The 72,089-nt window shown below is 34.9% G+C and overlaps 1 protein-coding gene across 21 annotated transcripts; it reads right to left on the bottom strand.

The window, feature by feature from the left end:
• Window positions 1-20,498: 20,498 nt before the first annotated feature.
• On the bottom strand, window positions 20,499-50,435 carry rbpms2a (RNA binding protein, mRNA processing factor 2a). 21 transcript variants are annotated; one of them, XR_012399828.1, is made up of 9 exons: window positions 50,317-50,435; window positions 41,509-41,683; window positions 41,382-41,420; window positions 39,287-39,349; window positions 33,498-33,648; window positions 31,178-31,326; window positions 23,956-24,028; window positions 23,268-23,885; window positions 20,499-20,708 (listed from the first exon to the last, which is right to left on the bottom strand). XR_012399828.1 is itself a non-coding variant. In XM_073941972.1 (9 exons), exons 2-8 carry the CDS (start codon window positions 49,850-49,852, stop codon window positions 23,963-23,965), a joined length of 687 nt encoding a protein of 228 aa, XP_073798073.1. In that variant the 5' UTR covers window positions 49,853-49,918; window positions 50,025-50,424; the 3' UTR covers window positions 20,499-23,885; window positions 23,956-23,962. The 21 variants fall into 21 exon arrangements, 15 of the variants coding, with proteins under 15 accessions (XP_073798073.1, XP_021326150.1, XP_021326148.1 ...); XR_012399831.1 differs by having other exon boundaries at window positions 31,163-31,326; window positions 41,509-41,586; window positions 50,025-50,424; XR_012399829.1 differs by having other exon boundaries at window positions 23,977-24,028; window positions 31,163-31,326; window positions 41,509-41,586; window positions 50,025-50,424.
• Between the last annotated feature and the right edge of the window lie 21,654 nt (window positions 50,436-72,089).

The following is a 72,089-nucleotide window of genomic DNA, read 5'->3' as shown; positions in this document are numbered from 1 at the left end:
GGCTACTTCCTGCAGGATAACGCAACATGTCATAAAGCGTGAATCATCTCAGACTGGTTTCTTGAACATAAATTTTCACTGTACTCAAATGGCCTCCACAGTCACCAGAACTCAATCCAATAGAGCTACTTTGGGATGTGGTGGAACGGGAGATTCGCATCATGGATGTGCAGCCGACAAATCTGCTGCAACTGCGGGATGTCATCATGTCAATATGGAGCAAAGTCTCTGAGGAATATTTCCAGTACCTTGTTCAATCTCTGCCACGAAGGATTAAGGCAGGTCTGCAGGCAAAAGTAAGGTGTACTTAATAAAGTGGCCGGATATATATATATATATATATATATATATATATATATATATATATATATATATATATATATATATATATATATATATATATATATATATATATATATATATATATATAATAATTATTTTATTTTTTGGGTAAAATTAATATAATTCGATTCATGGCTCAATTTATAAAAAATCCTCTTTCAAAATCTTGCAATTAATATAATTAATATGAAAACAAATTGTTAAAATGCGACAAATGTAACACTTAAAAGTGTATTTAGATTATTTACATGTTTTTTTTAGACTGAAAAACACTTTATGAAAAGTCAAATGAACAATAATTTCAAAAATTATAAAAATGTAACAAATTAAATAATAATTAAATAGCCTGCAGTGTCTTGCCTCAAACAATTTTCCCTGCTAAACGAAAATGCAAATCTAGTGACAGGAAAGTGTGTTTATTCATTTCTCTGTGTGGGTGTGTATTTGTGAGCAACTTCAAAAGTCTCCAGGCTGGAAATGAAGCATGCTGACCGGTAATGTCAGTTTTAGTGTGTTGTTTATCAAAGCCACTCCGGTAGGAAGCTAGAACGTGACCAGTGTAGCGGCGCGAGCCATGAAAACGTGAATGATTGTGAATGTGCGCTGTTCCTGTCCCACACAACGCCCAGCCTCAATCAATTTGGTTGAAAGTGTAAATGCTGACTGAATAATTTGAGCTATAGTCCGCTCTTAACAACTCATTTTGAACACACATTTGCATATTTTATTTTAAAAAGGTCATTTTTAACTCTTTGCTGCTTGCATGTCATGATTTTACCAAGTACGATGCAATCCTGGATTAACATATTGATGCTGGAACATCATTCTTGTTGGAAAATGTAGTCCATACCTATTCCCTACACCTAAACCCAGCCATTACTGTAAATTATTCCTAAATTCAGAGTACATAAATAGTTGGATAACAATCATGTAGTAGTGCACAAACCTAACCGTACACCTAAACATACCATAAACTGTAAACATGTCCCGTAATTCTGATTGGCTGATTGGAATGTTGTTCCAGCATCAATATAGATGTTCACCCAGGAAGATGTCCTACTTGGTAAAATCAGGTTGGCTCTAGTCTATGGATATGCCTGATAATAATAGTCCCCAGCTAGTTAACTTTCAACGTGACCACCTGCTTGCAAAGGCAATCGTTCTGTGTATTATCATTGTGCCAGCTTCCACCATGGTACCGCAGCAAATTTCCTTGTTCGTTACGCTGGAATGAGAGTATATATGGTGACGTATCGGCCTAGAAAATAGCTATTTAATTTTCTGTTGGTCCTGGTACATGATGTATCTACAGAAGAGTCAAGATTTAAATAGAAAATTTATCAAATCTTTTTGGTGATTCTTTTTTGGGATCTATGCTAATCTAAGAGTTCTCCCTCCAGACCCAGAGATCTGGAATATGGAGCTCAAAAATAATACATTTAAAGATATGGTTCATACATCTGCAACAGAATTCAAATTTACAAAATCCAATTCGTAAACTCAAAACACGATTTGTAAATACACAAATCCAATTCGTAAGTTCAAAACACGATTCGTAAATATACAAATCTAATTCGTACATTTAAAACACTATTCATAAATACACAAACACAATTCGTAAACTCAAAACACGATTAGTAAATTCACAAATCCAATTTGTAAATTCAAAACACGATTTGTAAATACACAAATCCAATTCAGAAATTCAAAACACGATTCGGAAATACACAAATCGAATTCGTAAATTCAAAACACGATTCGTAAATATACAAATCCAATTCGTAAATTTAAAACACTATTCATAAATACACAAACACAATTCGTAAATTCAAAACACGATTCGTAAATTTTCAAATCCAATTCATAAATTCAAAACATGATTCGTAAATACACAAATCGAATTCGTAAATTCAAAACACGATTCGTAAATATACAAATCCAATTTATATATTCAAAACACGATTCGTAAATACACAAATCCAATTCGTAAATTTAAAACACTATTCATAAGCACACAAACACAATTAGTAAATTTAAAACACGATTCGTAAATTTACAAATCCAATTCATAAATTCAAAACACGATTCGTAAATACAAAAATCCAATTAATCAATTCAAAACAGGATTCGTAAATACAAAAATCGAATTCATAAATTCAAAACACGATTCGTAAATACACAAATCCAATTCAAAAATTCAAAACACGATTTGTAAATACAAAAATCCAATTCGTAAATTTAAAACACTATTCATAAATACACAAACACAATTCGTAAATTCAAAACACGATTCGAAATATACACAAATCCAGTTCACTTTGGGTAAATCGTTATGATTTTTACTCGTGAATTTACAAATTGTGAGCTGTATTCTGAGTGGTTGATTGGAATGTTCTTTCAGGATCAACATAGATGTTAATCCACGAACATGTCTCACTTGGTCAAATCAGGTTAGCGTTGCTCCTTTCACTCTAAAATAATCCTAATTTTTCAGATTTTTAAAAATCACAATTATGGGTTAATTTTTATTTTTATGGATTGCCCATCGTAGTTTATGAGCATTTGTTTTACTTGGAAGTTGGTTCTGTAGTGGTGAATGAAAGCAGGTAATAAGTGAAGATTGGGGGAGCTCTGGGGCTGGGAGGTGCACTGTTGCAAAACCGCCCACATTTTCTCTACCCACCTATGCCATTTTTTTACTCACAAAATCAAATTCAAAACCGCCCAATCTGGCAACTCTGTCTGTAAAGTTTCAGCTCAAAACACCCATCAGATTATGTATTATACCAAATATTGGTATTATTTATGATCAAAATATTGGAATTTTTTGCTCTGAACACATTGTTGCTGTTTTTGTGGCCTGTACCTTTAATGCTAGTTCTCCCCGCCCATCGTTCCCATGTGCCTGTCAGAGTGTGCCTCAATCTCCACCTCGGCTGCGTCAGATAAACAGCACAGTGACAGACATGAAGGAAGCAGATCTCACGTAACGTTTGTGAGGAATACTTCAGCAAGAACTTTCCCAATGATTATTTGATGTATTTGTTGTGGAGTTTTTGAGTTGATGAGAACGATGAGTCACACACAGTGTTTGAGGAGGTTACTTTGGAAATGTAATAGATTACAAATTACCCTATTTAAAATGTATAAATTAGTGTACCTTTTCAATTACTTTATAAAAGTAAAGTAACTGATTACATCTGATTGCTTTGAATTACATACTAATTTCTAATGGATATTTTCAACTAAATCATTACCAAGCATTCATACCACGCAGGTGTGACCTTACAGTAGCTCTGTTAGCTGTGCTGTTTATCTGACGCAGCCGCAGCTGTTTATCTGTGTGACTCATCGTTCTCATCAACTCAATAACTCCACAACAAATACATCAAATAATCATTGGAAAAGTTCTTACTGTAGTATTTTTCACAAACGTTGCTTGAGATTTCCTTCCATCATGTCTGTCACTGTGCTGTTTATCTGATGCAGCCAATAAACTGCCCTCTGACAAGCACATGGGAACGGTGAACGGGGAGAACTAGCATTATAGACACATGCAACAAAGAAAATACCAATACTCTGATATAGTAAATAATCCGATGGGTGTTTTGAGCTAAAAACTTTATTGACACATTTTGGAAACACAAAAGACTTATCTTAAGTCTTGAAAAAGTAAAATATGTGCTCTTTAAAATAATAGCTTTGCTACTGAAAAATGTATTTAAGCTACGCTACTGCCTAACACTGCAACCAGTTATTAACATTCTTCAAATTATCTTATTTTGTTTTCAACAGAAAATATTTTCACAAAGATTCCAAACCACTTACACTGTAAAAAATGCTGGATTCTGCGCAATCGATTTGTGTTGGAATAACATGAAGGAATCAAGTTAACTTGTCGGACTTTACAAATGTAAGTGGATTGAACATAAAAGAATTAAGTTGTCCACAAAAAACTCAAGAAGTGTGTTGTTTTAGCTCATTTTAAATAAGTAGTTTAAACAAGCAGCACACATTAATTATGTTATGAGTGTAGTAACTGGTGAACAAATGTTAATTTTTGTGTGAACTATCCCATGCAGGAGCCCCCTAAATCTCCAAACTGAGCAGTAAAACAATAGTGATTCGTTCTGGTTTATTCATATGCTTAAGCCCAAATATGAGTAAGTGCTGAGCTCTTCCCGCTCCTTGTTTTGCAGCGATTCAGTCACGCAGAATTGGGGAAATATGGGAGGAATTCCCTGGACTCGGCATAAATGTGCCCCCCTAAGGCCCTGCGGTGCAGTTTGGCCTACATCAGGCCGTGTGGACAGAGCAGGTCCAGAATGCTGTTATTCTACAGATGTTTACTGGAAGAGCACAGAGGCCCGGACATACCCCGAATATCTGTCCTCTCGGTGTTTAAACACAGAGATTAAGGAAAGCAGGGCAGTAACAACATGCCGATTAAGTGCTCAACAGTGTTTTAGTGTCAGAACGTCACGCATTTACTGGCCCTGTTTACTGGAAGCTCTTTGTATTCATATAGATCTCTAATACTGCAAAACAAGAGGCCCTTTAGCACAAGGGAATTCCTGCAGCGCTTGACCCAGAAGATTAGCCCTGTATGTTTTTAAAAAGGGTCATGCTAAACAAATATGTATATTTTTTTTGATTGTGTTTAAATAATTAAATGGGGCAGAATGTGAGTGTGTATCAGTGTCTCCTAGTACTAGGTTGCGGCTGGAAGGGCATCCGCTGTGTAAAACATTTGTTGGATAAGTTGGCGGTTCATTCCGCTGTGGTGACCCCTGATAAATAATGGACAAAGCAGGAAAATTAATGAATTAATGTTTTGAATTAGCATGATCTTAAAGAATAAGAAGAGAGCCCTTAATGCATCTATTAATCACGTAGTAATGAGAGCTGCTTAATGTTTCACAGATGTCAGACTCTGCGTCATTTGCAACCATAGCCTTTTTTAATGATGTACGTCTCAAATTAACAGGTGAATATCTGCTCACATTGCAGACATAACTGCACATATCCCAATCATATCAGATTTGTTACCGCATACTGTATGAATTAAGCCCGAATCTGATCTGAAAACACTGGAACTCATCTGCTTTTTAACTCCTTACACGATGATGACCTCATGGGAGGAAGAAAATAGAATTGGGTCACTCGAGCCACGCAGTGTAAATGAATGGAGGGGCTGCAATAATGTACAGCACGTTTTTACAGGAAAACATGCTTATCTATGCTAGTACACCCAGCCAGAATAATAACCTTTTGCAATATACACCCACAGGCCACTTTATTAGGTACACCCATCCAACTGCTGTAATGCAAATGTCTTCAGCCAATAAAATATCAGCATCTCAATGCATTTAGGCATGTAGACACGGTCAATATGATCTGCTAAAGTTCAAACCGAGCATCAGAATGGAGAAGAAAGGTGATTTAAGTGACTTTGAATGTGGCATGGTTGTTGATGCCAAACGGGCTTGTCTGAGTATTTCAGAAACTGCTGATCTACTGGGATTTTCACGCACAACCATCTCTAGGGTTTACAGAGAATGGTCTGAAAAACAGAAAGTATCCATTGAGCATCAGTTCTGTGGGTGCAAATACCTTGTTAATGCCAGAAGTCAGAGGAGAATGGCCAGACTGGTTCCATCTGATAGAAAGACAACAGTAACTCAAATATCCACCTGTTACAACCGAGGTCTGCTGAAGAGCATCTTTGAACAAAACGTCCAACCTTGAGGCAGATGGGCTAAAGCAGCAGAAAACCACACCGGGTGCCACTTCTGTCAGCTAAGAACAGGAAACTAAGGTTACAATTGGCACAGGCTCACCAAAATTGGACAAAAGAAGATTGGAAAAACGTTGCCTGGTCTGATGAGTCTTGATTTCTGCTGCCACATTCGAAAGGTAGGGTCAGAATATGTTGTCAACAATGGTTCAGGCATGATCTTAAAGAATAAGAAGAGAGCCCTTAATGCATCTATTAATCATGTAGTAATAAGAGCTGCTTAATGTTTCACAGTCTGCGTCATTTGCAACTAGACCTGGGCGATAATTCGATATTGATAATTATCACGATATAAAATCTTTCAATAAAACGATAATGACAGTTCGATAATTGCTCGATAATATTTTCGCACTATGCGTAACGTTGCGCAAGCATTTTGCAGCCTGCCCTTCCAGATGCCGCACGCCGTACAAGTTTACAGCCATACAGTGTTAGTTGCACTTATATGAGTAAGAAAGAAATAAGGTAAAAAAGGTCAGAATCACAGACACTGTTGACAAGAAACGTCACTAGACTTCATGAGCTACTTAGTTTTTCGCTATCCGACACAAAACAGAGCAACGTGCACCGCAAACTGAGCAGACGAATCATGTCATCAAAAGCAGGCAACACCACGACCTGTTTCACCATGTTAAACAAGACCACCCTTATGAAGATGCTAAGAAATTACAGTCCTAAACAAGTGTTAGTAAACCAATGCAGCTACCCAGCAGAGTCTCATGTCATCCTTTTCGAAAGCCGTGCCTTACGAGAAAAAACCCCCGAAAAGACAGACGCAAGACATGACAGAGGAAACAATCTCAAACACATCTCAATGAACTCTTGATGCTTTCTGTAAACTACAGGCTGCATCATTTATTTGTTACGACAATAATAGGATCTTTTGATGTCAAGCTTATGATTTCTTTTTAATATTAAAACATTTGTTTTGAAATCTGTAATACTACTATTGTCTCTCATCGACGGTAAAAGAACCAGCCTTTAGGCTATATATTTAAAGGACATCACAGAGGAGATATAAGATGCTCAAGACATAATCTTTAAAAAAATGACATATTAAAAATGCAGCAAATATATGACAGACGTTTACAACAGCAGTGGATCATTAATTAAATCCTTTTTTTCCACGGAGCGAATTATGTGACCTTTAACTCACATTGTTCCAAACCGGGTTTATTTTTTTTTCCTGATGTTGAACAATAATATTCAATAACTTGTAGATAATGTCTTTGGTTGTTGAAAACTTGAACAGTAAATGCAGAATAAAGATTGTTCTTTTGTTTACTATTTTATTATTTATATTGCCAGACAGTTAAAACATTTCACTAAATGTGTTAAATCAGCTGCACAAAGCCACTGGCATGCTGAAAATCTTATATATTTGATAGATATAAAGATTTTACACTTATCGAGATAAATATCGATATCGACTGATATGAAAAAAATTATCGTGATGATTTTTTTTTGCCATATCGCCCAGCTCTATTTGCAACCATAGCTTTTTTAATGACGTACGTCTCACATTAACAGGTGAATATCTGCTCACATTGCAGACATAACTGCACATATCCCCATCATATCAGATTTGTTACCGCATACTGTATGAATTAAGCCCGAATCTGATCTGAAAACACTGGAACTCATCTGCTTTTTAACTCCTTACACGATTATGACCTCAAAGGAGGAAGAAAATGGAATTGGGTCACTCGAGCCACGCAGTGTAAATGAATGGAGGGGCTGCAATAATGTACAGCACGTTTTTACAGGAAAACATGCTTATCTATGCTAGTACACCCAGCCAGAATAATAACCTTTTGCAATATACACCCACAGGCCACTTTATTAGGTACACCCATCCAACTGCTGTAACGGAAATGTCTTCAGCCAATAAAATATCAGCATCTTAATGCATTTAGGCATGTAGACACGGTCAATATGATCTGCTAAAGTTCAAACCGAGCATCAGAATAGAGAAGAAAGGTGATTTAAGTGACTTTGAATGTGGCATAGTTGTTGGTGCCAAACGGGCTTGTCTGAGTATTTAAGAAACTGCTGATCAACTGGGATTTTCACGCACAACCATCTCTAGGGTTTACAGAGAATGGTCTGAAAAACAGAAAGTATCCATTGAGCATCAGTTCTGTGGGTGCAAATGCCTTGTTAATGCCAGAAGTCAGAGGAGAATGGCCATACTGGTTCCATCTGATAGAAAGACAACAGTAACTCAAATATCCACCTGTTACAACCAAGGTCTGCAGAAGAGCATCTCTGAACAAAACGTTCAACCTTGAGGCAGACGGGCTACAGAAGCAGAAGACCACACCAAGTGCCACTTCTGTCAGCTAAGAACAGGAAACTAAGGTTACAATTGGCACAGGCTCACCAAAATTGGACAAAAGAAGATTGGAAAAACGTTGCCTGGTCTGATGAGTCTTGATTTCTGCTGCCACATTCGAAATGTAGGGTCAGAATATGTTGTCAACAATGGTTAGGGCTGGTGGTGGTGGTGTAATGGTGTGGGGGATATTTTCTTGGCACACTTCAGGCCCATTAGTACCAATTGAGCATCTTGTCACCACTACTGCATACCTGATTATTGTTGTTGACCATGTCTTTTTTATTTATGACCAAAAATGCGAATAAACTTTATGCGCAAAACTGCATTTTCGCATAAAAACTGTGCGAATGAAGCATTGTTTCCATCCAACGAGTCAAAGCGAACAAAATCGTCACTTCCTGATTAACTGGCGCCAAATATCAACAGTAAAAACTGCATTTGCTGCACTAGGAGAAGCTGCATCAATCTTTTCTAAATGAATGCACCTCAGAAGACAATCCTGATAAGCAGTGAGCGCGCAGTGGTGTTTGAAGGTGTTAGACGCGGAGTACAGGCGCTCTTGATTCTGGAGGTCATTAATAATATAACAACATTAATACTGAAATGGTAAGGCATTTTATAATGACCAAAACAACATTTCAGATGTTTTATAATGTGCTCAGCCTGACGTTTTATCCATTTACACACATTTTAAGCATCACATGGTCTCTTTTAACACAATCACATGACCTTTTTTAATGCGCATGCTGGAGTTTGTGCGGTAAAAGTGTTTCCATCGCAGTTCATGCGCATCTTTTCTTATCGAATCAAAAGTCTATCCTACCCAGTTAGGTGCATAAGTTTTTTATGCGCATTTTCAAAATTTATGTGCATCATGGCGTTTCCATCAACTGTTTTTATGCGCATTTGCAAAATGCAAAATAGGTGGATGGAAACATAGCTAGTGTCTCCATCTTCTGATGGCTACTTCCAGCAGGATAATGCGCCATGTCGTAAAACGCAAATTATCTCAGACTGGTTTCTTGAACATGACAATGAGTTCACTGCACTCAAATGGCCTTCGCAGTCACCAGATCTCAACCCAATTTAGCCCACTTGGGATGTTGTGGAATGGGAGATTCGCATCATGAATGTGTAGCCAACAAATCTGCAGCAACTGCGTGATGCTATCATGTCAATATGGACTAAAATCTCTGAAGATTTTCAGTAACTTTTGGAATCTCTGCCATGAAGGATTAAGGCAGTTCTGAAGGCAAAATAGAGTCCATCTCGGTGCTAGTAAGATGTACATAATAAAGTGACCGGTGAGTGTATGCTTTACAATAAATGGCTTTTTTTTAGATATAAAATCCTGTACATGAATGACACTTGCATGAAATTAATGCATTATTTTTTATGTGGCTTTTTTTGAGTAAACAAATACAGTATTGCATGTCTTGCATTCTAGTTGAATGTTGTTTGCTGCTGTTGTGAAAGGGGAAAGCATGTGCTCTGTGGTTTATAATGTGATTTTTATCTCGCAGTGTTTGGTCAGAGTGTCTTTGACCCCTCAGTGTAGTGCGTGCTGAGAAACATGTATCCCGGAAACTTCATGCTTAAGGAGGAAACCTTAGATCAGTGTTATGAACAGACAGATACAAACAGGGAAAAAGCTGAATATAAGCTTATAGAATGGAAATCTGAAAGATTGGTGGTATTTCTGTTAGTGGTGTTTGTTAAAGGAATCTTATTATTAATCTATTATCAGAGCAGGCAGTTAGCTCTTTGCAACTCTCACAGTCACCCACTGGAGCTAAGCAGGGCTGCGCCCGGTCAGTACCTGGATGGGAGACCAAATGGGAAAGCTAGGTTGCTGCCGGAAGTGATGTTAGTGAGGCTAGCAGGGGGCGCCCAACCTGTGGTCTGTGTGAGTCCTAACGTCCCAGTATAGTGAAAGGGACTCTATACTGCTCGGTGAGTGCCATCTTTTGGATGACACATAAAACCGAGGTCCCGACTCTCTGTGGTCGTTTAAAACAGGGGTTCCCAAACTTTTCAGCTCACGACCCCCAAAATAACAATGCCAGTAACTTGCGACCCCCAATATCCTCTGAGGTGGTTATAAATACAGAAACCTTGCATGCAATGGGGCGCACACACACCAATAAACCCAAGTCTATTCTTTATTATATTTTTTTAATGTATGTCAGTGCTGTAAATGTGGCAGAAAGTTTAACCTGGTATTATAAAATTAATCTGCTGCATCTGACGCTATTGCTGAGTCTTTAATATAATGTAATTACCTGAGGGGTCGCAATCCAATAGAACTAGTAACTATAAGCTACTACAGTAACTATATACAGTAATGTATTTAGTAACTGTAAACGGCAATTTTTTTAGTAGGTTATGGATTAAAATGGTCATTCTTATGGTTTAATAAAAATAAATAGATTTTTGGAAATCACCAGGCGACCCCCCCCTTCATTGTCCCGCGACCCCTCGGGGGGTCCCGACCCCCACTTTGAGAACCTCTGGTTTAAAATACCAGGATGTCCTCTGTAAAAGAGTAGGGGTTTAACCCAGCCATCCTGGCCAAATGTGCCCACTGCCTCTGTCCATCATGGCCTCCTAACCATCCCCATATGATAATTTGCTTCATTACTCTGTCTCCTCTCCACCAATCAGCTGGGGCCTCATGTACGAAGACTTGCATTGAATTAATACTAAAACATTTCATACGGACAAAGCTGTAAATGTGCGTACGCAGTAAAAAAAATCAGAAACACGGAATCCCACGCATATTCTCTTTGTACGTCTGAATTAACGTGAAACTGAGCTCACGTGCACGAGCGTAAAACCCCTCCCTGCCTCCTCCCCCCTTATAAATATGCTAATGACTCCACTTTGGCAAAACCAAACAAAAAAGCAATGGCAAAAGCAAGCAAGAAGAGAAACTACACAGAATGTGAATTGGAGGTGCTCCTATCGGAGGTAGACCAGAGAAAAACGATGTTATTTGCAAGTTTGTCCTGCGGAATTAATAACAAAAGACGAAAATAGAGTGGGAGAGTTTAGCTGACGCCGTTAATGCAGTGAGGTCTGAACATCGCACTGTGAGTGAATTAAAAAAGAAATGATCTGATGTAAAGATGCAGGTTAAGAGGAGAACAGCAGTGCACTGTCAATTGTGAAATGAACAGGCGTGGATAACAGGGAATGCTTAACTAACACCCTTTGCGAAGAGAGTTGCCTCAATTGTGGGCGACACTTTCCTGTCAGGAGTAGTATCCGTGTCTGTGGGAGACACCGATGTATTAGAGCAGGGCTGCTCAACCCTGTTCCTGGAGATCTACCTTCCTGCAAAACAGCTCTCACCCTGATCAAACACACCTGAACCAGTTAATTAGGACCTGAACAGCACTTGATAATTACAGGCAGGTGTGTTTGAAATGGGTAGCAACTGAAATCTGCAGGAAGGTAGATCTCCAGGAACCGGGTTAAGCACCCCTGTATTAGAGGGACATTTTGTTAGGGCGGTAAAGCAGCACCCCTCCGCTCTTATCAAGGCAGCGCCTCTGGCATTTCAGCTTCCCAGTCACCCGTTCTACAACCGACCGAGTGCCTGCCACCTTGGAGCCTCATTCCAACCATGCCGTTTATAAGTATGAATTAATCATGGGTTGACCAAGGCCACCTTGCTACAATATTTGTTAAGCACATTTGAGCATCACATCTTATTTGCACATTTATTGAATGCAAATGTTTCTGATTCACGTATGCAAATTAGTCTTCAGATGGCACCTTAATAGCAATGTGTGTGCAGTCGATCGCTCCGATTACATTGGGAAAATTAATGTTTGGCTGGTCAACTGCATGGTATAGAAACCTTAAATACCTGCTAGGCATGCAGATGATCCCGTCCCATACGGCTCAACGATACTTTGTAGTGTGCAATTTTGCCTCTAGGAGTCACCAATGTAAATAAAACAAACACACACAAGAAATACACGTACGCCAGACATGAAGTTGACTCGGATCAACACACATTCTCACGTTAATTTCATCGTTAGTAAATCTAAACATGAGCGTGAAATCTGGCGGACGCATAGCCTTTAGATTGATGCAGCACACTGGTGGTGGATAAGGAGATTCCCCCCAAAAATGTGTAAAGTGCTTGTGCAGCCATACAAATGTAAGGAATTGTTATGAACTATTATTAAAGTAATAGGTTATTATTAATAACCTATTATTATAAAGGAATTCTATTATTAAAGCGTTTAAAAATGAGTCTGTGAAGTTTCAAATCAAAATAACAAACAGATCACTTGTTAAACCTTGATTTAAATGCCATTTTTGTGTCTCTTTAAATTCAAATTAGCTGCTGGTCCCCTCCCCCTTTTGCAGAACAGGGCTGAGCCTTTACAGCAGCAGTCCTGAAGGGCGCGTGTCCTGCAGATTTTAGCTCCAACCCTTATCAAACACACCTGAACTAGCTAATTAAGGTCTTAGGTATACTTGAAACACCCAGGCAGGGTGTGTTGAGGCAAGTTGGAGCTAAACCCTGCAGGGACACCGGCCCTCCAGGACCGAGATTGAGGACCCCTGCTCTACCGCTTATTCTTAGATACTCTATCAAAAACAAACAATATCCGCATGCTTTTTAGAGCCTTGTCGGTTTAACCTTTTAATATGTGGTTTTCTGAGTGCAGAAATTATCTGACCCTAGGTTTTTGCAACATTATATTCACAGAATGTCTCGTCATTACAGACCACACTTTGTATGTTTTTGAGTGTGTTTGCGCTGATGCGGAACATTTGGCCTAGTTTAATCACTTGACTCTTCGTCCCTGCAGCACTGCAAATAAAACCTTCACAATACAGCAGCTGATGTGAGATAAGCTGTCATCCGCTGCCTATAATCAACCATCTTTTCCTATTCAAAGGGACTGGTGCGACAAGACGTCTGTACTAACTTCGTTATGTGATGAAATAGTTCTAGTGATGTCACGCTCTATGCAATTATTTCAATACTACTTGAAAAATATAACCATAAACAACTACAAATGTCATGTAAATTCACTGTAAAAATATCAGTCTTTCTGTCTTTAGTTAGCTTTAAAATGTATTAAAATACTCTATAAAAAAAACAATTATCTTGTTTGATTACTGAAACTCATAGTATCTTAAATAAACCTAAAAGTAAAAATAATAATAATGATAATAATAATAATAATAATAATAATAATAATAATAATAAAAGAGCAGCTGTGTCATACTGAAGTTGTCACATTTAGCGTGAACAAAACAACAAAAACAGAAACAAAAGGTTGCGGATCCAAGTACAGATTTTAATAATAAATAGTGCAGCAACAGTGAACAAAAACCCAAAATACCAAAGTGCAAAGTAACAAATAAACAGCAAAACAAGAAACTATGACGGAAAAACACGAACTAGACTTTAACAGGATACTAGAAGGTCAGAATATCAGACTTACTGGGAACAAGAAAGACAACGACGCCATGACAAACAGTGGTTAAATGACTGAATATATAGTGGAGAATGGAGACAGCTGTGGTTGTAAATCAGTGTAGATGACAGACCGGGTGTGTGCGCGAAAGAATGTGTGGAAATGTAGTCTTTTTGGGCGTTGTAGTTCCACTCAGTGTCCATTGAACTACAGCGCCCTCACGTGGTCACTGACAGTCGTGACAGAAGTAGATTTGAATTATCTTGTGGGTCTTTATATACTGTTTTTGTGCCAGAAAGAGCCTTTGTTTTAAAATATTCCTTAGAGGGAAATATCTGTAAATTACTCTCATGCATCTACTGCTTTAATAAGGCTCTTCGCTGAGGAAAACAGACCTGCAGCCAGTCAGTGTGTCTGCTTGAAATCCAGCTCGTCCGAAAGAAAAACCTGCAGCTAAAGCGTTTAATATTTTTGTGAAGAACACACACACACACAAAATTGAGTAGTTTAGCAGCAATGGTCCATGACATAATGCTGTTATGAGGATCATCTCACACTCTGGAATAAACTCACACACACAGATTTGCACACAAACACTGTAAGCTTTGTGCCTCATGCAAGTGATTTAAACTCTCAAATTCTAAGTGAAAATGTGTCTGTGAAGGCTTAAAATCAACAACAGCCAAACCCTGACCTAAATACACATAAACATGGTTCAAACGTACAACTGTCCAGAGATAAGTTATTGATTTGTCCAAAGACACACATAGAGAACTGCGATACCAAACAATCGCTCGGTAACTGGCATTATATGACTTTGACTGTCATAAAATTGGCCAAACGTAATCGATTCAAAATACAGTCCATTGCATAAGAGGTCAGGGGTCTGCAGGCGTTAACTGTGTGAAAGGAAAGAAGAAAATGACTACTAGAAATAATGCGTATTTTGTTCAAATAGCGCCATCTGCTGTTTGTGGATGAACATTATCAAGGAGATGGCTGTTATAAAGCGTAGTAGACACTAAACTAAATAATTTTCAATATCTTTAATTTAAAGTTAAATATCAGTTAGCAAATGAATGCAGTGACAAACAGCCCTGCTAAAAAAAATCTAGCTTAAACCAGCCTAGGATGTTTGGCTGGTTTTAGCTTGTCATCCAGCCTGGTTTTAGAGGGTTTTTGGCCACTTCCTGGCTGGTTTCCAGCCATTTCCAGCCTGGTCTTAGCTGGTCAGGCTGGAAAGTGACCAGCTAAAACCATCTAAAACCAGCTTGACCATCCTGGTTTAAGCTGGACATAGCTGGTTTTGGCTGGGCTCCCAGCCTGGCTAGGCTGGTCAAGCTGGTTTTAGCTGATCATCTCACAACCTGTCCAGCTAAAACCAAGCTGGAAATCAGCATGGAAGTGGCCAAACCCCCTCTAAAACCAGGCTGGTCGACTAGCTAAAACCATATCCAACCAGCCTAGGCTGGTTTAAGGTAAAATTTTCAGCCGGGAGAAGCGTAAAGTTTGTAATATTTTGTTTTATTTAACATTTTTACAAGATATTTAACAAAAACAGTACAATACCAATAAAAAGAAGAAAAAAAATATACAAAATAATTAACATTAGCCCCCCACCCCCTTAAAAAAAGGGAGGGAGGGATCGTCTCATGTAGCATAAACATATTAAAAAAAGATGACAGTATTCACGTTTTTACAAAGTCAGTGTCATGAATATATAAGCTAGAGATGAAAATTTACAAAGGTAAAATGCTAGATTCCCAAGAGTCTTAAAATAGGTCCCCATGTGGTTTCAGCATTTTTCTGTGAAGTTTCAAGACGTAGTCGTCCCTTGATTGACAAAAAGAAGCTCATTCAACTATCTCTTAAAACAGGGAGCCTTTGGAGACTTCCAATTAAGTAAGATCATCTTTCTAGCTGTAATCATGTCAACTCGGGGATGCGTGAAATAAATAGATATGAATGCAGCGGGGGGAAATAGCTAACTTCAAATTTAAAAGATAGTTTACACTGTACTTAACCAAGATTAGCATAAATTCTGGTTGAAGGTCACATTTTCCCCATCAACGTTAACATTGTGAATCACAAACCACGGTGAAATAAAGACTAAAACAACTTCAAGTTGTTTATTCATTAACGTTCCGGGAATACTAACAGGATTTTAAAATAGAAAAAAAAAAAAACATTAGATACATTTAAGATAACCAATTTTTTTTAAAAATAAAATAACTAAACGAGACAACCACTGAGATTAACTTAAGAAAACACTTTTAACTAACGTTAAATTTGCTTTTAGCAGTGATAAATCTTTTGCACCTTTGTCTTACTGTTGGATTTTGTCAGTATCCACAAGATGGCGACAGCGCTCCATCACTCTTTTCCCGCCGGGAGAGATTTCATTTCACACATCATTTAGACGTGCGTGAGTCATTCCATTTAATTGCATGGATTATATTTATACACAATATATTTCTTGTCTACACATCGAATTTACGTGTATAACTAAGAGCTAGAGGCCAAAAATAGAAAGATGACATCATTCAGAAAAATTACGTCACAGAAAGTAGGCCAATAAAACCCTAAATCTTGGCGCGAGTCTGCGCTGTAGGTGTTTGGGTTTGAATTTCTGAGGCCAAAAGTTGACGTCAGCCTGACTAAACAAACACAAACCTTTTCTCTACCTTCCAGCTACTAAAATGCTTTAAATATAGTATATGTGACATTTTTTTGATGTGAATAGCAACATCATGTCATCTTATGATCTCATGAAAGCTAAAACGGCTGTCGGCTTATAAACACATTGCGATAGATAGATAGATAGATAGATAGATAGATAGATAGATAGATAGATAGATAGATAGATACTCTTATTTTCTCCCTTAAATACAGTTGTTAGAGGGAAATTAACTTTTTTTGGATTTAGGAAATGAATACAAGTGAAAGTCAAAGGCAGACAAACATTTCAGCCCTGTCTCAACATTACACATTTCTTTCAAGGCAGAAACGTGTTTTTATGATTTATAAATACCAGTACTGACAGCACTTCTGGATTATTTACTCCAAAACAGTACACTGAACAGTATAGGCCAACTAAAATCAGGGCCAGACAGAATCTACAGACATTATTTGTCATTTCTTGCATAATTTTGTTTAAAAAAATCTGTGGATTTATGTGGAATGATTTGAGTATAGGAACTAAACACTTGAAACATGAAATAAAAAATAAGTTTTTTTAAGGTTTACAATACAAATTCAATTAGAACCCAGGTAGCAAAGAATTCTGGCCCAGATTTGGCATAAATCTGGCACAGCAGGCATTCATCCGGCACTGGCATACAGCATGTGGGCCAAACATGGCCCTGGTTTGGCAGAGGTAGCACACAATACTCGGGCCGGATGTGAATGGTAGTTTTTGGCCTGGATGTTAAGAATTGAAATATAGGCCATGTAAGTTTAACCTATCTTGACCCACATTTAAAATACATTTTATGATATTCAGATTAAAAAAAAGAAATCTACCAATCAGGTCGCTCGAGAAAAGCACAATGATTCATGGGTTTTTTAAATTCATTGCAGTCTTGACCCACCAACATATCTGGCCCAGTTATAGGCTATTAACTTGGCCCATGTTTGGCCCTTGTCTGGAAGCTAGACTTGGTCCAGTCATGTATCGTGGGTCAAGCAAAAGCTGATTGTGTGGGCCAGATATATTTTGCTATCTGGGAACCATGTGGAAAACAAAGCAAGTCCCTCCTATATCTAATAAAAACCTAAAACAAAAATGTATAAATCTTAAGTAAATTACTCTACTATGGTTCCCATACTTAAAGACTGTTCAAATGTTGTATTTTAAGACATTTATTAGGTTTTTGTCCTCAAACTGCTCCTGCATGCATGACAAGTTTCTTTACGCATCTCATCCAAAGCCTAGTGCGATATGGAAACCTGCTGGAAATACATCTGTGCATCTGATTATAACAGCTCAATGTTCATCAGCAACCCAAAATTAAGCATTGAACAAATAATGTGGTTTACATTTCTATGAAATTACAGAAGGAAGAAACTCTCGAGCGAAAACTGATTCATAATCTTACCTGTTAAATGCAATGAAAAAAAAAAATACTAAGATTAAATTTTTCCTATATAAACAAGAACAATGAAGAACGTTACCAGAAAGTTTTTTATTTGGTTAAAAAAACGTTAACCCAGGGATACAGTGTGAAAAATCAACTAGATGTTGAGTGCAGTAGGGGAAAAAGTAATTATTTTAGTATATTTTACAACTACCACATTAATATATTAAAATAATAAAATTACCACCAATTATTATAATTATTTTTATTACTTTGATCAAATAAGACCAGGGGCCTGTTTCAGAAAGGAGGTTAAGTGAAAACTCAGAGTATTTTAATCCTGAAATGAGAGAAACTCTGGGTTTTCCATTTCAGAATGGCAGGTTTGTCAAACTCGAGAAAGCAGGGTAAGTCAAGCCTGTTTCTGAAAGAAAGGTAACTTACTCTGTAAACCTAACCTGGACAGGAGCAGGTTTTATTCCCTAAACTCAGAGTTTCTGTCGGTCTCCTCCTCTTTTTTAAAGACAAAGCAGTACTTTCGCCTTAGCCTTCCGTTTCCATTCACCTATTTTAATGCTCATTTTGGAGATGCGCATAAAGATGATTGATGGAAACGTCGTGATGCATATAAAAGTTTATCCTACTCAGTTATAAGCATGTTTGCATATTTTTAAAAGTTATTTGATAAAAAAAGATGTGCATAAACTACGATGGAAACACTTTTACCGAACAAATTATATGTATAATTATAAAAATATGTTTGTTATAAGAGATCATATGCTGATGAAAATGTGTGTGAATGGACAAACCAGCAGGCTGAGCACAGTGTAACACATCTGAAATGTTGTTTTGGTCATTCTAAAATGCCTGAACTGTTTCAGTATTAATGTTAGTATATTAATAATGACCTCCAGAACGTCTGGAGCATGTTAGGAGCGTCTGTTCTCCGCGTCTCATGACTTCAAACGCCCCCACATGTTTATTGTGTGTCAGCATTGTCTTCTAGGGTGCAAGTACACTTATTAAGTAAAGAAAAGATTGACGCAGCTTCTTCTACTGCAGTAAATTCAGTTTTTATTGTTGATATTTGGCGTCAGTTAATCAGGAAGTGACGATTTTGTTCTTTTTGACTGGTTGGATGGAAACGCTGCTTTATTCACACATCTTTTATGTGTTATTCCAGTTTTGCACATAAATTTAATTAACATATTTGGATGGAAACATAGCTATTACCTACATTTCAGTCACACAAAGAACAAAGTCACGTACAAGAATGGCTTGTCCTTTTTTAATAAATAATTTGCTTAAATTCACAGACCTTCGACATGTACTGTAACTACATCAATGGGATTATTATTCTTTCTAAAAACTTTAGTTCTGCTCACATTCTAAATGTCATATCAACCTCTATCACTAGATCAATAATAGGAGGCAGACACACAAGTGCACTTTTAAATTTATTAAAACTGATCAGCGTGTATAAAAGTGGGAACTTAACATTACTTATTTCATTAAATATTTAAATTCTGTAAATGTAAATTTACGCATTAACTTGAGCTGCTGTTTTCCCACTCTGTCTGTTTCTCTGATGCAGTGGTGTTGCTTTTTTAAATATATACGCTCATATTTGCCATAACTTTGCATGAGCACATCAAGTTCAGCTGGAGAAAGAAATGCTGATCTCTTTTTTTCAGATGTTGCCATGGTCACTCGTAATATCTGCGCTCCATTGATAATGCCTTTTATAGTCATGGTGTGCACACTTAACTCTGAGTTGGTCTACTCAAAGTTGATTGACCCAACTCAGATCAGCCATTCTGAAACTAAAAACTCAGTTTATTTACCAAGAGATTAAAAACGTAGAGTACAAGTTTAAACTCAGAGTTGGTTGAACCTCATTACTGAAACGGGCCCAAGTAGATGGTGAGCTTATAAAACACGCTGTTTTGGTTTAAGTTAAAACACACGAGGATTACATCAGTTTTCACAAAAATCATGTTTTTAATATGTAAAACGATAACAATCTTAATAATTTACACTTTGGAAGCATTTTTTAAATGCATTTATTTTTATGCCTCCAGACAGCTGCGGACTAGAAAATAAAGGGCCAAAACTAAGTTTTGTTTTTTTTCCTTAGTCTTGTGTAAACATCCCTCAAACTGCTCACTTGGCAGTTAGTAAAGCACTATTTCTAGCAAAGCTGATCTGGAACGCATTGTAAAAGTGCCATTCAAACAAATTGAATTACCCACCGATATCCTTTCATTAGACTTTCAGACGTAGTTTGAAAACACTAGCGCTGCTCAAATAAACGCCGGCCAGATCTGTGCTTGTGTTGCGATTAGATGAAGCTCTGGAAACAGCTGGTTGGGATCCGACGCCTTAAAAGGCAAAACATGGAGACGAGAGAGCAGATATGAACACTAAAATACCCTATACACGTTTACAAAGACTAAAAAAAACACCATACAAGGGAATAAAAACTCACTCGAAACAGATTTCCTCAGATTTCCTTTTATTCTCCAGTTTCACATTCTGAAAAAAAATGACTTTAATATAATACAGCAATCTCATGTTAGCAGTCCATTTAAAGTCGCAGTACTGCCACAATTAGGAAACTTCAGTAACACAGAGCAAAAAAAAAAAAAGAAATCAAGAATTGCACTTTTACTTCAAACAGATTATAGACTGAATTAACAAAGGTAACACTTTACAATTACAGTACATGAATAATGATGGATTAATACGTAAATTATACATTATGGATGAGTTAATACAGGTGATGATCATGAACTAACTTTTACAACATGAGTCACGAGGTCATGTGTGAATAGCGGCGACCTTAATTACTTATACATGATTGTTTATTAATTGCTGTATTAATTAGCACATTAGTTTATGCTTAATTTAACGGTCATTAACTCATGAGCAGTTACTTTATAATTATATCATGACTTCACTTGAAGGGGCACATCATTAACCCATTCCTTAACCATCATGAACTCATGAGCAGTTACTGTCTAATTATATCATGACTTTACTTGAAGGGGCACACAATTAATCATCACGAACCCATGAGCAGTTACTGTAATTATATCATGACTTTACTTGAAGGGGCACACAATTAATCATCACGAACCCACGAGCAGTTACTGTAATTATATCATGACTTTACTTGAAGGGGCACATAATTAATCATCATGAACCCACGAGCAGTTACTGTAATTATATCATGACTTTACTTGAAGGGGCACATAATTAATCATCACAAACCCACGAGCAGTTACTGTAATTATATCATGACTTTACTTGAAGGGGCACACAATTAATCATCACGAACCCATGAGCAGTTACTGTAATTATATCATGACTTTACTTGAAGGGGCACATAATTAATCATCACGAACCCATGAGCAGTTACTGCAATTATATCATGACTTTACTTGAAGGGGCACACAATCATTAAAAATTCTTAACTACTCATGTATGACGTGCGTGTTCGTTAGTGCGTTTACATTGAATAACAATAGAAAAGTGGTCAACATTAACAGTTTAAACACAGGAGCTGATGAGTAGTAATGGTGGTGTGCTCCCTCCAAGTAAAGTCACAACAAATCATACAGCTCATTAGTTCATGATGGTTAATGTCTAATTATATCATGACTTGAAGGGGCACATCATAATTAACCCATTCTTAACTACTCATGAACGACTTATGCATGTTTATTTAGCGCATTTACACTGAACAACAATAGAAAACACTGTTTGAACACAGGAGTTCGTAAGTAGTTAATGATGAGTTAAGGATGATGGGCCCCTCAAGTAAAGTCATGACGAATCATGCATTAACAGCTCATGAGTTCATGATGGTTAAATTATATCATGACTTTACTTGGAGGGGCACATCATCATGAACCCATCCTTAACTACTAATGACTATGGCATGTTCGTTTAGTGAATTTACACTGAATAACAATAGAACAGTGGGACAGTTTAAACACGAGGGTTGGAGTTAATGATAAAGTCCTGAAAAATCACATTGACAGCTCTTTAGTTCATGACGGTTAATGTGTAATTATATTATGACTTTACTTGGAGGGGCACATCATTAACCCACTTAACTACAATTACTTCTGCATGTTCATTAAGTGCATTTTTACACTGAAAAACAACAGAAAATTTCAACATGAACCAATTAAACACAGGAGTTGAGTAGTTAATGATAAGGTAACTGATGTGACCCTCCAAGTAAAGTCATGACAAACCACTAACAGCTCAGTTCATGATGGTTAATGTAGAATTAAATCATGACTTGGAGGGGCACATCATCATTAACCCATTCTTAACTACTCATGAACGACTTCTGGATGTTTGTTTAGTGCGCGTTCACGCTACACAATAGAAAAGTGTTCTGTCAACATCAACACAAACAGATGAACGCCTGTTTAAAGAGTAGTTAAGGATGTTAATGGTGATGTGCCCCTCCAAGTAAAGTCATGACAAATCATCCAATAACAGCTCATGAGTTCATGCTGGTTACATTTAGTTTAAACTTAAATGTTAATTAATAGTTAACATGTTTTAACTACTAAAGTACACTGTAAAAAAATAAATAAAATCTGTAATTTAATGGTTTATTTCCAGCAGCTGGGGGTTACGTTAGAAATTTAACATCAAATAGATATTAAAATTACAGAAATTTACCATAAAATAGATTAAATTACAGAAAATTGTGTAAAACAGGTATTGAGTTACAAAAATTTACCGTAAAAACAGATTAAATTACAGTAATTTACCGTAAAATAAGAGATTAAATTACAGAAATTTACAGTAAAACAACAAATATTAAATTACAGAAATTTACTGTGAAATAAGATATTAAATTACAGAAATTTACTGTAAAAGATATTAAATTACAGAAATTTACTATAAAATAAGATTAAATTACAGAAATTTACCGTAAAATAACGGATATTAATTTACTGAAACTTTCCAGAAATTAAGTTTAAGGAAATTTCTGTCATTTAATATACGTTATTTTTTGATATATTTCTGTAATTTAATTGCCGTTATTTTATAGTTTTTTTCCGTAAAATTACATTTTTTTTTGTTTTGTTTTTTAAACAGTGTAGCAGTTATTCACACATGAACTCTTGTAGTTAAAGTTATTTCATGATTATTGCATACCTTAACTCATCAATAATGTTTAGAGTACACATTAATACATTATTATTGATGTACTGTTATTGTAAAGTGTTACCATTAACAACCACAAAATAACAACAAGGCAACACTAAACTGCTCATACATATATACTTATTTAATTGCACGAAACAAAAATAAATGCATAAATACTCATTATTACACAATGTACAGAAACACTTGTACATTTCTCTTCTTTTTTTTGTTCAAATATTCTCAAAGCAGACACAGATAGCGGAAGTTCGGTGAATTCAGGGCAAGACGCATGAAAAAGGACGAAAAACTTGCATCAGGATCACAAACAAAAACAAATACCCAGTGCATATGTCGTCAGATTAAAAAACAACTAAATTCATGTCTCCACCTTTCACAAATGATAGAAACGAGAAGCTGGAAAGAAAACTGGGACTTGCGAATAAACAGACAAGTAGTTTGCATTTTAAAACTCATGCCTTTACGCATGCAGAACGATGAAAACGTACATCTACAAGAGCAGCGAGACGCGTTTTTGAAACAGTACCGCGAGTCCTCAGCATCTCTACCGCTTCTTTCAAGAAAAATAATCCTTCATGCTTTTGATTGTCCGTTAAATAAACCTGATTAAATCAAACGCTGAGCCCAGTTGTTCTTCGTTCAAACAGGAGGGAGAAAAGGAGAACCAAACATCTGGTGCTGGTCGGCATCTGTGGAGAGAAGAAGATCAGCTCATGTTCATTAAAAGAGCAGCGGTGAGGTAAAATGACTCATACTCACTGATTATTTAACAGAACTGACGTGATTTCCATCCCGGCTGAGAACTTTCAGAGGGAGACGGATACCAGCGCATCTACAGGGAAGAGAAAAGACAAATCAATTAGATGTGATATATTGCAGATATTATCTAAGATTATGGTTTTATAAAAGCATTATAAATTGAAATTGAGCTAGAATTTATTATTAGTATGAAACGTATTACTCCTACATTTACCCTACTTATTTACACAATATATAAGCTGCATCCATACATTTAAATACCCAAAGAGGCCTATAAACAAATATAGAAAAAAAACAAAAAAAAAAAAATGTTGTGGTCAATGTTGTAGTAGTAGTAATAATAATAATTTCAAATAAACAAGTATAAAATTACTACAACAACTACTACTACTACTAATAATAATAATAATTTTACCACCAATTATTACAACATCGATCAACTTTACAATTATGTAACAGTATTTATACTACTACTACTACTACTACTACTACTACTACTACTAATAATAATAATAAAAAAACAAATTATTATTATTATTATTATTATTATTATTATCATCATCAATACAACTGATCATATTTTTTACAATTAATCATAAAACCGTAGTAGTAGCAGTAGTAATAAAAAAAAAAAAAAAAAAAAAAAAAAAAAAAAAAAATCACCACCAACCAAAACCTATTATTATTATTATTATTAATACTGTTATACGATTAATAAAAAAAAATTGTGATTGTTGTAGTAATAGTAACAACAATTATTATTATTATTATTATTATTATTATGAAAATTATTATTAATTACTACTGTTACAATTAAATTAAAAATTAGTGATAGATGATAATAATAATAATAATAATAATAATGATAATAATAATAATAATAATAATAATAATAATAATAATAATAATAATAAATTAAATAAACAAATATAAAATTACTACAACACCACCACCAATTATATTATTATTATTATTATTGTGGTAATTTTTATTATTAGCAATGATCACAACATTGTTAATTATATAACAACATTTATTATTAGTGGCATTATTATTATTATTATTATTATTGATAATTATAATATTATCAACAACAACAACAACAACAACAACAACAACAATTTTTAAAAATTATATAATAATAATAAACAACAACAACAACAACAACAACAACAACAACAACACCAATAATATTGTTTATTAGTAGTGGTAAATTATTATTATTATTATTACTATTATTATTATTAAACCCCAATTTTTTTTTAAATTATGCAATAAATATAAAAACAACTATTTATTATTAGTGGTAATTTTATTATAATTATTATTATTAACAATGATCACAACACCATTTTTTAAAAATTATATAATAGTAATAGTAATAATAATAAATAATCATCATCATCATCATCAATCAATCATCTTTTTACATTACCGCATACTCCCACTTTCAATATATATATATATATATATATATATATATATATATATATATATATATATATATATATATATATATATATATATATATATATATATATATATATATATATATATATATATATTTTTTTTTTTTTTTTAAATAAAAGAAATAAAAGTTCACACATAAAATAGTGTATAAATACAAACAAATAACTAAAATCTGCTACATTTATAGCATCTCTACTGATTCCCAGAACTAAAAATCAAAAAAGTAGGGTGGCAGGTTTCAATTATTTTTCCAAGTCTAAAAAACTAAAAGTGCAGTGGTGAAAACTGGAGCAGAAAGATGCATTTCTACTGCATGCTCCACAGTGAAGCAATGCGAGCTGAGCTAATGACCAGACGCCAGCAGGAAACTCTTATCAGCGCATCTATAAACATCTTTCAGCAAGATGACATTAACTCTTGTCTCCCGTCCGGCCTCCACTAAACCACGCCAAAACAGCCACTTCCACAGCCCAGGGCAAACAATCAGCCTGGCACGTCCGCTCAGGCCCCGCCCTCAGATCTCCCTCTGCCAGGTGCATGCTGGGAAGCGGAGGAAGACAAACTCGAGTGCACGTTTCTACCAGACGTTTTACTGCAGACTTATGGCTGCGTCATACCGGTTACTCCAAAAACATGCCAGAGGAATTCCACTTCTGTTTTCCTGGAGTTAAGTAATGCTGGAATTTGTCAGCTCACTGCAAGAGTTGCTTTTCATTCCACACAAGGGGATTAACTTTATTAAACATGCATACCATTAAATCTAAGAATTTTTCCAAATTACAAAACTATTTTATAAATAATTGTACAAATTATTCCCTTAACCTGTTGCACAGTTTTACATTTATTCAGACTAAATATTGTAAATACTGTAAATGGCATTCGATATATTATTCATTAACTGCATTAATGAAAAAAATAACAGTAAAAAAATGAAAATAAAAAAAAAAAAAAAAAAAAAAATCAAAATGAACAATTCTAATAATTAAATTCTAATTAACAATATATATAAAAAAGTAACAAATAAATTAATACAAATGTAAATAATAATAATAATAATAATAATAATAATAATAAATATAAAATTCATTTAAAACAATAAGAAAAGCAATAAAACAAATGAAAACTCTACACTAAAAAAATAAGATAAAATGAAAATTCAAATTAGTAAAAACAAACAAACAACAGAAAACTCAAATAAAAAGCAACAATGTAAAAAAATCTAATATAAACAACAACAAACTAACATTTTAAAATAATAAAAACAAATAATAATTATAACAATAACAAGTGAAATAATTCAAAACAACAACAACAAATAATAATAATAATAATAAATCAACAAGTAAAATTCAAAATAACAACAATAATAATAATAATAATAATAATAATAATACAAAATCAATTCCAAAAATAATGAAAATGAATTGATATTAATAACAAATATAATCATTAAAAAATATATACAAATTAAGTGTAGAAAATGACATGTTCAGCTTTCTGAAGACTGTGACCTTGGTCTGAAAACAAAATGCATCACATACACTCTTGCCTAAAAAGAACCACCTTTAAGCTACACAACTCATTAGATCCTTTATTCCAACCCCCACTGAAAAAAATAGAACCTTAAAACAAACTACTGAAATGACAAATCTCTTATTCAGCCTCGAGGAACCAGTGAACATATGGTGCGGTTCAAGACATCAAGTAAAACCCAGTGCGACCTTTAGATCTCACTGGGTTGCCTCGACAACCACAAAGTCTAGCCAACCAATCCATAAACCCGATCTGCCAACGAAGCCTTCAAAACCAATCACGTCAATAAACATGCAAGCTGCATCAAACACAACTGTTACCAGGTGAGCAATTAAAAGGGCTCATGAACAAAGAGATGATAGATGATGATAATTCTTTATTCTTTTGACGAGAGGCTTGAGCTGCACGATTCTGGCCAAAATGAGAATCACGATGTTCTCACGACTCTGTAGATGTAAAATAAAGGTTGCGAGTAGACTATTATTATTAATTCTCTGACTTATGGTAAAACAACAGTAATAACATTAGGCCGATATGTGTAGGTCTACTGTTGGTAAAATGCCAGATGTTGTATAGACTTGGAACGGTGGACTTAAGCAGACTTTAAATCTGTCCTGGTCATTCACGATAATGATAAATTAGTCCTGGCACAGTAAAGTGAATACAAATACTCATGATTCTAAAGTTGCCATTTCTCATTGACAACATTATTAGACCATTTTTTAAAACACACAGGCAGAGGTTTACACCCATGGACATATTGTAGCGATCCTGTCCAATTTCAGCACCTAATCTTAGAAACAAAGCACTGAAACTGTTTAAATAAGCAAAATGCCAGCCAATCACAGCTCTGGGTGTTTACTTTGAGTCTACAATCCATGCCTGTTCTAACTGTGTGCGTGTTATTGAGCGGGTCAAAACAATCAGAAAATAACCCATTTACTCTAAATTTAATAGGAAAGGTCCTAATGCTAAAAGTGGACCTCAGAGGAAAAGTACAAAAATAAACAAGGTGCTTCACGACCTCTTTGAAAGTGAAGAGGGAGTGTTTTAACATGCTGCTTTTAATGGATCATAAAAAGTATAAATTTTTTGGCTAAACTTTAACCGGGCACAGATTCACTCAACGGCAGAGTCATAATCCAACCTGAGACGCAATTAAAAGCAGCTTTGCTCTGATGTGATCTCTTAGCAACACTAGCAGGCCAAGGAATGCCGTTGCGAAGGATTGTGGGTAATCGGGTCTGTCATGTTCAGATTGGACCTCTGACACTCGCTCTGGTTTTGCTGCGTCATGTTGACCTGAGGTCACTTTCCAGCAAAGCATGTGACTGGGGAATTATGGGAAAGTCAGCCGACTGAACAACATGCTCATGAAATAAGGGTCATGTTAAAAGTGGTTCTCTTATGCTACAGTATATAGCATGCACAGTAGAGCGGTGCGATTTGGGGAAAATATCTAATTGCGATTTGACAGATATTCATTTAGTTAGGCTTCAGCTCAAATCACACTCGTTTAGCCATCTGTGGTGCTTTTTTTATTTATTTTTTTTTTTAAGGTGCTGGTTGTTGCAATTCCTCATCCTGGCATTAATTCTGCGACAGCTCTTACAAATTACCTGGTTTTGTTTGGTGTCTGACTTTGAAACCAAAATATTCCCATATTACTGACGTGCTGTTGTTCTTTGCTATTAATTTGCCCATTAACGCTTTTAAAGCAGCAGGGTGGGGTTGTTGGATGGCGGAGGGGTGTTGCGGACGAAAGTGAAGAGGGTTGGGGAGTCGTAGAAGTGAAAGTAAAAGTGAACTGCAGACGGGGGAGGTCGGTAAAATGAGGTGCCAGATCAGATTACAGAGGTGCCGGATCCGTCGTGTTCTGGCACAAATTAAGCCCTGGCCCTAATGCATAGCAGGAAATTGCAACAAAGCATGAAGGTGCAGAATAAATCCAACAATGCGTTGAACTTCTCCACATTTATGCACTTTTCCTGATTCATTAGCAGAAATGGGAAAAAAAAGAAAAAAGAAAAAAAAAAGTAAAAATAGATTAACAATAATAATAATAATAATAATAATAATAATAATTATTATTATTATTATTGTTATTATTATTATTATAATTAGGGCTGCACGGTGGTGCAGTGGGTAGCTTGTTCGCCTCACAGCAGGAAGGTCGCTGGTTCGAGCCTTGGCTGGGTCAGTTGATGTTTCTGTGTGGAGTTTGCATGTTCTCCCTCCGGGTGCTCCGGTTTCCCCCAAAAGTTCAAAGACATGGGGTACAGGTGACTTGGGTAGGCTAAATTGTCCATAGTGTGTGTAAATGAGTGTATGGATGTTTCTTAGTAATGGATTGTGGCTGAAAGGGCATCCGCTGCGTAAAAACATGCTGGATAAGTTGGCGGTTCATTTCGCTGTGGCAACCCCAGATTAATAAAGAGACTAAACCGAAAAGAAAATGAATGAATAATAATAATAATAATAATAATAATAATAATAATAATAATAATAATAATAATAATAATAAATAAGTACTGACTATATTGAATTCCAATTTCACAAACAAGCTGAAATGTGTACAATATAAAGATAATAAATGAATAAAATAAAAAAAAAAGTACAATAATTAAAAAAAATTTAATTAGAAAAAGGCAAAAAAAAAAAAATAAATAAAATTGCAAAAAAATTCAGTCGGTGATTGTTTTTAGAAACGTTTTTGTTGTGCTGGTTAAGTCAATACACATTCGAATAGTACTGATTAAAGTAAATAATCTAAATGTATTAACATGTATAACAGCATATTTTTAAGTCTGTAAAATAAACTATTAAAAGTGCTGATGATTGTGATAGTGTTGTATTGATGTCTTTCAGGTTATATCTCAGCTTTAATGCACTTTTTAAATTAATAAATTAAAAACTAAGCAGCTGCTTGCCATCACGACAGCAATAGGATCCAATGGACGGCCGATCGCTTTCACTACAAAATGGCGGAATCCAGGGCTGCTGCTGGGTCACTCCAAGCTCATTGGCTGAAGTATTTGTTAGACAGGTAATGTTCTGTTTTAAAACTATTTTAGTCAGCTGATGAAGATTGTGTTGTTTTATGAATGGGCTATATGCACAGAAGTGTTGTTCAGTCACTAAAATCTAGTGAAAGATCGATGTGACTGATGATTTTATATTGAGTTTGACAACAATGCTTTAGTAAAAAGCAATACTCATCTCGCCTACTTTACTGAGCTGAAGCTGCTTTAATATTCAATATTTTTTATATTTAATATGCTTTAATTTGAACATTGATAACCTGTGATGCGCTCCCTATATTGTTTATCATGCATGCTGTTTCAGAGTGAATATTCAGAGTAGCAAGTATGGCTCAGTAATAAGTGTAATTCCTGCACGCCGCCAGCCAACCACTTCAGTAGTCGCTTTAGGACAATGCGCATTAGATAGTGAGACCGGTGATCCTTGCATGCATAAAGTATTGACACTGACAAGTTTTGCTTGCAACACAACTGAAACTTTGCTAGATATAATACAGCTTTTCATTGGGAATAGTGGTATTATTAAGTACTATAAAGCTTGAAGACTGGCAAATGACATTGATCTAGTGGGTTGTCTACAGTCATCTTTAATGAACGTGCTCATGATATCAGGAGGCGTGGCTTTGGACAGCAGGGGTGGGACTGGCTCAAATTATGCCAACCATTTATCACTTTGGCAGATCCCCTACTGCACCTTTAAATAAAATGTAATGTACAACTTAACTATGCACAACTACTTTGGCTTCATCCAAAACCATAAATTGAAATTCAAAATACACCAGGTGAAAGGTTTAAAACGAAAATATAGGATTAAATAAAATTTATAACAAGGAAATTACAAGAAAAAAAAAAAAGTAAATAAAATGAAATTAAAACTATGTACACACACACGTGGCCTTACTCTTAATACAAGCAAAGCAGGGGGGGACACATTATGAAACATAAAAGTTGTTTATATTGAATATAGTAAGTTTATACTGTGACAGCACAGCCTTTTAGTGCTACAAAAACAGCAGTCTGATCTTTAGTTCCACTGACAGCGACCTGCAGTGTCAAACTAGCAGAAGTCTTTTTTTTTTCTCACTGGGCTTTAAAAATCACCGTGGACAGAAAGCAGCAGAGAGCGAGTGATTGAAGAAAGTGTAAATAAAAGGTGCACACACCGGCGGGTCCCTCACCTGGGCGTGCAGAGCAGCGGCGGCAGCAGCAGCAGCGGGATAGGTGAAGGCGGCGTGAGGCAGGCCTGGGGTCAGTTCAGTGGTGTAGAGCGGATACGGAGCCCACGCTTCAGGAGACGCAGGGATCAGTGCTGCCCCCGTCAGATCATCTGATCAATCACACACACAAAACAGCAGTAAATGCATTTGACACTCACAGGGTGAGGATGCAGATAATGGACACGAGTCAGAAGACTGCTTTGAAGGAAATAAAATTACATTCTATAAAATAAAACTAAAATATTTATTATATATATAAATACTAAAGATTCAAATAAATAAATAATGAAAAAGTTCAATAAAATAAATATAAATTAAATATAAATAAATACATTTAAAAATATATAAATAATGATAAATACAATAAATATAAATTAAAAAACTAAATATAAATTAAAAAAAAAAAATATATATATATATATATATATATATATATATATATATATATAGTAAATAAACAAAAAAGTTAAATAAAACAAAACTTAAATAAAAAAAAAACAAATAAAAGTACATGAATATCGAAAAACTTTTAGAAATGCTGGTAAGAAGTGTGAATGATACAGTGTAAACAAGCTTAAGGTTCAAATGCATCATATGCCTATTAAGTTTAATCTATTTTTCGGACTTTAGTGACAGGACATCTTTACACAACAAATTTGTGCATAACATGAAGATAGACTGACATTCACAGAAAACTAATGCTCGCTTTGTTTTTTTTTTGTTTTTTTTTAGGTTTATACAATTAAAAAATTACATTTCAATAAAAAGCTGCGTGATCTCACCAACAAACATATCTTAACTTAAGACGTTCAAAAACAAGACCCTTTATGAATTTGTGACATTATTAATTAAAAGCTAGTACTAATATAAATAAAGTCCACCCAGTAGGTGGCGGGAGGACACTGTCTTAATTCATTCAAATAAAGAAACTGAACAGAAAATTAATGGATCAATAAGTGATGAAACTCATTGCATTTATATACATACTAACAGGGTAATATAAAGAATGACTCATGCTGGAACATTAACATAACAGATCATTTAAATTTATTTTTAGCAGCAAAGTATAAATAAATCCATTGAGGAAATGAACTGAATTAATAAGTGAAAAGATTGCAAACAAACTTTCCTTGATGAACAATATCTTATTCCAATTCTTAATAACTTAAAGCATCAAGTATTGAAAGAAACATTTGAACACATGCACAATAGTGTAACAGTCCTATATTAGAATGCGCATAATTAATTTAATAATTTAGAAATTTTCCAGTTAAGTATCCCATTCATTCAATAGGTAAACCAGAACTAAAAATACACTGTGGAGCCGATAAGGGCAAGTGGCATCATTGTGTAAAGGGTCTATGACGAACTACAGGACTTTAAGTATACAGATGCATCATGGATAATATATATATTAGATGTCGCCTACCCTGTTGTCTATTGGAAGGAATGAGTCAATTGAGCCACCATTATAACACCGTCTTGACTAGTGCAGTTGAATGGCATTTGTCCTGGGAGCACTGTACCAATGTGGCGGCGCTATTGACGCATGCTCAGGGTCCCTATGCAATATCTAGTGTATATATTTTTGCAGATGCATAAGTTTTTTTTTTTTTTTACTGCTACAAAGTGACAGCCACCTACTGGCCTGGCTAATTAGTTTAGCTTTTGTGGATTCATATACACAGGGATCATTTTAAAAGTACATTATCGATTAAATGCACCCTTAATAAACTCAGGCCATGTCCACACATATACAAGTATTTCTATAAGCAGATGTCCCCACTTTGCATTTTTATCTAGACAGATTTTTTGTAATGCATGTTAAGGGCACTCCAAACCAACAGGTGGCAATACTGACACTTGTGCGGAGTTCACACCAAATATGGAATTGGGTATTTGTATGGGTAAATTGCATATAAATCAAAGCAAACGTGAGAAAAGAGGTGGATAACAGTCCCAAAGGTGAAATCTGCAGTGCATTTGCTGCAAATGTGTAAAATTTGGCCTCATTTGCGTTTACTGCATTTAGTGTGAACCCAGATGTGCTGGCCAATCAGAAATGAGAAAAACAGCACACATGCTGATGTCATGAGGCAAAAACTCTAGTGTAGTGTCCACACTGAACCTGTAGTTTAGGAAAATATTCACCCTGGCCAGAGTTTTCAGAAAGCTTTGTTTTCAATCACCCAACACTCGGTTTTACCGTTTGTCCACACGAAAACAAATGTTCGTGTGGACCGAGCCTCAGAGTGTCGTTCTGCTCGGTGGTTTGACTCACATGGGTCTCGAGCGATGAAGTGCGCACCGAGAGCAGGGTGCAGGTTGGAAGGGTTCGGCGTGGCCATCAGTTTACTCTTCGCCATCTTCGTGTTGGCTTTAGCAAACTCCAGACGCAGCGTTTGAGGACTCTCTGGGTCAAAGCGGATGCCCTGAAAGCAAAAATACAGTCAAATTATACTTTATAGGATTGGTCTGTTGCTCTGAAGGTCATTGGGGTATATGCACACAGACTTTTATTGGACACTAAGCCAGCCCAAGCTGCTTATTGTAAGCGGTGCTTCCCAAACCAAAATGATGCGTACTGGCGTCATTTGCGCGTGCGAATGACTGGGAGGGATAATTGGTAGTGCTGGGGTTTCCCTGGACTAAAGTTTCGGCGGCCGCTGTTGACTTCCAATCGCTGTATCCCACGTCCGGTAGCGGGTAAGCGGGCCAGCAGCACAGTTATACTGTTGCGGGGTGTGTGTATTGCATTTTGTTCGCCGGGAGTTTGAGTGAGTTTGATTGCTCCCGGCGCTTGTAGTCTGTCTGTCTGTCTGTGTGTGTGTGTGTGTGTGTGTGTGTGTGTGTGCGTGCGACGGGGATGAGCGCAGGCTAGCATCACGCTCCATACAGGAAATGTTAAATGACGACGGCTTGATATTTAGCTGGAGTGGTATTGATGGTAGCTTATGATTTGATTGCTGTGTGGAGTCTATTTATGGGTGTTATTTATACATTTATATTTATGAGATTTACTGTGTGGTGTATTACAACTCTGGGTTGATGTGAAATGATGATGTTGCACAATTACAGTTGATACCCCTTGTTAAATGCCTTGTGGTGGTCATTTTAATTGCCTTACCTAATCATTTTTATGCAGTCCGCTAACAATCTTTACATCATGAACTGTGTCCTTTTGATTCCCTACCTGCTGCTCCCCTTGTGTGGAATTTTAATCTTTAAGATTATTGTATAAAATAAAGTGAAACTAGTATTTAAATTGAGTGTTTGACGTTTACTTGATTATTGTGGCCCAAAATAAATACTGTATTTTGTCCAGCAAAGAACTTGTGTTGTGTGTGAATACTTTATGCCCTTTTTGGGAGGGTTACATTATGGTAAACTGTTGCACCATTACAAAATAGTCACGTTTAAAGGTGCAGTAAGTTTGACACTTAGTGGTTGGACTAGGTATTGCATTCTTGGCTCAAAACAAACGCAGGTTGCCAGATTGAGGACCAACAGGATCGATCTAGTCTGAAAATAGAGCCTGAAGTCTGATTTAAATCACGTTCTAAATAAAAAGCAACAGCACACGATAGAACAAAAATTCATTTTAATATGGAAAATATCCCTTCAACACCTTGAATTGATTTATTAGAAATGGCTTCGGCTACTTGCAGCTGAACAGAAAACTGACAAAGATCACAGCTCAAGTGCTTTTAGTGTTAAATGTCTATAATGCAAGTGTGAATGGCATTTTACATGACATTTATTGCCATATCACTGAAAGCAGCAGCAGATAGTTCACCTCAGATCTTGAAAATAAAATAAACCATCTGAAATTAAACTTTAGAACTGAGACTCCAAACATTTACATTTACATTTAGCAGACGCTTTTATCCAAAGCGACTTACAAATGAGGACAAGGAAGCAATTTACACAACTATAAGAGCAACAATGAATAAGTGCTATAGGCAAGTTTCAGGTCTGTAAAGTCTAAGAAGGAAAGTATTAGTAATTTTTTTTTTTTGGGGTACAGTTAGTGTGATATCCAGAGAGGCACATAACAGTGATTCAGCATCTACATTTAATAATGTTAAAGAGGTTTAATATGCAATTAGATTATAATGCCACGGTCACTTCAGAGTTTCAGCATGTGAATATCTGTAGTACGGCACTGTAAAAAGGGGCGGGATTAAACATTAGACATTTTAAAAAATAGCCCAGTGTGGCTTAAACCTAACCATTTCGTTGGAGTGCAGCGAGTGCGCTATTCTGTGCTTCTGAATGGCTGTAGTTACATTTCTGTCGTGTTTTGTCTGGTGCAAACAGTCAAATTGCATATCACTGCAAATCTCATCACATAGCATGATGTTAGTACCAGTGTTGGTAAGAGTACAAAAAAATTGTACTCAATTACAAGTACTGTTACATTGCTGAAATTGTACTCAATTACAAGTAAAAGTACTGGTGTTAAAAAGTACTCAAGTAAAAGTACAAATTACTCATCGTAAAAACTACTCAAATTACAAAATTACAAATTACTTTTTTAGCTTGGCGATTTTGGTGGAATTATCCATGAATGCGGAGTCAGACAAGATTCAGGCAGTAAAACACATTTTACATAACACATCTAAAGATACTATAAACACTTTTAAAACTGGGTAAACAGCATTAATTATAGATTATAATTATAGAGCACCTATAGAGGAAACCCACGCCAACATGGGGAGAACATGCAAGCTCCACACAGAAACACCAACTGACTCAGCCAGGGCTTGAACCAACAAACTTTTTGCTTTGAGGCGATACCAATACCCACTGCGCACCATGATTATTTTACAAAAACAATGTTTTGCTATTTTGAGTATAAAGATAACAGAAATATGCACAAATGCACCACTTTTTATCATTTCAAATGATGCCTTTCTATCTGTACGATCAATAGATGATTTAATAAATTAAAAAAAACACTTGCAAATTATGGAGAAACTTTGTTAATCTGGCGACCCCAGATTAATAAAGGAACTAAGCCAAAAAGAAAATTAATGATTATAAAGTTTTATAACTATTCAAGATTTTTTAAATCAAAGTTTGATGCATCACTCACTTTTGTTTATATGTCGCAGTTCTACCTATTAAAGTTAAATATCAATGACAACAGAACATGGGTTACTCTACAATTATTTTTTTTATTCTGGCAAGAATAATAGGAAAAAAAAAAAACATTTTTTGCCCACTCAACAATTGACACATTATTGTCTGGCTAGTTTCTGTCCACTACTAATGAGCTGAAAAGGCAATAATGGTCCAACAATCCTGTCCATCAACACCAATAAAGCCTAGAAATTGGGCATCAGTTTACTGTAAGTCGATGGGTTCATATATTATTGTTCAGTTATTAAATACTTAATTTGTTACTTAATTTTTGTTACATTGCTTTAACTTCAAAATGATACATCAGTGTAAAACCTATAAATGGTGGAAAAACATATTCTGTAATCTTAAAACCACCTGGGTCTCCACTTTTGCCATGGCCTCTTTTTTGTTGTAACAAACTTATCCCCCAGGATTTTCCAAACTTTAACAAAACACTTCCTTTCCATGGCTGTTGCAATTTCTAGCCAAGAATTATTGGTCATCTGGTTATCTCTATGCTGATCACGCCTAGTCGGATAGTTAAGATGTCTGTACAGTCGTACTGTTACAGACAAAATCTCTTCAAAGCGATTCAAATTCATCTCAAATCAAGCGCGGCGCCGCGCGAACTGTTCACCCGAAATCATGTCGCGCGCATCCAAAGTGAACCTCCGCAAACACGGCGATGACGTCACATTCGCCGCGCGCACTGAGCTTTTGCATGCTGGTATTATTTGTAGTTTTAATACTGCAAATCACAATAGGACTAGTGAAATAAAGAACTACACCACCACGAAACCAAGCAACAACAAAAAAATAATTTAAATGAGCATTAGGAGTAGCGATACATACATCGGAAAAATAAGACCTGTGCAAACATATTTCAGACCTAGAACAGCGAGTTTAAGACTTTAAGACCTAAAATTTAGATGTTTATATTTTAGACATTGTAAGACCCCACGGAAACCCTGTGTAAGCCGGATGGCACAGCAGAGGGCAGGTTTCATCCACTTATTTTTTGCGCTTTTTGGATATGCACATAAAAACAGTTGATGGAAACGCTATAATGCGCATATATTTTGAAAATGTGTGTGAATGGACAAACCAGCAGGCTAAGCACATTGTAAAACATCTAAAGTGTTGTTTTGGTCATTCTAAACCGCCTCAACCATTTCAGTATTATATTATATTAATAATGAGCTCCAGAATTGTCAAGAGTTTCTGCACTCAGTGTCTCGCGCCTTCAAACGCCAGCGCGCGTTCACTGCGTGCAGAATTGCCTTCTGATGCGCAAGTCACTTATTAAATGAAGATAATTTATTCATGCAGCTGCTCCTACTGATGCAAATTCTGTTTTTACTTTTGATATTTGTCGCCAGTTAATCAGAAGGTGGCAATTTTGTTCTCTTTGACTTGATGGACAGAAAAGCTGCTTTATTTGCAGTCTTTTATGCGATATTCCAGTTGAGCATACATTTAATTAGCATTTTAGATGATAACATAGCTATTCACATCAGCGCATCTATCCCCTTTCTTCCCTATATACCTGTAGGTGAACAGCTCCTCCGGGTGTGGCCATGCATTCATCCTCTGCTATTTCTTCCTCATTTCTTCTGTCATAAATCTCCATATGTCAATTGATAACTTTGTGACTGTATGATGACGGTCACGTAAATCTGCAGTAGCCTGAACTTGTTTTTCGGTTCAAATAATGTACCAGGCTTTTCATTGGTCCGTTAAGATCAGCTTTTTTTATTGGCTACCGAAATGCTGGTCAGTGCGTGGCTGAAATATTAATTTATTTACAGTACTCTGTAACGAATTGTGATTTTAAAAGTAACAAAGTAGATTACTCAGCTTAATTTGTACTCAAGTACAAGTAAAATTACAGGCTTAAAATTCTACTCATGAAAGTACAATTACACTAAAAATGTACTTAATTACAGTAACGTGAGTAGTTGTAATTCGTTACTCCCACCACTGGTTAGTACACAGGGTTACAATGTAAGCTGCTCACTTACGGAGCAAATAATATAAATGAGCGTAAACATTAATAACCTCATGTGGAACCCTGAATCTGCGTCTCATTTCGGAGGCTGCTGTTTTAGTTGTATTTCGGTCACAGATGCACAGTTTGAGAGCCTTTTAGAATGATTGAATGAAATGCGTGGTTCTCCAGCAAGGCAACCCGGGGTGCTGAAATATAATTGGCTAAACAGGCATTGGGCGCGTTAGAAGAACCAAAACAAAGAGCCGTTCTGACACGCAACACATTTTCAAAGCAGAATATCTGACTTCAGCATTGTTTTCCAAATAAGCTAGAATGTTCACTCAATATGTTTCTGAAATATCTGCAAACATTGATATTCTTATGCTTTAGTAGAGTCAAATGCTTACATACAGCCCCTTTAAGATCTGATTTCTTCAAAAATCTGTGATCTTTGCTCTCTGATGGATGTCTGATATAAAGTGGGTGTCAGACCGGACAAGCACCACTGCATTCAGTTCCATTATTTTACTACATGGCTTTAACATGGAAATGCATTTTACCAGTTTTTTCAGTATTCACAGTATTTTGGAGTTTTAGTCTGCTGCTACTGACAGCGCTTCTACATGCCTTTCATCTTGTTTACAACTAAATGGTTGAACTGATTGTATTTGAATACATTACAACATTGACGCTGTAAAAGGAACCGTATGAAATTGAAAAAAGCCACATTAATCTTTCACAAAAGCTTTATCGTTGGCTGAAAAACACTAGCTGTGTTATACCAACACACACAAAAAAAAAGTACAGAAAAACTCCATGACGTCATTTCGAAGTTGAAACTTCCAGACTGACTCTTAAAAGCGAAGTTTTGGAGGACATAAAGCTCAGACAGACTAATAAATTATTGAAAGTTGCCATCACTTCAGCTTACTGACGGCTCAGCGGTTACTTACATTTAACGCATTCTTGGCCGCTTCAGCACCAGACCGACTGTCAAACGTGACAAACCCCACAGGCTAGAGAACGGGGGAAAAAAGAAAAAAAAATAGACAGTTGCGTTATTTATATTAGTCTCATTTGGGAGGGAAGAGAATGCTCAATTCTCACAGTCCAAACAGTAATATAGTACATTTAATGTGATCAAAATAAAGACATTTAAAAGGTAAACCTCTAGACAACTGTTGGAGAAACAATCTGTCATCATGAGAAAAAAGAAAAAAAAAGTTTAAAATTTTATATTAAAATAATAATCCTTCAGTTTAACTTTTTTTAATGTTTACATTAATACATCAATATCAATTGCCAACTGTTTTTTCAAAAGAATTAAAGCACACTTGTCCTAAAATAAATGACTCTAAACATTTGTTAATTTGAATAGTTTCTTAATGACATTATGTACACATTTTAATTGTGCTTATTATACAAGCACACTTAGTAAAATTTGAAATATACCCAACACTACGTCATTAAATAAAATAATTTATATAGGAGCAATAATAATAATAATATTAATAATGAGGTCTTTATTATTAATTTTTCTTTGCCTTAGTGCCTTTATTCATCAGGGTTTGCCACAGTGGAATGAACCGCCAACTTATCCAGCATGTTTTACACAATGGATACCTTTCCAGCTGCAACCCAGTACTGGGAAACACCCATACATTGCGTTCTCTCACACACACATCTTAGGCGACAGTGCTAACCACTGAGCCACGAAGTCACCCACTCATGAATATTATTATCATTATCATAATCATCACTACTATTATTATTATTATTATTATTATTATCATCAATATTAATATTGTTTTACCATAAAATCTCATAGCGGTCACAGAGATGAGCATCTATAAATTTATATTAATAACCAAAAAAAATTTAACTCTTGAAGTCATTTTCAATTCTAAAATTATATTTACAAAATGTAATACCCGTTTTTCATACTACAACAACAACAAAATTATTTCAAACAAAAAAAAATATTATAAGGAAAGTTTTAAATTTGAAATTTCTCAGGTAGATCTAAATGTTGGACGTTGTTGCCATATGGCAACATTTCATAAAGTGCCTTTAAAAAATAAAAATTCAGCACTTCAAGTTATGCCATTTTAAGAAAAGGAAAGAAAAAAAAAGTCATATATTATATATATATATATATTTTTTTTATATATATATATATATATATATATATTTTTTTTTTTACAGGTTTATCAATGCGTGCGGTAAAGGGTTAAGCACAGTCATAAAATTACTAATATTTTCTTAATGACACTATATACACATTTTAATTGTGCTTATACAAGTACAACTTTGTAAAATTTTAAACATAAATCATTAAATAGACAATTCGTATGAGAGCAACAATAATGGTTACTATTATTATTATTATTATTAAATTAATTTAATGACCCACCAACTTCAGCATATATTTTACACAGTGTATGCCCTTCCAGCTGCAACCCAGTACTGGGAAACCGCCATACACTTTTGCATTCACACTGATACACTATGGCCAATTCAGTTTAGTCAATTCACCAGAGAAACCAGAGCACCCGGAGGAAACCCACACAAACACAGGAAGAACATGCAAACTCCACACAGAAATGCCAATTGACCCAGCCGGGACTCGAACCAGCAACCTTCTTGCTGTGAGGCAACAATATTATTATTATTATTATTATTATTATTATTATTGATCAATTATTATTATTATTATTATTAAAAATAGTCATCACCTCATAACGGTCACCACGAGAAAAGTATCTATAAATTTATATTTAAAAATATATATTATATATTAATTATAAAATTATTATTATTATTATTATTGTTATTTTGTAGATTCATTTTCAATTATCAAAATTATATTCACAAAATATAAAACCCGTTTTTCCAGTCATAAAAATTACTAATATTTTCTTAATGACACACAATACACATTTTAAAATTGCACAATTACATAAAGAATACAAGACTAGATTAAATACACATTTACTGTTTTTAGCTTAATATGGGAGCTTTTTTATAACAACAATCTCATAACTTTACCTGTTTCGAGGTCAGTTTTATGAGAGATCCTTCATATCCCTGTTTGATAAAAAAAAAAAAAAAACATATTTAGAATTAACTAGAAGAAAATTCTGAATAAATCAGAAAAAGCACTGACATGTCTCACCTTGAAGGGTCTGAACAGCAGGTAAAGCTCGCGAGGCTTGATGTCAACAGGCAGCCCGCTGACAAAGAGTGTTCGTACCTGGAACAGGGAAACACCTGAATGACAACACACACCGGCAGACAGGCAACAGTGCGACCTCTGACCTATGAGTGCTGTACTGTATGCTCTTAAACACCTGAAGAGGAAAAGAACAATCTACCTGTGATTCTCTTTGCTACAGTGTCAGAATCTTCTGGAGTGTCTGCAGAATTTGCTATCGTGTTAGTTTCGTGAGCAGAAGTGTGTGTGCATGGTGATCAGGTGTGTGTGCGCGCAACTGCTCCATTGTGAGTGGAAGGTAGAAGATTATCAATTAACTTAAATTAACAGATTCAAAGTCATTACTGTGAACCGAGAGAGAGGAGAAAGAGAGAGCAGAGGGCAATCAAATGAAGAAAACTCACCGAAGAAAATCAACCTCGGAATTCTCAGAACACATTCTATCTAGCACATGGAATAAAGCATCACTGATTCTAGAAGGACACTGTCTGAAAACAAATGTAGACACTTTACACTGTTCTAGAGGGAGAGGAGAAGGACTGGAGGAAGGACAGTGTGCCATGTATGACACTTACGGGGAACAGAAGAGATAGACAGAAAGAGACCGACAAAAAAAAAAAAAAACAATATAGGAAAGAAAAAATAAAAAAAAATTGGAAAGGGGGAATAAAAAAAATGAAATATTAGAAAAAGAGGAAAGGAAAAACTGAGGAAAAGAGAGGAAGGAGAAAGAAAGAAACGAGAAGGAAAGAGAGATAGAAAAGAAAAAAAAGGAGTAAAAGAAAATATAGGAAAGAAAGAAAAAGGAGAAACAAAATAGGGAAAAAAAAGGAACCAAATTGTAAGAGGGGAAAAAAGAAAAATTAGAAAAGAGGGAAGAAAGGAAAAACAGAAGAAGAAGAGGAAAAAGAGGAAGGAGAAAGAGAAAAAAAAAGAAACGAGAGAGAAAGAAAGGAGACAAAATAGAAGACGAGAACACAAAGAGAGAGAAAAAAATTGAAAAAAAAAAAGAAAAAAAAAAAGGATGAGCAGATAAAGAGAAAAAGGAAAGAAAAAGAAATGAGAGAAGAGGGAAGAAAGGAGAAAGAAACAAATAGGAGAGGAAAGAAATAAGAAAGAGGGAATAAAAATAAAAATGAAATGAAAGGAGGGAAAAGATAAAGAGGCGTTCCGACACGCAACATTTTCAAAACAGAATATCTGATTTCAGCATTTTTTTCTAAATAAACTAGTATGTTCACTCAGCACGTTTCTGAAATATCTGCAAACACATTAGGGTATTCTTATGCTTTAGTAGAGTCAAAAGCTTGCAAACAGCACCTTTAGGATCTGATTTCTTAAAAAAAAAAATAAATAAAATTTGGTGATCTTTACTGTCTGATGAATGTCTGATATAAAGCGGGTGTCAGACAACAAGCACCGCATTCAGTTCCACTATTTTACTACATGGCTTTAACATATGGAAATGTATTTTACTACAGTATTTTCAATGGAGTTTCTGCAGTAGTCTGATGCTACTGACGGCGCTTGCCTTTCATCTCGTTTACAACTAAATGGTTTAACTGATTGTATTTGAATACATTACAACATTGACGCTGTAAAACGAACCGTATTTGAATTGAAAAAAATTGAAAAAGCCACATTAATCTTTCACAAAAGCTTTATCACTGGCTGAAAAACACTAGCTGTGCATACACAAACACACAAAAAAAAAAAGTACAGAAAAGCTCCATGACGTCATTTCGAAGTTAAAACTTGCAAACTTTAAGAAAAGAAAGGAGAAGAAAGAGAGGAATAAAAAAAAGACAAAAGAAAAAAAGAAAAGAAAAAAAAAATACAAAAAGATTCTGGCCATCACATTCTCAAATCAAATATTTTTTTGCATCCAGTTCAGATTTGACCACAGAACTGAAAGACAAGACTTCAAATGGCTTAATACAAAACATCCCTCTTCACCCCTGTTCACATTGTAACATTACAAAACTGTCTAGACTATTTTCCTGTGTTCCCTCTCATTATTTTTGATGTGGATTCTCTGTGAAGTACAACCTTCTGGACCAGTAATAACAGCATCATTTTCTAATTCCTACTCTGTGCAAAGAATAATCAATCATTCGATCTCTGAGTTCAATACCATTAGCAATTTAAATTAATTCAATCATTGTCCCAATTAAAAAGCTAAATTTACAGCAACATTACAAACAACAACAACAATAACAACAACAACAACAACAACAACAATAATAATAATAATAATAATAATAATAATAATAGTAACAACTATGTGCTGCATTTGAATTTTTGAAACTTAAAAAAAAAAAAAAACTATTTGTACCGCCATTTATTTATTTATTTATTTAATTATTTTTTAAGAGTCAAGTTTAAAATAAATAAATAAATCCCTGGGGCTTCATAACTCAAATATGTGGTTAATGAATTATCTTGCTAAATTAATAACAATTATCATAAGCAGGTAAAGCTCACGAGGCTTGATGTCAACAGGCAGCCCACTGACAGTGTTCATACCTGGTACAGTGAAACACCTGAATGACAACACACACCGGCAGACAAACAACAGTGCGACCTCTGACCTAGGAATGCTAACAACAACAGGTCAAATTCTGGCAAAATAATAAATAAATAAACAAAAACAACAACAATTGCTGCACTATATTGGGAAAATCTGACATTGCGATGTTTTTCTGCAATATACGTTGCGATATGAAGTCAGTTTCACAGTATGACCTCAATAGCTCTTTGAAAATAAATTATTAATTTAGATTGATTGGTGTCATTTTGTAAGGGTGTGAATCATATTATATAACATAACCAAATAGCAAGCAAAAAATATTACTATAAATTACAAAAAATAATATTTCAAATAATGTGCTTTTATGGTTTTCCATAAAATGTTACAGGACATTTTCAATCTGTTATGGTTAAACTTTGCATGAGATGTGTGGAGTCATTGCATTCTCAATGGTTGTGCTGATTAACTATAATCCCAACTTGCACATCCTGCGATGTGTCTATTGTGGACACACACATTGCGATATTAATGCTGAAACCATATATTGTGCAGCAATAATAATAATAATAATAATAATAATAATAATAATAATAATGCGTGACGTTTATCGACTTTTCACTTGAAAAAAGTGGAGAATTGGACAATTTAAGTTATTTCAAATGTAAATCGCATTAAATTACATAAAATAGGCTATTTCTACAATAAATTTGACAAAACAATAGAATAAAACCTCGTCTAAACCAGGTTAAGTTCACACAGTAAATTACCACATTAACGGACTCGGAGTTAAAGCTACCTCTCTTTCAGAAACAGGCTTGACTTATCCTGCTTTAGAGTTTGATAAACCTGCCAGTTTAAAACGAAAACCCAGAGTTTCTCTCATTTCAGAGTTGACATACTCAGAGTTTTCACTTAACCTCCTTTTTGAAATAAGGCCCTGTGGTGTACACAAAGCATGGTATGGTATTCTCCGAAGTACTATACTGCATAAATGCCATAAGAGTTCAAGCCACATACCTAAAATAAATGTCAGATCATTATAGTGCTTAAACTGCGAAGCGTCCATCTCTGTACATATCACTTCCACCAATACAGCAGCTCAGGAAACCAGTCATTTCCTGAGAGGACCAGTTTACATCTGTCAGTTTACAAAGAAACTTTGATTATTCTCAGAGCTCCCAAATCACTACAGCAAATCCATGCAAATGTCAACCTAGCCATGGAAAAATAATGTAATAAAAAGATTAGCAAGACACCTTTTAAGGGCCCTATCATACACCGAGCGCAATAAGGCGCAAGACGGGTTTGGCACGATGTGTTGCTATTTTCAGACCAGAGCAACCCTAATTTTCATGTTTTGCGCCACTTTGTGTAAATAGCAAATCCATTAGTGCAACTTTGTGGACTCATGGGTGTTCCAGTCTAGAAAATGGGTGTGTTAAGGAGCATTTCTTTTTTCAGTTTATTTATGACAACTTGCTTATGTTTATTATTATTATTATTATTAGTAGTAGTAGTAGTAGTAGTAGTAGTAGTAGTAGTAGTAGTAGTAGTAGTAGTATTTGTTTTAGACCATTTTGAGAGATTTAAACAATAACAATGGTCTTAAAGTATTTCCTGTTTTACATTAATTTCCATAGCTCCTGAGAATCCTAAAAGGTCCACATATTGATAAATAACATTATGACAGCTGTTTAAACGTAGATATACATAATTGAATTTCCCCTAGTTCCAGTTATTCAAATAGTTTGACAACAAGCAGGAAATGTTCAAGGGCCAATGACATCACCACATTGAAATGGTCAGTACGCACATTTATATTGGTTTTATTAAAAACAGAGCTTCAATTTGTCCACCTCAGGTTTTGGACCATATGGGGGCATAGGACGCGTGTTTGGATAACTATTATAACTATTATTGCTCATTTATTCGAAAAACTGAACTTTGAAATAGTTTAGAAACAAATCTTTGAGCTTAAAATTAAATATGTAGGCCAGTGAATGTCTACAGTGGAGCGCGTACAACACGGTTTCCTTATCCACAAAAGAAAAAGGGGCAGAATAGAGGAGGCTCGTTCTTTATTCTCGTGCTGCAGATGGTCTGTTTAACCATTTTTTCGCTAGTGAAGCGTTCAGTTTTTCTACTTACAAAGTCTGCCATGTAAATAGCAAATGTGCCATGGCATGACAAAACGGACTCTTAAAGGCAACGAGAGATGAGACTCTGATTGGTATATGCTCAAAATACACCTATAACTCATTAAGAGGATAAGCACAACCCTGTTAGACCATGCGCCACGACGTGAACCGTATTATTAAGTCCTTAAAAGAGCAAAAGTGGATTCGGACATGTCTAATGCACTATTTGCTTTAGACTTTGCGCCTGGATCATTAAGAGAGGCCTAAGTTTGTGCAAGCAAGTATTTTATAGTGCTTTAAATATACTCAAAAGTCTGTCAAATGTTTTTAAACAATATTTGATTTACCAAACTCTCAAGTGCTGATTTCACATCAGACACATCCACAACGAAGCTTTTTCCTCAATGCAAAAATGTCAAATTAAAATCAAAAATCAATCATGTTTGTTCTATAGTGAGCCAACTCTTATCCTTTTGATTAGCATAGTTTTTTTGGGTTGTGCAATTTTAAAATTCACAGAATTTTGTATACTGTAAACTTGCATACAATTTTTGGTCACATGCATAACGCATGTTTATTTTCCTCAATTTAAATATAAAATACATTTAAAAGATAACTTTTTCTGATTGCATAACTATATTGCGAGTTCTGTTGAAAAATATAAACAGATGTTTCAATATAATGTCACATCCATAACACTGGAACTGCTCATTAGCATCAGCGCCGCCAGCAGCTGAGAGCACAAACAAACAAGAGGAATTTCATTAAAATAGTATAAACACTCCTCGACAGACAATGTGCCACTTAATGACCAAAATAAACTGTTGATTCTGTCAGTAAAAAAAAAAAAAGAATGCGGCTTTCGTAAGGCCTTTATATGGAGGGAGGAAACCTACTGCGCTCATTATTGCAGGTTCAGGCTTGAACACAATGAACAATCAGAATGCGCCACAGCAAACGCACTGACCCAGTGCTGAAACAATGACAGGACACGACTCCCACCCCAGACCCTTGACGAGAGGCCCGCTTCAGTTTTACATGAGCATTTAAACTGCTCATTTTTACATAGAAAAAAACCTGATAAAGGCTGGGTGTTCTGACACGGTGTTTGCAAGCTGTAAGTAAAATAATGTAGGAAATGACTCCATAAGAGGTCAAAGGTGATGCATAGACTGGACTAAAAAGCTCAGCAAATAAAGGCATTTAAAATGTGGCCAAGGGAGCAAAATGGGGCTGCAAAAGAGGGTTCTAGGGGGTCCAAAATACATCTAGAGAGAGCAAAAACTATTAAATTGAAATCATAATAAATAAATAAAATAAAAACACCAACAAACAGCATAACAGAAACTATATTTGACTTAATCAGAAAAGCAGTTTAAAAATGCACAATTATTGTATTACAAATATAAAATAATTTTAATATAAAGAAAAACACGCTAATATTTATGCAATTATGTGATACACAAATGTTTGAAGAGTCAAATCATCAATTTAAAAACCACCTATGCAAATAATTGGTACACTCCAATCAAATTAATTATGAAAGTGTAAAACAAATCTATTAATTTAAAATATTAATTAAAATTCAATTATTATTTGAATAAATTCAAATAAATTAAAGGTTTAATTACGTTAATGTATATTTGTGATTATGATAATTATAATAATGTAGTTATAGGTGTGTTTAACCCTTGAGACATTAAAGAAAAGGATTGTGATTATTTAATACATTCCTTAAAAAAAATTACATAATTTTAATGAATGATTAAATATGAATACAGAACTAGAAGCAGAAATTTTTTTTACAAACATAACAAAACGTATTGTGACAACATAAGGAGTAAAGCTTAAAAACAGGCAGATTAAGTGCATCCTGCTCCATTATTTGACAAATTATCAAAAGAAGAGCATACATTAGGCCTATATATAATAGTAAACAATCTTAAAAATACCTCCATTGAATTACAAATGACATTTTAAATTAAAGCCAATTAAAAGGATCAAAATAAAGCATAAAATTCAGCCTATAAAAATGTAAACAATATTTTAGGGTCTCAAGTAAATTGAAGTACCTCCAAATTGTTAATGACATCTAGAATTAAAAGCAATTAAATATTACAATTCAGAGAAATTTAAAATCTCCAGATATTAATCAGAGTAAAATAAAACAAAGCAAAAAATAAACTGCACCAACATAAAAAAAATATAGAAACTGTAGATGCCTTTTTTTTTAGACGGGGTTTATCAAACAGCAAACAATGTATATATAAATGCTTTTAATCTAAAACATTGAAACCCCACTGCTTTAAAACCCCATTTTATTTTGTGACAATATAAGAATGAGTAAAGCTTAAATACAGACAGATTAAGGGTATCCTGCTCTATTTTTTTCAATGATCAAAATAAAAGCATCCATTTAGGGCTATATAAAATAAAAATGTAAACAACCCTAAAGAATAATCCTACTTTAAGACTCTTAACATTTTTATTTTATATATAGGCCTAGTTGTATGAATCTTGAATTGAAAAAAAAAAAACAATTACAATTATCGAAAAATTAAATAAAATTAGGCCCAAGTAAAATAAAATAAAATTGTAAACAATATTTCAGGGTCAAGTAAATTAAAAGTACCTCCAAATTATCAATGACATCTAGATTTTATTACAATTCAGAGAAAATAAAATCTCCAAAAATTAATCAGAGTAAAATATAAAACAAAGCACCAACATTAAAGTAAAAAACAAGCTAAAAAAAACTAAATAGATGCCTTTCCCATTTTAAGACAGGGGTTTGTCAAACAAACATTGCATGCATGTTTTTAATAGCATCTAACATTGAAGACCCACTGCTTAGAAGCTCAAATTTATTGTGAGACAATATAAGAATGACTAAAGATTAAATTACACACAGATTAAGGGTATCCTGCTCTTTTTTTTTTGACAAACTATCAAAAGCATACAATAAGGCATATATAAAAATGTAAACAATAAAGTACTTTCAAATTATGAACAACATCTTAAAACCAATTAAAATTACCCAAATAAAGCAAAAAAAATATGCCTATAGATTAAAATGAAACAATATTTTTCTCAAGGGTCTCAAGTAAATTGAAGTATACCTCCATCAGCTCAATTTTATTTTGTGACTATATAAGAATGACTTAAGTTCACATAAAGGAGCTTAATCCCCTAATCTGTCTATTTGACAAATTATCAAAATAAGCCATACAATTATAGGTCTATATAAGATGCAAATAATCTTAAAGTACCTAAATGACATCTTGAATTAAAACCCATTAAAGATTACAATACGTTGAAATTTTAATCTCCAAACATTCAATCAGAGTAGAATGAAACGAAGCAGTAAATAAAGCAAACGGTACCCACACTATAAACAGAACTCTGGACTGAATTAAAAAGCCCAAAAGAGTGAGAAAAAGTGGACTGTCGTTCATTTACGTCAGATTGCGCGTCTTTGCGGGGAATGATACCGATAGAAAAGCTTCAAAGCAACACTCAGTGAAGTATTTGCTCGTTAAACCCGACTTTAAACTTTATCCACACAAAAGTCTCTCTCATCAGGTGAGTCTCACATTTCAACGCCAACTTGAAGATTAATCATCAACAGACTCCGCATTCCTCTCAAACTTTTCCTCAGGAAACGCTTCTCCTCAAACCGCAGCAAACAACGCGTTTAAAGCAGCTAAAACACCAAAACAAATGAAAGTTTCCACAAGTCATCCGCCGGGAGAGGCTTCAACTTCACCAAAGGAAGTTTTATGTTTACTAAAAGAGTTTATTTCTCTTACCTCCTCCTCTAATGAAACACTGGTGTTCGTCTCTGAATCTGACTTCAGACTCATTGTGTAACTTTAACGCTTCTTTGTGCCAGAAAAAAAAAAATAAAGAAAAATCAAGTTTCCCTGTCGGTGATTTTGTCCCTGGTGTGCGTTAAAGTTGCAGAAGAGAATCTCGTGTCGTTTTGTGCCCAGTGAAGCCGTGAGTTAAAGCCACAATCCGAAAGTAAAGGTGAGAGGTGCTCTGTGAGGGTGACAGAAGGGAAAGGAGGTGATTTTTGGAGTTTTTCCCCCCTCGGCTCACATCAAGCTCGTTTGAGTTGAAGTGGAAAGAAAGGAGGAAAGAGGAACCGTGGGTAGACTTAAAGCTGAAGTTGTGCGTCTGCTCTTCTGTCCTATTAGCGGATCAATCATGTTAAATGCGCGCACCCGAGCTTCAGATGGGACTCAGCTGCGCGAGGCCCGGCCCACTTTCACCAACACCATCACCATATCTGACCCCTCCTTTACATGCCTCTATATCCCATCCTGCAAATATTGTGTAATCTATTAAAATATATATTTTTAAAGTGCTTGAGTGAAGTCAAAATTTTCAGTGTTTATTTTACTAGTGCATATAGTTATTCTTTAGGTGAATCATTTATCACTGCAGGTTAATCCACTAAAAAATGTTTGCTTTTTGTAATCTTTAATGAAAGTCTGAGCTTGATGGTGCTTCACGTTATTTTGACAGCCTCAATATTTTGAGCCACGCCCCTTTTAGTTTGCTATGATGGAATGATGTGCAAAAAAAGCCACGCCTCCTCCTCAATATTCCACTTCAGTTGGAAGTAAATCAACATACAAAAATCTCAGCAACTTTTACATTTCATGGAGAGGGGTCTGGATCCAGACCTGGTGCAGTGCAATCTGGGCTGCATCCAATGCTTCTTAATAGACTCACCTAACCCCACTAACCCTACCCCTCAATGACGTCACTAGCTCCATTTGAGTGCATTGTGTCTGACATTGCATTGCTGAGTGATGCAATCTCAGCTTGCATCATAAAGGCTGCATCCAGATACTATTGTTTCATGCAGACTTTAAAGGCCATGTGAAATCTATTTTTTTGTTTTTGCTAGAGCACATTGTCATTAATTAGGTGCAAAATTAATCTAGGTAAATCAATCCACTGAAAAGTCTTTTGGTAATCTTCAATCAAACTCTGACTATTTGCTTCCACGTTTGCCATGGTGTTTGACCCTTCAGCCACAACATTCTTAAACACGCCTCTTTTTTCCGTTAGTTTGCTCTGACGGAATGATGCGCAAAAAGAAAGCTCCACCCACTACTCGATATTCCATTTTAGTTGGAAGTACATGAATACTGCATTAAAACTCTTAGGAACTTGCATTTCATGCTGACTTTAAAGGCCATGTGAAATCAAAATTTACATTTTTTATTTTTCTAGAGCACATTGTTATTTTTTAGGTGCAAAATCAATCCAGATAAATAAATCCACTGAAAAAAAAAGTTTGTTTTGATAATCTTTAAATAAAGTCTTATTTGCTCCCATGTTTGCAATGGTGGTGCTTCTCTCCTTAGTATGGAGTTTTTCTAGGACTGTATATACCTGCCAAATAAAAGAAAGATTTGCAAACAAAAAATAATGTATTGAGGAAAATATAAACAAATGCAAATATCCAGAAATTCATTCATTAATTTTCTTGTCAGCTTAGTCCCTTTATTAATCTGGGGTCGCCACAGCGGAATGAACCACCAACTTATCCTGCACATTTTTATGCAGTGAATGCCCTTCCAGCCGCAACCCATCTCTAGGAAACATCCACACATACACACACACACACTCAGACAATTTAGCCTACCCAATTCATCTGTATCACGTGTCTTTGGGGGATACTGGATTACCCGGAGGAAACCTACGCGAACGCAGGGAGAACATGCAAACTCCACACAGAAACGCCAACTGAGCCGAGGATCGAACCAGCGACCCAGCAACCTTCTTGCTGTGAGGCGAACGTGCTACCCACTGCGCCACTGCGTCACCTCTTCAGAAATTGCAAAGCGAAAATTAATTTTTGAGAAAGGAAAATAAATTTTAGTAACAAAAGTAAAAAACCGCAAAGGGAAAATGAAGTTTTAAGAAATAAAACTGAAATTTGCAAAAAAAAAAAAAAAAAGAAAAAAAAAGAACTGCAAATAAAAATCAAGCGGTGCAAAAAAACAAAAGTATTAATATAAATAATAATAATATAATATATATAATAACCCACTAACCATAAACTGAAAAGGTGCATTTTTACCCGATTAAAATGTTTAAAAATATTATTATATGTGTTTTTGAAGTTTGGCTGCATACGGGCCTGATCGCAGCGAATGCGCTTTTTGCATTGAGAGGGGCGTCTTTTGAATGGTTTACTAACAGCCACAAGCGTTTTGCGGCGCCCTGTGTGCCTCACGTTTTTTGCCGATGCTCGCTGTCTTTTCGCAGTTAAAAAAAGCCAACTCTGAGCGTAAAAAGTGTGTTACATCAGTTGCGTCTTTTTCATTCTTCAATCAAATGAAAGCAGAAGGGTTTCCGTCAATTAATTGCATATTTTACATGGAGCGATCGATTTGAGGTGGCTTGCTCTTTTCATTTGATGGAAAAAACTTAAATTCTTGAAGATGTGCTGTTGTAAATATGTTCTGTATGCTGTTGTTCACATGCTAAAATAAATCAGTTTTTTAATGTGTTAGACACAATAAATACCTGATATTTAATGTGTCAGACACAAAATAGACATGTCAATTTTTAAAAAATTAAATAATAATTTTATATTATCTGACCAGTTAACCATTAAAATTTGGTTAACGAGCAGCAGTTGTCGGTTGGCAAAATTAACGTAATTTTAATAATCTAAAAGTTTTTAATAACATTAACAAATTTGAATGTTTATATTTTGTGCAAATAAAACACTACAGCATATGTATATGATTTGTTCACTAATATAAGTACAATATGTAAAAAATTTAATTATAATAATTTAAAGAATAATTATTTTAGTTACATATAAAACGACAACAGCTATTTATTATATTGTATTTTATTCTTTTTATTTAATGCAAGTAAATTGTATCAGTCCCTTTCTACAGTACCCTTGCATCTGATCTGACCTTACCCTTGTCTCTTCCTGCAGTATATTTAATTGTTGTATCATTTAACCCTGCGTAATCTAAACTTTTGACTCTGATGTCATATCTACATAAACACAGCATATCTTAACCTTCCTATACAGCTCATTTAACTCTTTAAGTCTAACCACCAGGCCCACTGCTGAAATCCATGAGGCCCCAGACATCATTCAATGGGTGGACCCTCTTTCTCTTGGGGCCCCATGGGGTGGATTACACACCCCAGAGGACCTTAGTGAAGCCCACATTACTGGATGTACCCTGTACGTAGCCTCCCTTTCTCTTTCTTACACTCTAATACAGTATATAACCTAATGTTTAGCTAATTGCAATGGATTTTACCCAAGACAATATAAAGTTTTTGTAGATTAGTTTGAACCCTTATAGGTGCGTGTCTGAATGCTTGTATATGTCGTCTTGTTTTCATACCCTGGTGGGGACTTAAACCTTAATGCACAAATACTCATGGGGACTTGTGCCAACAAAATATATGCACGTATATAAGTAAACATGCTTAAAAATGACACATTTGATAATGTAGAAATGCAGAATATTTTCTGTAAGGGGCTGAGTTTAAGGGTAAGGGGGTAATATGAAGTCTGAAGTCCCCATAAGGATGCAAACCAAACGTGTGTGTTTGTGTTTTGTGTGTGTGTGGGTGAGTGTGTATGTGTTTTATTCAGCATTAACTGAGAGAGAATGGGCTGAGCACACAGTTGAACTTGTTTTGCTGTTGTTCGGATCTTTGGCTACACATTATGCAAATTAGTTCTGTCCACATGTGTTAAGTAAAAACTGGACGCAGGTTACACTAATGTACAGTAGTTTTGGTCTGAGATGTTGCGGCTGTCCCGCATGACACGCGGCTCAGTCTCATGACAGACTCTTGATTCCCCACGCATGTTTTATGGTAAATGAGTTCAAGTATGAAACATTTATGATCCTGTTGAAGCAATCGAAGCAGAAAAATCGTCTGGTTGGACATCATTTTTTCTGTATCTATTTAATGCAACTTAATTTATTGTCATTTTAGTACTGCTTTACATAAAATCAGCTACTTATAAAACATTTGGAATTTTTATATTTTGTTTAAATAGAACACTACTGCATAAATATATTAAATGCCCTAATATAAGTATAATTTGTGAAATAAAATGTTAATAATTTGAAGAATAATTATTTTAAGTATGTAAATGTTATTTATTGTTTTATTTATTCTAACTTATTTAATATTTACATTTATAATCACATTTATATTCAAATGTTTAATATGTTGTATATATATATATGTATATATATATATATATATATATATATATATATATATATATATATATATATATATATATATATATATATTTATTAGTGCTGTCAATCAATTAAAAAAATTAACTAATTAATCACTTTTTTTATTTCGATTAATCACATTTTAAAGACTGAAACTTGTCATTTTGGCTATTAAAATGTAAAATTAATGTAAATGCAAGACAAAAACTATTTAAATTCAAAATATAATTGTTTATTTATTTATTTTTGTTTAACTTTTAACACAGATTTCCTTATGTAAACAACATACCCACAATAAACCATCAAGATCCTGGCTTAACAGCCATTTTTATTACAGAAATTAAAACACAGGCATGTTAATGCCATTTGAATTTTAAAACAATCAATGCCAATAAAGAAAACTTTGATTTCCAAGTTGGATTCTAAGTGGACTGAAAAAAAAAAAAAAAGCCGAAATACAGGCATTGCAGATATGAAAAATGGAAAATTATAATAACAATAAAGTATTGAATTCAAACAATTGTACTCATTGTAAAGTTGTATTGTTGTGAATTGAGGACATTAATTATAAAGTAGAAACAACTTTGCTTAGTCCTCCTTTAAATTCATCCAGTTGCTAAAACAGTCCAGTCTGTTGACATTATCGGGGTACAATGTGGACCTTTTCTTTTGAATGATGTGAGCTGAAAGTGCAACTCAATCTCACGGCAATTGGTAACTTTTTGATTTAGTGGCTACAGACAACGACGTTTAGGCAGGTTTTTTGCAAAGAAACATGTGCGCACACACATTCACACACACACACACACACACACACACACACACACACACACACACACACACACACACACACACCACGCGCAGGACAGGGCAGCTTTGTGTTTACCTCATAGTTAAAGTTATTGCACGTCCGCTGGTTCCTGCCTCAAAATGAGCGAGTTTGAGCCACTTGTACATCCCGGAAGTGTTCAGGAAAAGCAAAACAGCAGCAAAGAAACTCGACACAGAGGAACATTTACACCTCACTGCCAACTAGCGTTTCGGAAGTGTTAATGCAGACCAACAGAGACAGCGCGCAGAAGAATAAATGCACAGCTACGCCCGTTGCATGCGCTGTGGGTCACGCCGGTCACTTGACGCAGAAGTATAAACCAGGCTTTAGTTGGCGACCCCTAATGAATAAAGAAACTAAGCCGAAGGAAAATGAATGAATTTTCAATTATATTTGACTTAATGAAAAACAATTAGGAGATTTTTTTTTACATATATTATGGTATATTATTCATACATATATTATTATCTGATTTATTTGACCATAATTATGCATTTTAAGTTTTCAACTATTATAGAGTGCGTTTCTAGTAATATTTAAATAGTAGTTGATCAAATAATAGTAATATTTGATCAAGTTGTTGAAGTGCAGAGATCCAGTAGGTGTGTTTAGTGTGATTCAACACGTCTCATATGTACACAAGTAAAGCTGAAGTGAGTTCACGCCTCAGCTGCCACTGCAGTGTGTGTGTGTGTGTGTGTGTGTGTGTGTGTGTACATAAGTGGGTGAGTATGTGTGGGCATATGTGTATATATATATCTATCTATATTCGTGTGTGTGAGAGTATGTTTATATCTACAGTATATATATGAGTATGTACATGTGTATGTGTGTGCTTATGTGTATATACAGTTAAAGTCAGAATTATTAGCCCCCTGTTTATTTTTTTCCCCTATTTCTGTTTAACAGAGAGCAGATTTCTTCAACACTTTTCTAAAAATAATAGTTTTAATAACTAATTTCTAATAACTGATTTATTTTATCTTTGCCTTGATGACAGTAAATAATATTTGACGAGACTATTTTTCAAGACACTTCTATACAGCTTAAAGTGACATTTAAAGGCTTAACTAGGTTAATTAGATTAACTAAGCAGGTTAGGGTAACTAGGCAAGTTATCGTATAACGATGGTTTTTTCTGTAGACAGTCAAAAAAAAAATAGCTTAAAGAGGCTAATAATTTTGTCCCTAAAATGGTTTTTAAAAAATTAAAAACTTCTTTTATTCTAGCCGAAATACAACAAATAAGACTTTCTCCAGAAGAAAAAATATTATCAGACATACTGTGAAAATTACCTTGCTCTGTTAAACATCATTTGAAAAATATTTAAAAAAGAAGAAAAAACAATTTGAAGGGGGGCTAATAATTCTGACTTCAACTGTATACACACACACACACACACACACACACACACACACACACACACACACACACACACACACACACACACACACACACACACACACACACAGTTGCAGTCAGAATTATTAGCCTTATATATATATATATATATAAGAGCTAGTGAGTGTATGTGTGTGTACATGAGTGTGAGTATGTGTATGTGAACATGAAAGATAGTGAGTGTGTATGTGTGTGTATACCTGAGACATATATATATAATCACATACTTACACACTCATGTACACATAAATACACGCTCACCAGCTCAACATATATATATATATGTAACCAGTGTGTATATATATATAGATACACACACACACACACACACACACACACACACACACACACACACACACACACACACACACACACACACACACACACACACATATATATATATATATATATATATATATATATATATATATATATGTGTGTGTGTGTGTGTGTTTGTGTGTGTGTGTGTGTGTGTGTGTGTGTGTGTGTGTGTGTGTGTATATATGATAGCTGGTGAGTGTGTATTTATGTGTACATGAGTGTGTAAGTATGTGATTGCAGATGTGTATATATGAGAGTGAGGTAGTGTGTGTTTGTGTGTGAGAGAATGTACGTATGTGTATATATATATATACACGTATATATGAGAGCTAGTGATTGTGTCTGTATGTGCGTATGTGTATATATATATATGAGTGTGTGAAGATATATACGATTGTGTGAGTGTGTGTGTGTGTGTGTGTGTGTTTGTGCACAGGAATGTCTGGTTTTGTACTGAATCACAGTTTCTCTGGGAGCTGAAATCTGCTCAGCTGTTTCTGAGAAGTTCTGAGGCTTCAGCAATCATTTACCTGCTTACTGCTTAACTGAGTCAATCTCTGACCTGCCTGGCTCATTGTTGAAGAGGAAAAGATGCCACAATATCAGCCGTTTACAGTCACTGATATTCTGATATACTGACACTCGCTGTAGTATTAGCTGTAGTGTAATATTTACACAGTACATGCAGCATATCAGTAATGATCCGCATTTATTATACTGCACACTTCTGGCTGTTTGTGTTATTTACGTTACTCTTCCATTGTTAAGTCTAGCATGTGCTAAATATTCATGAGTTTTACGAAAACCGAATAGAGTCACTGATTAACCCATGGCTCAAAAGCACACTCATGGTTTATATAATTCAGAATTCCCTATAGAGTTCTCTTAGAGTGCTTTGACACCTGTGAATCGATTCAGTTGTTCTGAAACAGGGATTTAAATTGTTTCAATCTTGCTCTTTGTTCTTGGTTCGCTTTCACACTGCAAAGTTTCTAAATGAACCAAAAGAGCTAAAACAAGTAAACTCTCCTCACATTGGTTAGTTTCACGGTTTATTTTGCAGAGTCCCGCTCTGCTGTCATGGGGTGGTAGTGGTTTGGTGGTGTTTGACAGGGTGCGCTCGACGTGTCTGAAGAGCGAGGAGAGATGCGGTGGGGAGGGGTGAGAAGGGTGACCGAAGTATTTGAGGACCGGGAGGGAGACGCACAATTTCCGGGAGATTATCACACGTTTGCGGGCACACTCCGCGAGTCTCTGTGCTTTTATCCAAAGCGACTTACAAATGAGGACAAGGAAGCAATTTACATAACTATAAGAGCAACAATGAGTAAATGCTGCAGGCAAGTTTCAGGTATGTAAAGTGTAAGAAGCAAAACATTAGTGATTTTTAGTTGTTTTTTTTTGTAGTACAGTTAGCGGTGGAGCCAAAGAGGCAATTGCAGATATGGAAGGAAAGTGGAGACTAAATAGTTGAGTTTTTAGTCGTTTAGTAGCAACTGGCAGCCAGTGCAAACGGATGAGTAGCGGAGTGACATGTGCTCTTTTAGGTTCATTAAAGACCACTCTTGCTGCTGCGTTCTGAAGCAGCTGAAGAGGTTTGATGGAGTTTGCTGGAAGCCCGGCTAGTAGAGAGTTGCAATAGTCCAGTTTGGAGAGAACAAGAGCTTGAACAAGGAGTTGAGCTGCATGTTCAGATAGGAAGGGTCGGACCTTTCTGATGTTATAGAGTGTGAATCTGCAAGATCGAGCAGTTGCGGGAGGCTAGCGAAACTTCCGGGAGACTTGGGATGTCTGGAATGACCTCCCGCCCTATTAATAATTCTCTCTTCATATAGCGCATGCCCATTACATATCCATAATACACTGTGATATAACTGGGCTCGGATCGTATTGCTTTCTTACAACAATCGATCTGCTCCAGAGTTAGTTTCAATCGAGCTGAGACCACCTCATTCAAGCGATCTCGGAGTGATTGTTTTGGCGCAGATCCGAGCGCGATTGGTGGTTTCACATATGCTAAACGAACCGCGCTAACTGGGCAAACGAGACAGGTTCCGAATACACTGTAAAAAATAAATCTGCAAAATTTATGGTAAAAAACGGCAGCTGTGGTTGCCAGTACTTTACCGTTAAAAACTTGGTACAAACCGTAAAAGTAATTTTTCATTTTTACGGTAAATTACCGTATTTTCTTAATTTATAGTGGTAATATGTCTGTATTTTGAATGATAAACATCTACACATCTTTTGTTACACAGTTAGACACGTTAGCACACCCACATGCAGGTGGTGATGAGGAAGTTACATAATGAGCCAATGCTCATCACAATCAACTTTTCTCACAAGCACACAAGCAGAAAAGAGTATCAGCACATAGAATTGCTCAGTGTCATTCACACAGCTACTAAACACCAGTATGGTAACACGCATAAAATTAAAGTCATGAAATAAACATTGTTTATCAATATTAGATGTAACATATCTCTGATGTACATAACTGATGAGGAAACAACTAAAAAGATCCACAATGTCAACCAAATGCATAAAAAATTATGTGCCATGTAGGGAATTCAGGGAAAGTCAATTTACGGTTATTCGCCGTATATATTAAAGAAACATACCGTTAACCAGGTTACGGATTTGTACTGTAGCATTTTTACAGTTTTTTACCGTTGAAATCACGGCCATTTGTTACAGTGTATATTACATATATATATATATATATATATATATATATATATATATATATATATATATATATATATATATAATCTATTTATTTTACAATGAAGAGACCGTGTCCATTAATTAACATTGCAGTAATTATTCAAGAGTGTTATGAAAGAAATTTGCTTCATAGAAAGATGACTGTGGGGGAGAGTTTATATATATATATATATATATATATATATATATATATATATATATATATATATATATATATATAAATAGATAGATAGATAGTAAGTTATGTATTGTATTATGCAGTGTAAAACATTAATCAAGAGTTGTAATAATATATACAATATAATGCTTATTCCTAAACATTTCTCTTTATAAATTACTATAGTATTTCAAATGTGTAACACCTGGTTTTTTTCGATTGTTTGTTTTTGCTGTTATATACTATGATTTGTTTCTGTTTGGAAAATATTATTTGCTGTAAATAACTGGACTAAACAATTATGCCTCATGTTTCTTTGACAGTGTAATTGATCACTAAGATATGATTGAACAGGATTCAAGTTGCTTCGATTTAAAAATGAAAGTTGCAAACATAGCTTAGATGTAGCTAAGCCAAGTAGCTAGCTTTTAGCTTAGCTTGCTACATTTCCCAGAGGGTAGCTTTAAGTGTAGCTAAGCTACATTTTAAGTAAAGTCGCTAGTAGCTTAGCTCACTACATTTTTCAAGTAGCTTGCCCAACACTGTGTATTTATTTTCCGGTCAAATCTCTCCTCAGATCAGTCTATTCCTGGCTTCATGTTGATATCAGATAAACCCTCACATTATCAGAGGGCGTGATTGGGGCGTTTCTCAGGCCCTGTAGTGTCCCAGCGGAGTCTCTTTCGGACCCCCTTCCCAATCACAGATAAACACGTCTGCCACCATCACCTCGCTATCAGACGCTAAAGCTAATAATAACAACATCCCCTGACATTCCTCACTGCCGCCAAGATAACAGCTAGAGGACCTGAGTGAGAGCACCGCAGGGGTCAACAATAAAACCCAGAGGACGTAAATGTTCCTAAACACAGCCAGGGATAGTGGTTTTGTTACAGCGCGAGGCTCGTGCTCTATAAATCGTGTTTGTGTATAGCGCTGTTCCTCTGTTATGTTCATAATGACGGTGTGCAGGTCTCAGAGCAGCTGCAAATCACAGTGTTTGTTTGACAGAGGAAGGCGAGATGTTCTCGCTCCGGGACTCGGCTGCATACACTTGCGCTAATGCTTGTAAACACGCAGAACATCCATGTTAGACACAGTAAAAATCTGCTTTCTTTTCAATTTTTTGTTGTCTACAGTAACTTTTTATTGATGAAAATAATTAAGAAAATATATGAAATAGTATAAACACATTACAAAAATAAACCTAATGATAAAAAAACTAGATTAAATTTACATAGTAGCATTAATAAACCTTCAGAAAAAACATGTTGGATGCTGTAAAATATGGATTTATTTTGTTTAACTTAACTTTTTATTGATTTATGTAAATAATAACTGACTGAAAATGTATAATAACTGTATAAACGTATTACAAAAAATGACTATAATTGAAATTAACACTAGTAGGTTGTGATTTACATGTATTAATCATTATAAACATTCAGAAAATCCATGTTAGACACAGTAAAATATAGATTTTGTTTAACCTAGCTTTTTATTGGTTTATGTAAATAATAACTTACAAAAAACATATAATAACTGTATAAACTTAATACAAAAATAAACACAATGATAAAAACTAAATTTAAACTAGTTTACATTGTGATTTACGTCCTTGCATTATCAAAAATCCAGAAAAATATTTGACCTTAAATTCACAGTAAATTACTGGCTAATAATTGCATTACTTTCACAGTAAAATACTGTATGTAAATTCACAACAAATGACTGTGAGGTAGTCCACAGTTTATTGTGATTTTGTTACATTAAATTACTGTAAAATCCCAGCCATGTTGTGTAACTTCCAACACAATCTCACGGCAATTCGTAACTTTTTTATTTAGTGGCTAATTCGTATGACTTCGTACAATCTAATTTGTACAATTTAGTACGATTTCCTCATCCTCAAATGACGGTTGGGTTTAGGGGTGGGGTTGGGTGCCACACCTTCTTTTTAAAAATCGTACAATTTCGTACGACGGAGTTAGCCACTAAACTGACAAAACGTAAAAGACTTATGTTTTCTCGTGAGATCAGGCTAGTAACTTCACAGTAGATAGTAAAGTCCTTTACTGTGATTTCACAGTATTATCTTGAAATATTAACCATATTTTACTGTAAAGCAGGCTTTGCTCAGCTAGTCATTCTGACATTTACTCTGACTTTGAAATAATTTTAGGTGTTTAACAATGTTTGGTTTTATGAATCAATTACTTTTGTTCCAGTTTATTAAGTTTTTTGTCTCAGCACAACGTTGTGTTCATTATAAAATTTTTCATATTTTCATGTTAACCATATAAAATTAAATAACGGTGCAGTGGACCCAAAATTTTAAATTTACGATGACATCCATTCATGTCGTTTCAAAACAGGAGGATTTTCTTTCAAGTTAGTTTTGAAGTCAAATTGTCTTTAGAGCTGCAATACCAAATTGTCTTTAGAGCTGCAATAACATTCTGTTATTTCCTTTAATATTCTTAAAGTGCCAATACAGCATAAAAGTTCATTTATATTAATGTCTATGCTGAATAAAATAGAAAGAGTTTGATTCTCTATAACTAACATGCAAAAGTTATAGCCCTGTTTACAGTTCTTTGCTGTAATCATGCTGTTTTGATTACTTCACCATAAAATTCTGAATACAACGCAATACTGTGAATGTTTACAGTTCAATACTGTAAAGGGATACTAATGAAATTTACTGTGAAAAATTACAGTAACGTTGTGAAAATCTGGTTTGTTTTATAGAGAGATTTTTATTGGTTTATGTAAATAATAACTTACAAAAATGTGTAATAACTGTAAAAACTTATTACAAAAATAAACATAAGGATAAAAAATTTAACTAAAACTAGATTAGATTGTGATTTACATGCTTGCATTAATAAAAATTTTGGAAAATCCATGTTAGACAGTAAAATATAGATTTTTTAGTTTGAATGAACTTTTTATTGCTTTATGTAAACAGTAACTGACAGAAAATGTGTAATAACTGTATAAACTTATTACAAAAATAAACATAGTGATAAAAAATAAATTAAAACTAGATTAGATTGTGATTTACATGCTTGTATAATAAACTTTTAGACAATCCATGTTATACAGTAAAATATTGATCATTTTGTTTAATCTATAGCTTTTTATTGGTTTATAATAAATGACAGAAAATGTATAATAACTGTATAAACTTAATACAAAAATAAACATAATAACAGAAAAAAATTTATTAAAACTAGATTAGATTGTGATTTACATGCTTGTGTTAATAAACATTCACAAAATCCATGTTAGACTCTGTTTAATGCAGTAATATATAGATTTTTTAAACTTAACCTTTTATTGGTTTAGGTAAACAACAACCAACAGAATTTATAATAACTGTATAAACTTATTACAACAATGACTGTAAGAGAAATTAAAACTATTAGACTGTGATTTACATGTGTTAATCATTATAAACATTCGGAAAATCCATGTTAGACACAGTAAAATATTGATTATTTTGTTTAACCTAGCTTTTTGTTTGCTATTATTTTGTTTTAACCTAGCATAAGCTTGGCAAACACTTTTGGAGAATTTGATGTTTCCCCAGAATGCGCGAACTGCCCAAGAGGTGTTTCAAAGATGGCCGCAGAATGAAATTCCTTGCTATAAAGGGACTTTGGTTGAAGTCCATTGGTTAATTTGTAAAATAGCATAGTCATAGCTAAAAGTCTTTCTAATTTTGAATAAAATTTACATAAGTGTTACTATACCAAGCCTCCTATACTATGGAGTCAATCTAGGGCCATATATATACTTGCAATATAAAAAATAAACAAAAAATAAAGTATTGAGCAACAATAAATAAATTAATGTAAATCTCCAAAAATCGCAAAGTGAAAATTAATTTTTGAGAAATAAACATTTATTTTGCTGACAAAAATGAAGAACTGCAAAGGAAGAATAAAGTTGAGGGGAAAAAAATGAAATTTTCAAACAAAAAAAGAACTGCAAATAAAAATTAAGCGCGAAACAAACTTTAAATATCTGCAATAAAAAAAAAACTTGCAAAACATTATTACATTGTCTTTATAAAACCCGTCCAGTCAATTGCAATGCTCATTTACACATAAGTTTGTGGTGTTTTTTTTGACTTTGCACTTCATGCTTCTGCGCGTTTCACTTTGTAGTCCTGATTTGACAAGAGGGCGGAGTCAAGAGAACTTGAGCATTTACAGCAGGCCCGACCCGTCATCACAGTATCACAGAGGTGGTCTTCCTGCCCAGTAGGGTCCGGCCTGCCGTAAACACCCAAGTTATATAGTTTACATATATATATAGTTTTTTTTAATTGCAAATATTTTACCTTTTTTTCTCGCTTGATTTTTATTTGCAGTTCCTTTTTTGTTTGCAAATGTCTGTTTATTTCTTAAAACTTCATTTTTCCTTTGCAGTTCTTTATTTTTGTTACTAAAATTAATTTTTATTTCTCAAAAATTAAGTTTTGCTTTACGATTTCTAGAGATTTGCATTTATTTATTTATTTTTTGCTCAGTAGTTTTTTTTTTTTTTGTTCACAAAACTTTCTTTTATTTTGCAGGTATTTACGGCCCTAGATTGACTCCATACTATGCTTTTAAGGTGCTTGTCAGCTTTTTTTTGGGAGACACCATCACATTTTTCTGTGACATACAGTTGACATACAGTTGAATTCAGAATTATTAGCCCCCCTGTTTATTTTTTTCCCCCAGTTAATGTTTAATGGAGAGATGTTTTTCAATACATTTCTAAACATAATAGTTTTAATAACTCATTTTTAATAACTGAATTATTTTATCTTTGCCATAATGACAGTAAATAATATTTGACTAGATATGTTTCAAGACATTTAAAGGCTTAATAAGTTAATTACGCAAGTTAACTAGGCAGGATAAGGTAATTAGGTGAGTCATTGTGATGAAGGTTTGTTCTGTAGACCATCAAAAAATATATAGCTTAAAGGGGCTAAAAATTTTGACCTTGAAATGCTTTTTAAAAAAATTAAAAACTGCTTTTATTCTAGCCAAAATAAAACAAATAAGACTTTGTCCAGGAGAAAAAATATTATCAGAAATACTGTGAAAATTTCCTTGCTCGGTTAAACATCATTTTGAAAATATTTGAAAAAGAAATTGGGGCTAATAATTCTGACTTCAACTGTACCTCCATCAGCTCAGTCATTTTCTATAACTCTCTATGTCAGAGATCAAAGTTTTATTCATCACATGCTTGTCTGGTGGTTCGTCACCGAGCATTTTGTTGTGTAATCTGTGTATCAGACAGTAAAAAAGACACTATACGACATGCACGACTGTAAAAAAAAGACAATAAACACATGCAGAGGTCTCCACGGAAAGCGAAGCCATGCAAATGTCGTGCCTTTCTCTCTAACACGCAGGAAAACAGACGTCAAGTGTCTATTTAAGAAGTGCTAGAGTGACTGTAAACTGTTTCATGCCATTGTATATACACTCTGGTCTCTCTCTTTCGGGTTTATAGAGACTCGGGATTGGCTCCTTTTAAGGTGAATTCCCTGTTTGCCCTCTGCATTGAACTTCTACTGCCAAGAGCTGTAGAGAGACGGTTCCAGTGAAAGAGAGACACAAGCTCGCATGGACAGACGAAGCAATTCAGAGAAAAGGAAAATGACAAATAAATGGGCTCACTCATTTCTTCTGACAGAAATAAGAATAAACTGGATTAAATGGTGACATTTAATTAAAGCTCTCCGATATTTTTGAGAACGGTAGACTATTTGATCATTTTTCCTGCATGGGATCCAAATACTAATTCGAAGCCACATCACAACACACTCATCAAAATACACTTAAATTAAAGTCAAAAGCTCTATTTAATCCAAACATTATATACACTGTAAAAAAAAAAAAAACTAATTTTACAGAAAACATCCCTAAATTTTTTACGGTAATTTTTTGTCATTTAAAATTATATGTAGAACTTAGTAAAATGACAAACAATCTCTCTAAATGAACAGTTTGACTTAAATTTGAGGTACTTTATCATTAAAGACAAATTACTGACATTTTTGTTTTTTTATACAGGGAAATTACAGTTTTATTTATACAGTATTTTTTCTGTTATTTTAAATTATGTTCAAAAATCCGTGAAAATTACAAACAATATCTGTAAATTAACAGCTTGAATGTTATTTTATGTTCTATACAAGTAATGACACTTTACAGCAATTTCTCTGTTTTATACAATAAAATTGCCGTATTGTTTACACAGTGTTTTTTTTGTGTTTCTTTTCAAGTACATTTAAAATTACGTAAAATAAAGTAATAAATTGTAATTACTTGCTCTGTAAAAAAAATTAAAAATCATTAAAAAAAGGTCAAATGACTGGCAGCTACGGCTGCCAAACAAAAACCATAAAATTACGGTAAAATGTCTTTGTTGAAATAAAGTGCAAAAAATAATAAATCTACAGATATTTTCATTCAAATGTTGACAGAAAAACACTGTTAATTTACAGACTTTTCCTAGATTATTACCATCAAATCCGTTCAATAAAGTTACACACTAAGAGCGCGGTACGATCATGAGCATGTCTTGGCATTTTATTAAAGGTGTTTAATCGTAATGATTTAGGGAAAATTCTTTTAACTACCATTGTTTTCTCTTGAACTTTTAGTGCTGTCACTTTATTGATGGTGTTTGATCATAACAATCTAGAAGTCTGTATAATAACAGTGTTTCTTTGTAAAACTCTTAGTGTGTAACTTTATTGAACGGATTTTATCGTAATAATCTAGGAAAAGTCTGTAAATTAACAGTGTTTTTCTGTAAACATTTGAATGAAAATATCTATAGATTTATTATTTTTTGCACTTTATTTCAACAAAGACATTTTACCATAATTTTATGGTAAAAAGTGGCTCAATGGTTTGCACTGTTGCCTCATAGCAAGAAGGTCGCAGGTTCAAGGTCCCGGCTGGGTCAGTTGACATTTCTCTGTGGACTTTGCATGTTCTCCCTGTGTTTGCGTGGGTTTCCTCTGGGTGCTCCGGTTTCCCCCACAGTCCAAAGACATGCGCTATAGGTGAATTGGATGAACTAGAATGGCTGAGTGTGTATGTGTGTGTGAATGAGTGTGTATGGGTGTTTCCGAGTAATGGGTTGCTTCTGGAAGGTCATCCACTGCGTAAAATATACAGTGTGCTGGAGTAGTTGGTGGTTCATTCCGCTGTGGCGATCCCTGATAAATAAGGAACTAAGCTGAAGGAAAATGAATCAATGAATAATACTAATCAAATGACTCCAAAACACTTTGGATTTGTCAAGATGCATCATGCTGTGTGGTTTGTAACAGGACCGAATTTAGGCCAGCGTCTACAGACAGACATGAAACTGCAATAAGAGGTTGTGAATATTTCACGCTCAGCTCTGCTCTATGTCCAACACACTGACAGCAGCGTAAGATACAGGACACATTAAAGTGGGTGTCGGAGGAAGATTTGACTGACCACCTGATCTGGAATCAGCCTACTGTGGTCTTACACTCTCTGAGCTTGATAGAGTTCAAATGGTACAAGTTCAGGAAGTTTTGCAGCCACGCTTAAAGGGCACCTAGGTTACCCCTTTTTTCAGATTTAATATTAGTCTTTTGCGTCTCTAGAATGTGTATATAAAGTTTCAGATCAAAACACCCATCAGATTTTTCATTATACCTTTTACAAGGTGCTGTCTTATACTGATTTCCAGCAGGGGGTGGTTTTGTCGTACTGCGCCTTTAAGCTTTTTCTTTCCCGACCACTGTTTCTACATGCCTCCTCCCTCAGCTGCGTCAGACAACAGACAGACTAAAAGGAAGAAGGTCTCACGTAGCGTTTGTGAGATACTACAGTAAGAACTAACCTTTACTAATCAGTATTGTGAAGGTGCATTGATGAGTCACACACAATATCGTTACAAAGTTAACGCGCGCGCACACAAACACACACACCGCAGATGATACACACACACGCAGGCAGGCAGGCAGACAGACAGAGCGCGCTTAGCCTAGTTAAGGCTAACCTCAAGTGTGGATATCTGTTATGCTAATGTACAAAATAAACCGGATTTAACTTCCAAAAGCCGGGATTGAAGCGTCTTCTTTTATAATTGTTCTGACACGCGGCTGTGCTGATGAAGTAAAGCTGAAGTAAAACGCTGTAATTAATTACACACATACTCTGTTTTAAAACACTTTAAACATGTGAAACTTACTCTTAATCACATTTGATGATGATTGCTGATCCTAGCGAACAGAACAGAGCTTTTATTCCCGGTTGCTTTGCGTATGTCTGTCTGGTCTTGTTGACATATACACGTGACTACCGGAACATGTTAATGCGCGCAGCTGTCAATCAATTCGGTGGGCGGGGGGAATCGTACACCTACGTAATGGTGCGATCGATTTGAAAACAGCTCCAATTGGCCGACCCTTTTTTTTTGTAGTTAAATTGAAAAAAAAAGGACTGGGTGTGTTCATATCACCCCCGTATGACGGTCTATACACTACACCAACACACAGATCTGTCCAAAGCTTGAAAAGTAGATTTTTTTTACCATAGGTGCCCTTTAAAGGAAAACTAACTTATGTCTCATTTGTTTTGCCAAACTGAACAAGTCTAAACTATTTTTGAAGTTTTAAAGGCCGCCTATTACTGTAAATAATTTGAATTTATTTTCAAGAGTTCAAACTTTGCTGATGACTGGTAATAAGGCTAGTTTGGCATGCTTTCCCGGAGAGAGAGCCCTGAGCTCATTGGATCCTCGAGCCCAGGGGTACCTCCCGTTTGTTGGGCGAGAGGGAAGTTTGAGCTCAGGTAGATCTTGAGGTAGACCCCCCCCCCCCCCCCCCCATCCACCCTGCTGCTTAAGGATTGTTATGAGGGTGAGCTGCCTATAGGTGCTGATTCGGTTTAGTCAGTTTACTTATATCTCATGTTTTGGACTGTGGGAGGAAACCAGAGGACACGGGTAAAACCCAAGCGAGCAAGGGGAGAACATGAACCGGTAGACACCCGAACCTAAGGTATTCTTGCTGTGAGGCAACAGTGATAGCAACTGGGCTGCGGTGCAGGAGGTAAGGAGGAGAGGTGGTGGAAGGGGGGATTCTTTGGGACGAAGATGACTAAGGTAAGATGCTTTTGGTTATTTATACTAAGTTCGTACATTAGCTTGACTCGGGCCAGCCGTGTCACTCATAAGCATGTGATCCTGTCACAATTAATTCATAAATGAACTTCACTTAGTGTGTGACGATGCTGTTTGAGCATGAAGAAGATGTTAATAGAAGAGTTACTATCTATATCAGTATCTGAATGAGCTCTAAATGACCTCAAAAAGTTTTATTCTCATTATAATGTATTAGATTTTAATAATTGTTTGTCTTTTCATACTTTATTAATTCAATGCCACAAGAACAAGAGGCATATTCAAATGATTTAACTTTAGCTGACAGAGAGAAAAACAGTAGACAGACATGAATGTATGTTTTTAGTTTTCATGCTTTTTTCCTGGGTCTAGCATGGATTTTCTACAGGTTATTATTATTATGATAATTAATAATAATAATAATAATATTAATAATAACAATATTAATATTAATTATTATTATTATTATAATAACAATAATAATAATAACAATAACAATAATAACAATAATATTATTAATAATAATAATAATAATAATTATTATTATTATTATTATTATAACAATAATAATAATAATAATAATAAAAATAATAATGCCGGCATGTAAATCAAAATCTAATGTAGTTTTAATAAAAAAAAAATTATTAAAATTAATTTTTTCTTTTTATAAAATTGTTACGGAGATTATTGAAGTAGTAGTTCATGTAGTAGTAGATGTCATTAGTATAGTAGTAGCAGAAGTAGTAATGGTGTGGTGGCTACAGTAGTAGTAGTAGTCGTTGTTGGTGTAGTAATATCAGTAGTAGATGTTGTTGATGTAGATGTAGTAGAAGTGATTGGGGTAGTAGTAGTAGTAGCAGTAGACGTTGTTGTATTAGTTGTAGCAAATGCTATAGTAGTATCAGTAGTGGTAGTCGTTGTAGTAGTATCAGTATTAGTAGACATTGTAGTAGTAATAGTCGTGGTTGTGGCTGTAGTAGAAGCAGTAGTAGTTGTAATATAAGTAACTTTCTGTAGTAGTAGTTGGTGTAGCACTTGTAATTTATTATTGTTGTTGTCAGTTATTACTGTTGTCCTTTCTTTCTTTTTACTCTCATTTTTACTATCATACATTAATAAGCATTGTTGTTACTCCCTACCTCTGACTGGTTTCTTTCTATATGTTTTACTTATATCTGTGACACTTGCTTCATTTATTGACTGTTATTGTTCCTTATGTATGTACTCTGACCTGTCCACCAAGTTACCTTTACATGCATACACACACTCACACGCGCACACTCACGCACATACCAGTACCTGACTATATTGTTGTTGTTTTTGTTTTGTTTTTGTTTTGTTGCTTTGTATTTGTTATTTGTTGATGTTTTCTTGTATTTGTATGATTTTTGCATATTCTAATTTTTTTTAAAAATCATACGTTTTTTTTGTAATAAGTTTATACAGTTAACTTTATTATATTCATTTATTATATAGTTTATTATACATTTTCTTTCAGTCATAATTTTTTGTCAGTTTTACAGTGTGCTCAGCCTGCTGGTTTGTCTATTCACACACTTATTTTCATCAGCATATGATCTCTTGTAACAAACCTTTTATTAATGCACATACTGGAATTTGTCCAGTTAAAGTGTTTTCATCATAGTTTATGTGCATCTTTTCTTATCGAATAAAAGTTTATCCTACTCACTTTTGCGCATTTTCATAAGTTATGTGCATCATGCCGTTTCCATCAATCGTTTTTATGCGCATCTCCAAAATGAGCATTAAAATAGGTGAATGGAAGCGTAAGGCTAAGGTGAAAATACCGCTTCGTCTTTAAAAATAGGGAAGGAGACTGACAGAAACTCAGAGTTTAAAAAATAAAACCTGCTCCTGACCAGGTTAGGTTTACAGAGTAAGTTACCACAGTACCTGACTTTGATTTAAGGTTACCTCTCTTTCAGAAACAGGCTTGACTTACCCTGCTTTCTCAAGTTTAACAAACCTGCCATTCTGAAACGGAAAACCCAGAGTTTCTCTCATTTCAGGGTTAAAATACTCTGAGTTTTCACTGAACTTCCTTTCTGAAACAGGCCCCATGTCTTTATATGTTTACTTAATCTCATCTCTTGGGCTCATATGTTTCTATTTTTATGATTGTGGCAGGAACATCTGAAACAACGTTGATGCTTAACTAGAACATAGCAAAGGTCTCTCTTCTCATTTCCTCCCAAAACATTCATAAATCTCTTATTCCTCTGCTTTTCAGCACAAATGGATACAGAAGTTCATAGCTGTTGACACACATCCGCTAAATAAACCAGCCTGTGGAGTGATTCCTCACCCAGAAATCTGATATGCGAGTAAAAAAGGCAGATTTACTGTTCAGTACAGCTGAACTATCCTTTACTACCCCCATTGGCTTTCCATACTTATTGTTTAAGATGGAAGAAAAGGCTATTTTTTTCATATCCAACGTCCAAATGTAAACAAATGACTTTCAGAGGACCAATGCCTTATATGGAGTCCGGAGCAGCTGAGATAAATTAAACTGTCAGTGTTTATTTTCCAACAAATCAGCGGCTGAGCACTCCAGCCATTTTGTCAGCTGATAAAACACACTGATGGAGGACGAGGGACGAAATCAAACTAATATAAAGAGCAGAAAACACAGACTTAAAAGGATAAACCGAAGGGAGAAAAAAAAAGATGGAAGTTTACTACCTAATCCAGCATTATCAGGATGGAAGATCTGGGCCTTGTAAACCCATGTGGTCAAGAAGCTTGAAAGTCTTTTATTAGCTCATGGATTTTAAAGGTCTGTTTCAGAGCTAATAGATCCATCCTTTTAGGGAGGAGAGGCGCTCATGCACATCAAAGCATGAAGAACAGAGCGAAATATCCATCCCAGCTATTGTTACACACCGAGGCCTGTGTGTCCATACAATGGTGCGTGTCTTACTGATCATTTCTGTCTTTATTTTTCCTTTAATGGTTTGGATGTTAGTT

The sequence above is a fragment of the Danio rerio genome, chromosome 25, assembly GCF_049306965.1.
Source record: "Danio rerio strain Tuebingen ecotype United States chromosome 25, GRCz12tu, whole genome shotgun sequence".
NCBI lineage: Eukaryota > Metazoa > Chordata > Actinopteri > Cypriniformes > Danionidae > Danio > Danio rerio.
The sequence above is the reverse complement of the archived record's forward strand: the minus strand, read 5'-3'. Positions and strand labels throughout refer to the sequence as shown.

Excerpts from the sequence above, each read along its gene's own strand:
- rbpms2a (XM_021470473.3), bottom strand. The coding sequence starts at position 50,426 with ATGATTGATCCGCTAATAGGACAGAAGAGCAGACGCACAACTTCAGCT. Across the intron at positions 41,421-41,508 it reads TGCTGTTCAGACCCTTCAAG|GGATATGAAGGATCTCTCAT; the intron begins GTGAGACATGTC and ends TTTATCAAACAG. Across the intron at positions 33,649-39,286 it reads CGGCCAAGAATGCGTTAAAT|GGCATCCGCTTTGACCCAGA; the intron begins GTAAGTAACCGC and ends TTTTGCTTTCAG.